The sequence below is a fragment of the Euwallacea fornicatus genome, chromosome 21 (genome assembly GCF_040115645.1).
Source record: "Euwallacea fornicatus isolate EFF26 chromosome 21, ASM4011564v1, whole genome shotgun sequence".
NCBI classification, from domain to species: domain Eukaryota; kingdom Metazoa; phylum Arthropoda; class Insecta; order Coleoptera; family Curculionidae; genus Euwallacea; species Euwallacea fornicatus.
In genome coordinates, this window is record NC_089561.1 from 2,583,038 (window position 1) to 2,635,886 (window position 52,849).

General features: G+C 37.3%; 3 protein-coding genes across 9 annotated transcripts; all 3 read left to right on the top strand.

The window, feature by feature from the left end:
• Positions 1-14,713: 14,713 nt before the first annotated feature.
• On the top strand, positions 14,714-47,747 carry gogo (golden goal). Of its 7 annotated transcripts, none has more exons than XM_066294260.1 (17): positions 16,746-16,949; positions 17,023-17,076; positions 33,047-33,168; positions 34,138-34,319; positions 34,738-35,007; positions 35,054-35,325; positions 35,377-35,526; positions 36,751-36,954; positions 38,135-38,282; positions 38,805-38,935; positions 40,959-41,195; positions 41,250-41,502; positions 41,556-41,768; positions 41,854-42,034; positions 42,076-42,385; positions 44,892-45,345; positions 45,395-47,747. In XM_066294260.1, exons 4-17 carry the CDS (start codon positions 34,250-34,252, stop codon positions 45,658-45,660), a joined length of 3,159 nt encoding a protein of 1,052 aa, XP_066150357.1. In that variant the 5' UTR covers positions 16,746-16,949; positions 17,023-17,076; positions 33,047-33,168; positions 34,138-34,249; the 3' UTR covers positions 45,661-47,747. The 7 variants fall into 7 exon arrangements, with proteins under 7 accessions (XP_066150360.1, XP_066150357.1, XP_066150359.1 ...); XM_066294262.1 differs by lacking the exon at positions 17,023-17,076 and adding an exon at positions 17,445-17,492; XM_066294263.1 differs by lacking the exons at positions 16,746-16,949; positions 17,023-17,076 and adding an exon at positions 14,714-14,811.
• LOC136345713 (uncharacterized) lies at positions 29,104-29,709 on the top strand. Its single transcript, XM_066294250.1, has 2 exons — positions 29,104-29,258; positions 29,311-29,709. Exons 1-2 carry the CDS (start codon positions 29,127-29,129, stop codon positions 29,680-29,682), a joined length of 504 nt encoding a protein of 167 aa, XP_066150347.1. The 5' UTR covers positions 29,104-29,126; the 3' UTR covers positions 29,683-29,709.
• LOC136345726 (cilia- and flagella-associated protein 157) lies at positions 38,958-40,937 on the top strand. The gene has a single exon (XM_066294266.1). The coding sequence runs from the start codon at positions 39,087-39,089 to the stop codon at positions 40,677-40,679; it is 1,593 nt and encodes a 530-aa protein (XP_066150363.1). The 5' UTR covers positions 38,958-39,086; the 3' UTR covers positions 40,680-40,937.
• Positions 47,748-52,849: the final 5,102 nt, after the last annotated feature.

A 52,849-nucleotide genomic window follows, 5' to 3' on the forward strand; every position in this document is an offset into this window, starting at 1 on the left:
AAGATTTTTTGGGGCTTGAAAATGGAAAAATATTTATACAATTATTCCGGAGCAGATTTTTCTTCAAAGTCTACGAAAATGGCAACGGCGTGATGCTCATTTGTCACTATGACGCGAAGTACACAAATGGCTGCCACACGAGTGCGACAAAGATAAAACCACAATGGCCAGCGATAAGTCGTCAATGGGAGGTTGTCGCACTTCACAAATTGCTTTCGAGCGAATTCTTAAAGAGAAATAACACTTCTCTTTAGTTGCCGTTTTCGAGTTCGTGAGCAAGCTTTGAAAATCATCATATGGAAAATCAACCCACCTGTTTTTCAATGCCAAGATAAGATGTCGTGAAACGTAAAGAACACTTTACACCCTTCTGGAAACCTAAACGGAAAAATCCAGCTACGAAACAGAAATATTTTCAAAATTATAATTTAATTTTTTTAATTTTTTAGTGTTCCCGAATAACGTCTGAACATGTAATTTTATGTATTAAAATTCCCTCTGTATTCTTTACATAATATATTTGAAAATTACCTTCCTTTCAATGTCTATTAAACTTGAATAATCAATGATCTATTCAGCCATCACGAGGGTAAGGCCAGAACAAAATAATGGTTACCGCAAGTTTGCATACTTTATTTTTTGTGTTTATATGTTATAATTCCCTTAATATTTCTTAGAAGTGACATTAGAAAATCATCCCTACAATGCCACGGTAGGGTGACAATTACCGTACAACATAGTAAACTCTTGTCTGGAAATAAAAACGAAACGACCAAAAATCACAATTGTTGCGGAAGTTGCAACACCGGGACGTTCCTTTGTCATGATTGCCTGACTGACACATTTACTGGACATATGGGTACGACAGACAAAAAAATTATGGCCACAGTCAAATCGTTAAAGCGATGTTGCCGCAGTTTATTAATTTATTAGGGAATAGGGAAAAGAAACAGAAATTTGCACCTTATATCATCGACTTTTTGTGTTCCTGAGTAAGGTTTACATTTTTTATTATTGTACATTGTAACGCCCTGTGTATTCCCTAAAAACTATTTTAGAATATCACCCCCTCAATACCAAGATAGGGTGTCAAATGTCGTAAAACACAGTTTACCCCCGTCTGGAAAACAAAAAGGAGAAACGCGGCTGCGAACAGGGCAAACAACCATTTGGGGAGCCTTTAAGACTTGTCGAGTCCTTGCCCTAACGTTTTTACACCGAATTTAATCGATAATTTTATACAGTTGAGTTGGTTTTCGCATTAACTATGTCGTATAAATTACACCTTACATGTAAGGAATCCAGAGGCGGGGCTGAACTGAAAGGTTTTGTTGGCAAATCTTCCAGCTTTATTCCAGACACGATTAAGTCACGTCGAAAAGGCAAACGGTTTATGTTACGGTTAAGGTGAGAGACCCAGACTAAGATTATTTTCTTTTTCCTTTGAAGTCTAAATTGATTCGGACAGTGACGTACCAGAATCAATTAATTCTCATGCTTATGTGGACTTTCAAATATGAAAAGGACGTCCCTGATCGCTCCAATACTGATTGTAGTAGACGTTTTATTGGTTTCTGGAAGGATGGATCTTCCGCCTTTGAAGGCCGAGAGAGTTTTAAATTCCTCACATTGTCTAGTTTATTATATGGCTGATTTCGAAGACCGTTGGAAGTATTAAGGCTCCTCAAGAATTTAAAGTAATTGACTCCATGCCTCATTATTTCAGAAAAAAAGCAATATCATAAACTATATTCAACCTTTTTCTGGATATCATGTTGTCGGAAGAGCTATCCTACTTTACTTTAAGTTATTCTAAGTCCGAAAAGTGTCACGGGGATGATTTTTCATATCGAAACCGAAAGTTCTTAACATCCATAACAGTTTACGTAATGTGGGTAGACAGGACAAAATCCAGGACGACGATAGGAATACGAAATTAGACTGTCTCGTTTCGGATTTTCCCGTTGATGTCCCGAAATGGAACAAGGTCAAGAGTGTCCGAGCTTTCTTGTTTCAGTCTTTTCTTTATTTCTAGCAATTTAGGTTTCAATTTATTGCATCAAAAGAGGTTTCTCCTGGGTTGGTATAATCAAAACAATACAAAGGGGAGATACACCTAGTCGCTCGTAAATTTCCCCTTTGAGGTATCTTTCTTGGGCTTGCTTTCTTATTCATGGAAAAAGAAGGGATGTTTTATGAGCAGTTAGCTCATTCTTATTATTCTCCTTCTGAATAAAACAATGTACAAGTGCAAAAGAATTTTTCAAACCTAATCCCCAAATACGGGATAAATGTTTAAGTGGCAACAGCGCGATGTTCATTTCCCACAGCAATACGGCGGATCCGACATGAAGGTGCCTCAAGCGATAGGTTACCTGTGTTCGCCATGTTTGTTCAAATTGTCTAAGTAGAAAACCAACCATAAGGGAAAAATCCCACTTTATCATCCTTTGCCTAACAATTAATTAAAGAAGAAAAAGGCTCTTTCTTGCCCCCCTTCTATCATAATTGAGTTTTGTGACATAAACTCACAAATATTGTATTAATTTGGGATATGTTCACTGATACACGAAATACATTTGTTAACGGCAACAAGGCGCAGTTCATCTGTCACAATAGTATAATTTATTTTTTTCATATGGTTCATGAGTGCGTCTAACAGAAATGACTAATTGATGCATGAGCATGAGTGCCAGGTTGTAGGTGGTCGCCAAACTTAATTACACTTACTGGAGTATTTATTTAAATTGAACTCCTTAACTGATAAACAAGTCGATTCAAAAGAGGACTAAATCCCTTTTGATTGTGTGGATAATAATTACAGGGGCTTACAAGACGCTTGTTTACAACAGCACAAGGGCTCCATTTCCATTATCCCTCTACTGCCTTAACCCAGCCGCGGCACAAACGCCCTACAATTTTATTAACATTAGTCTCGTTCTAGTCTATTCCGTCCGAAGAGATGTTCAAAATACATCTACAACCGGCAACGGTGTGAGCTTCACGGATCATGTGACGATGTATGGCTGACCTAATCACATGCCATGTGAGTGCAACGAGAATAAAGCAATTGTTTGCAAAGTTGCCAGTGTTCTCAAAATTTGGCTACATTAACTTGCGATTGTTATTTAAATTCTACGCATTCTTTATTAATGGAGAAGTGAATTAAAAAGCAGCTTTACGTAGAAAATCCCTTTGGATGGTCTGGATAATTACAAGACGCCCATTTTGCACCGGCACAGGGGCTGTTTTTTTTATCATCCTCCACTGCCTTAATTGAATTGTGGCAGCTGCTGCCATAGATATTCTAAAGCTTTATTAATTTCGGTCTCGTTCAGCTTTAAGGGAACATTTTTTATGTATGTACTTTGTTAGTAAACAGTTAAGTATTGCATCTTTGTTGCTCGAATATTGTTCTTGAAGAATCAAAAATCATATTTAAAATTCATGATTATGTAAATATGCAAAACTCTGCTCTCGCCACCCTCAGGGGGTGGGCTTTAAATACTCAAAAATCCTCAAAGGGCTTTTAGGTGTTCGACTTCAAAATGACGCTTACAATTCCTGTTACAAAAAGCTCATTAGGGCTTAATGCTTTCAAGAGATAAAGTTTGCAATAACGGAATGCTTTTGGTTTCAAGTGCTTTCCGCAAAACACAGCGACAAAACAACCAACATATTTCTGGGACACCCAGTACAATAAACCCTTAAAAGGGACTTCGGCTGATTTATTTATGTACAACAAGGACGAAGAAACTTGGTCTAAAACTTCCCGAGATCGTTTAATGTCGTGTGCTGGATCTGAAGCGGCTCTGTCCCCTCTTTAGGACACTTTCGTAGTCATTCGGTCTAAATTACGAAATAATTTCTTTCACAAATTTCAATTACGAAATAAATAGAAGGAAGTTTAATGTTAGAAACGTTTTGAATAACTTTCTTGTAGCTGCATTTGACTTTTTAATTTAGACCGAATGGCTGTCTGACCAAGTCCGTTGTCTGGTCCATTTGCTCGAACGGGGATGCAAATTGAGGCCCGATGCATTCTCATATTTGTCGACTTAAAAGAATGAAAAACTGGAATGCAATCAGGGCCGAAACATCCAACTTTTATTCAAAACTGGATGTGTAATTTCGCATGATGATGAGTGAATTAGTGTCCATTCTCTGGTTCCACTGGAATTTATGGAAATGCATGCTAACAGATTTACCTAGCATTGTGGTTGCAAAGTTAGAGACAAATTTATCTTTTGTGTGAAGAATATTTTTATATGTCTCATTCACAAACGGGACCAGAAAATTTCCTCATTAGATTTTCCAAGTTCCCTGCTTGGTGGGAGTTCTAAAGTAGTGCATATAGAACACGTATGTGACTATGACTGAATATTGAATTAGAGGTGGAATTAATTACAACTTGAAAACCGGGCTCAAAGTCTCAACGTATAGTATTACACGAGCAGCGAAATTTGCATAAATCTGCATGGGAGAAAAAGATTTGTGCTCATGCATGCTAAGTGAAAAGTTCAAAATGTTTTGATGGAAATATTTTGCCATTTTGCAAACGAAAAGTCTACTTTTTCAATGCTTTCCTCAGTTGAAACATTATCTCGATTTTATCGTGTGAAAATCGCTCGTGACAGGGTAGTAAAACTTTTACTACTAAATATATTTCGGAATTAGACAGAGATCATAAATTACAGACAACATAAACGGGACAACTTTCGTCATGTTAAATTGATTCCTCTCATCCCTCTTTTTTTAGCTTTTTTAGATTTTAAAGGTTACTGACAAAACATTGCCGAAATTTCCATGTCAGTCGTAACTTTATGTTACGCCACGATAGCAAAAACGATATTTGAATAGCTCGTTTTATTCCGCTCCATACCGGGAAATTTATCGGGGCATGAACAGTTTTATTCCACTTTTGGAAGTGTCGCTTTATTAATTTAAAAAATGCCAATACATCAAACAATCCAGTGCAGCACTCAATGCGTGGTTCCCCGATAAGAGTCGTCCATATCCACTTAGCTGTTGAGAATTATTCCTGGATTTGTCCGATTTTTTTTGCCATTAATCTCTCCCTTCCGTGTCCCTATCGGAGGAAGATAAATGGCTGTCTTCTGATTATGATATATCATTGAGAACTGTTACCGAAATTGCGATTACACTGTGAAATATTGCTTTTATCTCAATCATCATGCGTTCGAATCGACGTGTATATGTAGCATCGACAAAAAATCTTAGACAATCACGCTCTGAAAGCTGCATTGGAGGTTGGTAAAAAAAAGTAAACGCGGCAACATGGCTAATATCCATCAACTACCGTCAAAACGAAACTCGCACACACATGAATTATTTTCATTAATTTTTCTTCATGCTACAGAATGAAAGCAACAAAATTGCCTGTTTAATCATATCGAGTGGACCTGTTAGATAAACAAAAAATCTAATAATGTTGCATTCTTTGTTAAATATTTTGAACAAAACAATTCTTGATGTCGGCATGAAACTCGTACATCTAAAATATTTCGTAGGAAATGCAAATTTAAAAGAGTTTGGTGTTAAGTTCTTTGGTTTTCCATGTACTATTATGCTTGTTTGTCTAAATTTAATGGTTGTTTGCTATGGGTCCGCAAAGGGGCCAAACCACCTTCACCGAAAGAAACCTCATCATCCACCACTATGAAAGCGGAAAAACCCATCGGCAAATAGGTAAACTGGTCAATAGGAGTCATACAACCGTACGCAGTATTACATACTGGCGAGCATAGAATTCGGGTCACTTTAGTATTTTCGAAATTTTTGCCTTCCTAACTTCCAAAAAAATGAAAAAGGATAGCTTTTGTCGATTCTGAGGTTCTTTAACCTTGTTAAGGGTAAATGGTAAAAAAAACACGATCCTGTACCGAAATAACCGATGTATTGTACAGGTGTCCATTACCCGAGCACTGTAACATTTTGATATTGAAGGTATTTTATCGATCTTTTTTTTTCATGGTAGAACCATGCAGAACCGTAAACATTTTCCCAATGATCCGAAATTTCATGGAGCAATGCCGGTATGCCAGCGAAAAATATCACTTCTCTTTCAATACATTTATATTTGAAAATTTCGAAGTGACCCGAATTTTATGCTCGCCAGTGTAGATCGTCATATTGATGAAAAAATGATTAGAAACAAGGCGTGAAAAAGCCCTAGAAAAATTCTTAACGATTATGGTGGAAGGTGGATTATAAGAAAAGTTGCAGAAAACCCAAAAACGTCTGTTCCAAAATTGGGAAAAATTGTGGAACATATCTCAGTGAGGTCGTTAATCCACAAACTATTCAAAACTTATCACATAAGCATATTCTAACTAGTACAGCGGTATGAAAGAAATCATGGATCAGTAAGACTGACGAAGTCAATCGCTTAGGATTTGCGGAAGGATGCCAGAAGAGGATTTCAACTTCTGGAAGGGCGCAGTTTCTGCAGACGAGAGCAAATTCAACGCTTCCGATTCAGATGGACAACAACGGGTTTGGAGAAAACCCAACGAGGCAGTAAAGGAATAAAAAAATTACGGCCGAGAGTGAAGCACGGTGGAGGTTCCGCCGTGTTCTGGAGGTGCACGTCGGCAAAACGCCCGGGGAATCTTCATTTCATTGACGGTACCACGGACCAAAGTATGCGTTTGGATGCTTTTTAGCTAAATTTAAAGCAAAGCGCGCAGAAATCGAGAATTGAAAAATAATTTAAATATTACCAGTGTAACGATCCAGAGCACAAGGCAGTGAAAGTTGGACAATGGCTACTTTATGGTTGTTCTAAAGTAAGAGAAACACCTCGCCCGAGCCCGGGCATAGCCGTAATTCGAAAATTTATGAAGTCAGTTAAAAATTGCAACACGAACACACGAAATTTCTAATAGAGAACAGCTAAAAAATGCTCTAAGGAAAGATCGGGCAAAGATACCGATGGAACGTTGTGAGAAATTGGTAAAATCTATACCTGACCATCTGAAAGACATAATTTAAAAATAAAGAACTTTCAACTAAATATCAAATTAAAATCGAATCTGGTTTAGAGTTGCAATTCGAATTGTGTACGAGTTTCGTTTTGAGGTGGAAAATTGATTTTCATTTTGTATCAGGCGTGTGCGTGGAACTTTTGAATAATTTTTTATATCTTATTGTATTCAATATACAATTTCATTTTGACCATATACAGTGCCACAGAAAAGTTTGCGTACCCCCGTCGAAAACGGCTTTTTTTACATAAGGAATTGGATAATAAAGAAAATCCTTTTGGAAAAATTATATATGTCTAAACATATAGTAAATTTGTTTTTAATTATTGCAACAAAAAATCCCTAATTTAACAAAATTAAGAAAAGTGATAATTGCAACTCAAAAAAGTATGCGTACGAGAGAACTCATCAACGAATAACAAATAAAAAAATCATTCTTAATATGTTGTTGGTCCTCCTTTGGCCTCAATAACTGCCTTTAGCCTATTCTTCATAGAAAAAACCAAATTTCCAGTAACCACTATTGAAATATCATTCCACTCTTGCGATAGACCATCTCTTAAATCCTGTTTGTTGTGAATTCTCCTCTATCTTATGCGTCGCTCCAGTTCATCCCATAAATGTTCGATGGGGCTCAAGTCCGGAGATTGGGGTGGTGAATGGAGTTGTTTTGGGATATTATAAATTAACCATTCTTTTACAATGGCAGATGTATGCTTCGGATCGTTGTCCTGTTGGAAGCACCATCCGCTTGAAAGGCTTAGTTTTTACGCAGACTGTTTCAAATTGTTTTTGAGTACGTTCAAGTAAACATTGTCGTATCTACAAACACCAAATTACCCACCCTACCAGCAGACATACACCCCCAAACCATCACGGACCTTCCTCCGTGTTTTACGGTAGGAATAATATTTTTAGGATTTAGCTCTTCATTTACCTTTCTCCAGACTCTTTGTTTTCCATCACTACCAAATAAATTAAATTTACTCTCATCATTAAATAGGATAGAACTCCAAAAATCATCGGTTTCATCAATGTGTAGATGAGCAAAGTGAAGCCGCTTTTGTTTATTAGTATCTGTTATAAAGGGTTTCTTCCTGGGAACTCTACTATGAAAACCCTTGTTGCGAAGAACTGCCCTTACCGTTTCTGAATGAACATGTATTTCATGATCGTCTTCCAATGTACACTGGCGAGCATAAAATTCGGGTCACTTCGAAATTTTCAAATATAAATGTATTGAAAGAGAAGTGATATTTTTCGCTGGCATAGCGGCATTGCTCCATGAAATTTCGGATCATTGGGAAAATGTTTACGGTTCTGCATGGTTCTACCATGAAAAAAAAAGATCGATAAAATACCTTCAATATCAAAATGTTACAGTGCTCGGGTAATGGACACCTGTACAATACATCGGTTATTTGCGTACAGGATCGTGTTTTTTTTACCATTTACCCTTAACAAGGTTAAAGAACCTCAGAATCGACAAAGGCTATCCTTTTTTATTTTTTTGGAAGTTAGGAAGGCAAAAATTTCGAAAATACTAAAGTGACCCGAATTTTATGCTCGCCAGTATATTTCGAATTTCCACTGCCGTTGTTCTGGGATTTTTTGTAACTAAACGGTCAATGGAGCGCTTAATGCGGCGAGTTATTTTTGGCGGAGGGCCACTTCGAGGTCTACTATGAAGTGAATTGGTGGTTGAAAAATTTTCTAAAACTCTTTGAATACTAGATATGGCCCGTCCAACAATTTTGGCAATACTGTTTAATGAATTTCCTTCATTCCTCAATCTAATAATTTGTTCATGCAATTCAATGCTAATCTCTTTACTTTTTGGCGCCATATCGATCAATTATTCTGTCTAACTAGTGAGAAACCTGTGCACAAGCTGGTCATGTTACAACTATTGCAGAAACCAGACGTTAACTTGCAGCAACATGTCAGATCTTAGAGGAATATCGCAAAATCTGTTGCCCGTACGCATACCTGTTTGTCCTGCAATTATGAGTTTTTTTAATTTTTCTTAAAAGAGGATTTTTTTAAATGTTTTGTTAATAATAAAATTTAATATATTTTTGGGCATAAATAATTTTTCGAAAAGATGTTTTTCCTTCTCTGATCCGTTCTGTCCAAACAGCCATTTTTGATGGGGGTACGCATACTTTTCTGTGGCACTGTATGTATTCGTTGTCAGCTTCTGCTTACTTCGTTGTTTATACTAAATAAAGTTATTGCACGAGGTTCATTTTGACTCACTGTGCCTGAACTGTTGTTCCATTCTTATCGTACTCACAGGCCTGTCAAACACGACAGCCGAGTTGGTTTAACAATAGCGAAGTGTGAGGTGGCCATTTACACGCGCACAAACGGGAATAACGGCGAAAACACACAACAAAATTCGGAATATATTATTCGATGGGTTTTTGGTTATTTATCGGAAAGGTGCTACGTGCAGTACCACACAACCTTAACTTGCCGAACAAACGTAGTTTTACCCTAGTAGGTACCCTCCATTCGATTCCTCTCATTAAAAACATTGCCATAAATAAATTTAATTTAATTAACTGCCTTCGACTGACGATCGAATAACGATTAATGAGCCCTCAGGTGGATTTCAGTTTCCGATATCCCATTATTGAAAGACCATCAGGAAATATCTGCCATTGTCCCGAAAATCAAACTTTTATTAAATCTGGCTGAATAGTATTTGAAGGAAATTTAATTCGGTAACTAGGTTATAATTTCCTGAAACTTTTCCCATTAAATTAGATTTCAGCACTCCTTACCCGAAACCAACGTTTAAGAATAGAAAAGCAATTAACAGAGAGGTCTCTTTTGTGTACCTCAGGAAGTTTCCCAAAAATCTGTTTAAGTTTTCCTCTGGATTTAATGGAAAATAATTTAATCTTTAAAGAAAGGAGGTTTGGATAAAAGATTCATGAATTTTGGTGCAGTTAACAAATGGGCCAGAAAATTCGATTTCTTTCATGGTCAGACGATGATATAAAAATAGGAGCAATGAAGACCTGAAACGAGAGACTCTGGGAATAATGTCTAAGGGTTTCGAACCCCAAAACTGAAAAGACGACGAAGACGATTCAGCCATTGGGGCCATTTCCTTCCTCCCTTTTTATTCGGCAATAACACTAGAAAGCTTTCGCTATTCAAAGTTTAGACCACATTATTTGGTCCACGAGAACCGTTCGTGTACTCGCCCATAGGGGGTCAATTTAAAAGGGAAAGACACACTCTCCAATCACAATTTCTCTCAAACTAACTAAAACACAATTTTATTCTTGATTTCTTATTTCAATCAGCAATGGGGATCGACAAGGACATAGTAGTTAGCGTATAGATTTTTACCAGTTTTTTACTTTATAGAAAATTAAAAAGATAAAGCGAGAAAGAGAGAGGGAGAAAGAGAGAGAGTGAGAGAGATAGAGAGAGAGAGAGGGGGGGGGGGAAGAGAAAGAGAGAGGGAGAGGGAGAGAAAGAGAGAGAGAAGGAGAAACAGGGAGATGAAATGAGATTTAGAAAAATTCCGCAATGCAAAGTTTTAATCAAATTATTTGGTCCGTCAGCCGAAATAGAGTTCTGTGTATGTTCGTCAATAGGGTGAGTTTAAAGGGGAAACGTTTCAATGCCAATGTAATGACGAAAATTAGTCAATAATGCATTATAGGTCTATGTTCTAACTGTAGTCCAAACTGATACAGGACCCAGGACTATAGATCTACATTGAATAGAGGTTTCTAAAACTCCCATATTCCTGGTTTAATTGCGAATTTGGGTTGATAAACAGGGGGACACAAAAATTCCTGCATTCTGTTCTGAGAAGTTTTTAGCTTTGGCACTGTCAACTCTTGGTATTTTTTAAAATGTTTTCCTTGTTGAGTCCCACGAATGACTCTACTCAATGATCTGTAGCACTTATGTGGCAATTTTCGGTTTCACTAGCGCCATGCCTCGTGAAGGTGAACGTATCGCTGTAGCTGAGCTACACAAGACGTCACTTTTCACCCTTGGTCATAGTCTGGGCCAGCATACGAACAACTGGAAACCACTTTTTACATTCAGGGTGTTTCAAAAAGGTGGTGCCAAACTTGAGAAGGTTATAGAGAACATTGCGGTAGAAAATTATTGCGTATAAAACGCTCTAGTCGAAAATGAGCCGTTTTGAGCAACTTTCGTCCAAAACGTTATGTTTTCGCGTTGAAGCAGAAAGACACAAAAGTAGTTTTTATTAAAAACAACATCAAAATAATAAATATCAAATTATTCTTTACCAGGCGTAGTTGCTGAATTGATGGGGAGTGCAGTTGTTCCTATGAAAATATCGGGTAAAATGTGTTTCCGACCTAACGGTGCAGCTATCCGTTGGTCAGCGCGAAGTCTCGATTTAATCCCGTTAAATTTTTTCTCTTGAGGTTACATTGTGTCCTTGGTCTATAAAACCTCTTTAGTTCCCATGAGAAACTGTTAGGGAGAGTGATGGAAACTTGTCTTTACGTGTAGCAAGATTTGCACATGTTGTAAACGATGCGCGAGCGCAAGATTCGACGGAAAAATTTATGTAAAGAGGTGAGGGGTCCTCATTGCGAATCGTTATGACAAATTTATTATTTTTGGTGTTGTCTTTAATAAAAGTTGCTTAAATACTGATGTCGTTTTTCCATCGCAACGTCCTCTATAACCTCCGCAAGTTTGTAGCACCTTTTTGTAACACCCTGTACACTTTTTTGATATGTACGTGCCCCACTTTGTTGTGTTTAATGATATTGACATTGATTTAATAAACATTATTGTTCGCCAATTATGTGGATTTATTAGTTTATGCAGTATTCCGGCAATGCGGAAATTTTTGTGTGCAAAGTTACGAAGGCATGAATTCTCTTTACCGAGAGAACTGCTGAACGTTTAAATATGAGAAAAACACAACTTATCCAGATCTTCAAAACAGCTTACATTGCAAAATTTCAGCCAATATTTGAACGTTTTCACAATCCAGCCTCATTTGTCTTGGCTGTCCCATTATGCGCACCAGATCAGACCTGACGCATTATGACCCATCAATTCCGAACTTCTGGAACAAGTTTATTCCTGAGAGTGAATATTCATCTTTATTAAACGCAGACACTTTTGGAAACTCTTCGCCCAAATAAAAACTCGTCTAATTCTAAGTGGGGTGTTATCGACTTTTATCCGTGAAAGGGAGGACCTTTGGATAGATTTTTCCGAGTCATCTTTCTAAAAAATTGCCAGAGCATGGAAAATCGCCGCTATAATGGAAAAATAGATGGAGGTCTATAAATCATTAAACTAACATCGATGAAAAAATAAAACATGTTGGCGCGAACTTTCTGAAAAGCCCATAAAATATTGAGACATGTTGGGAAATATACGAGCTTCCTTTTGTGCGGAAGTAGTTAACTCCCACTTTAATGGAAATTAATTTGGAGTTTAAAATATGAAACCTCAGAAGTTCATAATATAGTTAACAATTGTTTGTTAATAAACATTCAAGTTTTTGATCACTTAAAAGAGCCGAAACTAATTTCCAAAGTTAATTATTAAGGCTTTCGAAAGCTTCGGCTATAGATGATCATAAACCCGAGTCTAGTGCAAATCTCACGTTTAATTAAAAGGAATTATCAGGCCTCTAAACACGTTCAAACGAGCATTAAGCCCTGTTTTACGCATTAGTGGAGTTACTGCATAATACACAATAAACCTAGATGGTGTTATATCGGCAAATCGCAATACAACTTAGTTTACGAAGCAATACCTGCACTCATGGAAATAGGAGATCTCGAGCGTTTCCCCTGGTAAAGCTCCCTATTTAGACATCAAGGAAAGTTTATATTTGTTTGAACACTTTTACGCAGCTAGGCCTGGCTTATTAAAATTTAGGGCCTTGAAGGTAACTTAACAAGAAAAGTTTTAATTAGCAAACTTAGTTAAGATGTATGTTCAAACTTGCCCTTGCGAGTATAAATAATCCACAGAACTTCTGTGGTAACGCCATCACACTCTCAAGTGCAAAAAGTGCACTTTTTCGACCTCACACTGCTGTTCCTGACATTTCAGATTAAATACGAATTTGGGTCATTTCACGAACCCTCCCAGTTAAATGCAACCCCGACTATAAATTAAAAGGTTTCGTTCCAGTCAATTTTTTTTCAGAGATTTAATTAGAATCTCATGCTCAAAGCCGCATATCACACACACACTCGCCCACAAAAATACAACAAACACTAAATAAGCCCTATTTTTTTTCGAAAGATTAACTTTGAGGGTGACACAAAAGAATGGACGAATGCGGAAGTTGAGCAAACAATGGCGCGATTTGAACCTCCATTCAAAGTCTGGAATGTCCTGGAAAATGGCCATTTCTAATCGTTGCTCTGGACGTTCATGGAGGATAATGCCTCAACAAATACTATAAAAAAGGATTGTTTTTTGGAAATATGACTCTTTTTTTCAAACGGGATATAATTACCTACTTTGAGAGCGAAAATTCCTCGATTAATCCTCCGGGGTAGCACAAAAATGCACAGAATCTTTTAAAGCTCCCGGGATTCATGGGTGTGCCTGTTTTCCGAATTGAAGATGGATTTAACGCCAGGTTTCCTTGCCAACTTCCATGTATCTCAGTGGGTTCCAAAAATTCCCGGATTGTTCTGGAACTAAATGGGAACTTATGGAAATCTCAAGGCTCTTTTATCGTTTCGATGCGTTTCAATAATTGGAACTACTTTAAATTCAAGCTTTTCTCGTAATTTTAGTGGTGTATGAGGAGATTATGAAAGTTCCACGATTATTACATAATTCACAGATATTCGAAGAATATGCTGTAGATTGTAATTTTGATCTTTGCATTTCCATCACAAATACGAATCGTATGGATCAAATCAATTCAAGGTCAGCATAAAATGTGACCAGTGGCGTTTCAAAAATTTTATGTTTTTGGATTGAAGTAAAAAAATCTGGTATATCAGAGGTAGGTAAAAATTCAAGGGATGAAGGACTATTAATTTGTCTGTCGAAAACATGCATGTTATATCTCTGTCTTAGTTATTTAAATGTTACGTTCCTCTCACATAGCCTAGACACGTATGTCCTACGTAATTCGATACACAAAGATCCAAACTACAAACTATGTAAAATTTTTCCGGCAACTTAGCAACAGGTTTTTAAGGGAGGACAATCTTTCAACGTGCCTTACATTTGATATTCTACAAATTTCCTGCTATTTCAGGAGATGCTAAAAATTACAGTGTTTTTTCAGAATTCATGAAAATTTATTGAAGCTTCTGAGTTTCCCCCGGAGAGAATCAACGATTTGATAGAAACTTCAAGATTTCTCTTTTCATTTAACAACATTTCTTTACTTCAGGAAAATTCCTTACATTTTCTTAAAATTCAAGATGCTTTAAATTCATCTACATGTCATGAGCATTTGAGGTTCTGACCTTTTAAATAATGCTCGTCTCTCTAGAAGGTTTGCAGTCTCTCAAAGACCACCAACAATTCTTGTACGCCCCTCCCGTGTAAATCTTCAGATTTATTTTATTTATTTTTTTAATATTGAAGAATACATCTAAAAGACGCTTTCGCCCAAGAATAATATTTTTTACCACATACATATCTTTAAAGTTACACATATTTAATTAAAAATATATTACGCTCGTTTTTCTAAGAAGTTTGCAGCCTCTCAGGGATGATCTACTACTCGTACCTGGCAGTCCGGTGTAAACCTTCCTTTTTGTCACATCGAAGAATACATTTAGAAAACATCCAGGTAATTGGTGATGTTTCTTTGGTACAAGGTGTTGATTTTACAAAATTTTAAACTATCATGGTCTCTCTAGAAGATATATAGCCTCTCAGAGGTCACCAACAACTCGGGCCTGTTCCTGCGGTGTAAACCTCCAAATTAATCTCAAATTTTACTCAATAGCCTCGTTCTTGTAACGTACATTTTGGCAAAGTTTACGCATCATGTTAATAATACAAAGTGTGTCTGAATAGAGTACCATAAATTCATCCACGATCCCAAAATATGACGAAAATTTCATATAAATATACAGGGTGTTTATTAATTACTTGTACAAACTTTAAAGAGCGAATTTTTTCTTAATTTTAAAATAAAATGTTAATACGAATATTGGTCCGTATCGGCCATGTTTCTGAGATACAGAGCTTCAAAAAAAATTTTGTTTGATGTTTGATTACATTTTGTTCAATGACATGTTAATTTCCATAAGTTTTCGATAATGGTGATATCGATGATGGGACATTAAAATATTCACTTAGTTTTTTGTTTAATTTTAAAGGACTCCATATACAGTATGTGGTGGGTAGTACACAGGGATAGTGGTTAAAAAGTATAGTTTGTAATTTGGATCTTTGTGTGTATCAAATTAGATGGCAAGTACGTGTCTAGGGTGTGTGAGAGGAACGTGATATTCAAATAAAAATGACAGAGATATAATATGCATATCTTCTGCAGACTAGACTAATGGGGCACAATTGATAATGGGAGTGTACACGCGTTGAATAAAGATGGTGGTATGAACGTATGTTCTTGAGCTGGTTATTTGTTACAATTCTAGCACGATCACAGGCGTTACAATGTATGCTAATGATTTCACTGTGTTCCGTATAACTATAAACAATTGTCGTGATTTTTATTTTATTTTTCTAGTCCATAAATTAATGATTCTTTACTTACCTCCGCTACACCAACTCCTTCTATTTCAATCGAAAGACATAACATAGAGCAATTCCTTGATAGAAACTCAGAGAGAGCACAAAAATTATATTATAGTACAATATTTAATTAATTTATTTCGAAATGTATCGAAAATATTAATACCAAAAGCCATCCGTAGGAACCAACCTTCAACGCCCTGTGTATCGAAGACTAAGCGCCTTTCGGCATACAGGATGTTTCTTAATGGATGGTAAAAATCAAATGGATGAATCATAAGCTTATTTTAAAATAAAAACCCCGTATAAAGGCATGCCATAAAATGCTTCCATTGTGATTTACCGTTTTATCTTTATCCTTAGGTCAATACGGGCGAGCATGGTGAGAGATTTTTGTAAATATCTTTTAAATCATTGTACCAAATGAAGAAAACGGAAGAGACAAACGAATTAACTAAAGGCATAAAGGATTCATTGAAATTAATGAATAAAATCGAAAAATTTCATAAAAAAGTTCTGATGTAAAATATTGAACGCGACTTCGAAAAAGTAACGCATTCTAGAGTATTTTAAATCATTTTTTCAATTTGTTCGTAATGTTAAATTGATTGTCACTACCAATTTTAAGCTAATTATCTTTGCAAATAACAGAGAAATTAACGTAAATCAAAATTGAAGCAGTTTAGGACATGCCTTTACACGAAGTTTTTATCTTAAAACAAGATCACGATCCATCCATTTAATTTTTTACCATCCTTTAAGAAGCACCCTGTATTCCTTAATGGAAGATAAAAAATAAAATTCATCTAAAGTTTTGTTGTATTTTCATAGACACCTTGCACACACATTCCCTTGTTCTCCAGTTGAAGACTAATTTAAACCAACAGGTTTCTGCATATATCCTCGGGGTCGTACGCTGGTTTAAACATAGCTTTAAGGGTGAATTAAACAATCCCGGCGCCACTGGACGGGGGTGCATGACGAAACGGACGCTCCTCGGCGTCCAAAAGAGGGTAACGTTGGGTCGGCGTCGCCACAGTGTTCGTCCGACACGCGTCATATCAACCGGAATCGAAAGAACGTGTTGTCCTCCACAACTTTCGAAACTTCCTCTCGTGTTTCTATGCCAATTATTCCTCTAATTTTGTTCGAATTTGTTCTTCAGCGATCGTGCTTGTAAGTGAGAAAAGTTTGCATTGGAGTTGGAGCGCAATTGGTATACTTTAGGTGAGTTTTTTCGATAGTTCTGTTCCGTTGCGAGACTCAGCAAACAAACCCATTGCTTGTTTAAAACTTGTAGTTGGAACAGAAGGAAGGAGTTCTAACTAGGAGTTATGACTAATATCGATTAAAGGCAAGTAAAACAAAGCCAGTAGGCGAGTTTCTACTAAGTTATTAATACAATGCTAATACCAACTACGAAAGCCCCATAAGGCCCATCTACGCCTCTGCCAGCCACCCTTCCACAATTCACACCCCTTCCCATTGAAAAATCGCTATTTATTTGAGGAGATAATTCTATTTCTTTACGTTAATGTGAACTTGAACTGGGATTCCCTCGACATCTTCATTTTTCTTCTTCCCTCCTTTACTTCAGCTTTTTGGTTGAGAGCTAACCAGTATTTGGAACTTAATTAATTATAAATGCTCTTGAAGTCAGCCAACCTGGGTAATACAATTCCATCCTCCATTGTAATTAGTTTACACATTGTTCTGTTACAGTTCCAACGTTTCACAGCTTTCCAGGAACTCTCCAGAAACTTCAGTAAGGTATCTAACATTTGGCTGTTCCATTGTATGAGTATAATTTGAATATTTCCTTTCAATCCTCTCTCGTAGCGCTCTTTTGAAGTGGTTAGGAATTCCAGATGGTATACAGTGTAGTTTTCGAGGGTTATTATTAGTTTCCTCCCTTTAAACGACCTCAGAGGCAGTTGGCTGCAAAGATAATTAAATTTGTGTTTATTGCTTAATGAAATTGTCTAAAAAGGTCGTTTAAAGAGTTATTTTTCAACGTAGGATTTGCAAAAGATTTTTTATAATTTATGTCCTTTCGAAACAATGAACTGAAGCAGTCTGAGTGTTCGTATATCGGCAGTCCCAAGAGTTTGATCAATAGCGATGTCTGATTGACCAACACTCATAATTGAAGCTCGAGACTTAATAAAATTGATGTCTGTCGCTCCGATTTAATTCGCATTCATTTAAGCGGATTTAATCAACACAGTAATGTGGAAAATCATTTGTTATAGAGAAAAGAATTTGTGTTTTCAGATTTTAAGAGTTTTTGGTGAAGCTCAATTTTTCATCAACTTTCGCCTCCCCCTCCATTTTTTAAACTTTTCAAATCTTCCATTTTTCATACGTTCACTGTGTTTCACGATATTCACTGTTTCCAAATTTCCATGTCATGTAAAATACTGCATGAATTCTTAATAATTCAGCAATTTTCAGAACTTTTTCTTACATTCGGAAATTTACAACAGATCCTTGATTTTAAATCGATATAAGTTTTTTAATATTTCAAATATCTTCTGTGACTTATAGAATTTTTGATAAATCTAATGAGAGAATCGGCTATTTTCATAAATACCTGCAAGTTCTGGAATAATCCTGGAATATTTAAATCCTCTTCATTTACACGTAAATTCGCAGGAAATTCTTGATCTTATGGATTTTTCCTAAATCAATAGAATTGTTGATGAATTGATGGACAAAAATCTTGTTGCTTGTATTAATATCGACAAATTATGGAATTATTCTGGTATATTTGAAAATTCTTCGTATACCTGGAAATGCGCAGGAAATTTTTGAATGTAAGGAAACTAAAATTTTGTAAATTATAAAGATTTTCCCTGATTTACAGAATTATTGATTAGTTAGATAGATAATAAAATAGATAGGTAAAAAAAATGCAGTTTTTATAAATTCTGATAAAATTTTCAATCATTTTGTAGGCTTAGAATATTCGAGAATTCTAGACAGTTTGATGAACACTTTGTCAAAGATCTTTCCAGAAGTTCTAATAGATTCCTGTTCCAGGAATTTTAAAAACTTTCATTGAACTTCGGAACATCTTTAATACTTTTTTCGATAATTACTGTGGGACAATTTATCAGACTTTCCAATGATCGACAAATCAAGATTTTTTTTTTTTTTTTGGCATTTGAGGGTCTCAGTTTTCCAGTTCCGCTATCGACACATCTGCTCGAAAGCTTCGGAGTATTTCGTGTACTACTTTTTTCTCATTTCGAAGAAATTCGTAACACTTTCAAGAATGTAATAAAACTAGTATATTTTCAAGTCCGGACCTGCATAATCTCCCGTCTGGAATTTCCAGATTTTATTAACATTCCTGGAAGGAACGTGACCAGGAATACGAAAAAGGGCACCGCCAGCAAACTGACACAATTTCTACTTGTGTTTTAAATGATTATAGTCTGCTTTGGATTCGCCCTTTTCCGAATGAAGCTTTCAGTGGTACGCCACTTGTAAATATTCCTTCAACCATTAAACGGACGATCCAGAAAAAGGACCATTCCCCATGGGGATGATACACGAAATAGGCACACCTACCTACAATCTCTGCCAAATTGCTTTAGATTTATTGTAAGGGAAATTTCTACACACACTTTTATTGGGAACGTTCAGTGTAAAGTTATTTTTGTTAGCCTCGCAACGTCACTTAAAGATAACAAGAAACTCGCCTTCAAGGATCTCCCTTCGATGTTTTAAAATAAATCATACAAAGCCCTTGGGGATCCACATATTTCTTGGAAACCTGGCTAATATACGACTACATATACCTTCGGTTAAAAAAGTCTGTGTTATGGTTCGGGACTTTCGGTTTTCCTGGAAGTTTCCACAGCTCCACTGAGGGAGAACTTTCCTTGTTTCTGTTTGTTTTAGGAGATACAAAATATCTGTTATGTTTTTGTCAATAAAACAGAATAATTTGCATGAATAATCACGATATATTATGTGTGGACATTACAACGGACAACATTAATTAAATTTAAATTTACATCGTTAGGTTTTAATAGCGTCATAATCAATTCCGCTGTACGAAGATAAACTACTGATTTTCCATGCAATTTTAATACAATTTTAATAAGGGCTGTTCCACCGAAGCCAGCTTAGACATATACCTATCTCGAAATTCGACTTTCTCATTATAAAATTTTATTAATTCCATCATCGATTATTTCTATCAAAAAGACTTTGTTTGCCGCCCTTATTACTTCAGCTTTAAGGTCTTTTTCAGACCATATATACTCAGAAAAATCCCGCTCTTTTGTGTGCTCGGCACAAATTTAGAACGCCTTAATTTCATCCATTTTTCAGACTTATGTACTGAATTTCTTGAGAGGAACAATGGAAGGAAATTCGAATTAAAAAGGGAGAAGCATTAGGTAAAATAGTTTTTCCAGGATTCGAGTTCGCGTAATGAGATATAGTTGCGTATTTTAAGACCACTTAAAGAGAGAGCCCGAAATAATTCTCTATAAATTCTTCAGTGAAAACTGCTTTTTTCTAATGATGGAAATCGCCAAACTGCACGCCACAGAAATCAATCCTTATCCTCCCCTCTATAGGAATAAAACTAGTACACCCTCACCCTCTGATTACTGTGCAGTCTCTCACCCTCGTAAATTCTGTGATGCTCTATATTGTGTGCCCTATTTAGAATATATTTGGCTTTATAGAGAACTTTCAGTCTCTCGTGTTAATTTTAGTCCAGATTTTTCCTGCAATATAATAGAGGACGAAAAGTTTCGCATAAATTTGCTAAAAAATGAAGGAAATATTTTTCATGAAAATGCTGGAATGCGTCAAGCATTGTTTTCAGTTGTGCATTGTTTGTAGTTGTGCATTTTTTGACCTAACTGAGATGTATACAGGGTTATCCATTTTTTCTTACGGAACCCCATGTATATTATAACGTTTTTGAGTCTTTTGAGAAATTTTGAACATATTTTACGTAACATACCCATGTCTAAATTCAACGGTTACTGATATGTTTGCGCAATATGGGAATTGGAGTGGCCTTCTGAATTGCCCGACCTGACCTCCACGGAATTTTTCTCCTGGGGTTATCTGAAAAATAAGGTGTATATAAATAAGCCCAATAATATAGAAAAGTTAAGGAATAAAATTACTCTAGAAGCTCCACAAATGCCTCCTCGAACGATAAGAAAAGTTCTTGAGAAATTTGAATTGCCCACTGTTAGGAAGTGAACGTGGTACAGTTCGAACAATTAATCCATTAGGTTCAAGTAGTTTATATTTTTGTTTTTTAAGTATTAATTGTTCTATGATGGTTTAAATGTTTTGTATTTTTTTTTAAACTTGATGAATTTAGACGTGGATGTGTTACGGGAAATATGTTAAGAATTTCTCAGAACTCAAAAACATCAATGACGTTCCATAAGAAAAAAACGAAAAAGTTCATTTATCTACTACATCGATTACCCTGTATATATGTATGTGACGTTAAAAAAATGTGCAATTAGAAAATATTTGACGTGTTTCAGCATTTTCATAAAAAACATTTCCTTCAATTTTTAACAAATTTATGCAGGATTTTTGGTCCTCTATGTATACTATCCTCCGCAAAACCAACATGTCCCATGTTGATTGAGAACATTTTTTTAGAACCACCAAAATTGCACGCATAACTTTGAATGAACCTTTTTTTACATTAGCATTGCGAGGATTTATTGCCAATTAAGGGGGTGAAATTGTTTAATATTGACCGGATTTAGGACGGGGGTTTAACACAGTTTTGCGGAAAATAGCTTTTTTAGTCGAATACTAAAATATCACATTATAACATTGTTTGGAGGCATAAAGGGCTGAATTTTTTTCCTCTAAATTTATGCAAACTTGAAAACACCCCCATATATTACGCACTTTTTATTATTCCCCACATTTCTATCCCTTGAAAAACAACGCGTTTGGGTATACTAAGACTTAATGAAATAACAAAGCAAATTCTATCGGTTTATGAGATCACGCCATCATGGTTCTGGGCGCGTTCTTTCCAGGAATGTTAATAAAATCGGGAAATTCGTGACGGTCTTCCTTCAAATTCTCCGGAAATTTTAGGTTTCCAATAGCCTATGCTAAACACAAATTAATTTGTCTCTGGTTGCAAATATCGCAAAAATACTCTAATAACATGGTATAAGAGAAAATCGTTTCATGTGGGCATGCGCCTACTTTCTGCACTCACATCACTGTGCAAACTGCACTTTTCACATTTTTGTTAAATATTAAATTTAAAAAATATATATTATTATTCAAATTTCGTTGCAGAACGAGCACTTATGCAGTAGGGATATTTACCGAGTTGCGGAAATTGATTTTACAATCACTCTTCTTCCAAAAATGAGTTCTAAACTCGTTTATTTTTTGATTATTGTTTGACTATAGGGTAACACAAAAATTTCCGCATTTTTTTTTCTACAGTAACAAAATACTGCATAAAGTAATAAATTCACATAATTTACAAACAATACCGTTTATACAACGAATATCAATAGTATTAAATACAAAAAAGTGATGTATATATAAATAAAAATTCGGCACGATTTTTAAAAAATTGTCCAACCTAAAATCCTCAAAAACTCAGTGATTTGCGCTCTTCTCCACGGGTTTAGTCATCGAGTGCGGTTTTCGGCACAATTTGCATAATGATCCTATTGCTATTTGTTGATCGCAAAATTTCATAGCTGAAATAAATTATTCGACTTTTAAGATCAAATTATCGGAAACCGAATTATTCTCTCAAATGGATCGTTTTTCTAAAGTGGAGGGTGCAAAATATTGCAAAAGGGAGTTCAGGAGAGATCAGGGACGTTGACAAGACATTAAGGAGTACGTTATTAAGTCGCTAGCAAATTTGATACGCGTTAACTTTTTTCATGGAAATTTCGGTAGTTCAGCCCTAAATGCACCATTTCCTTGTTAATACTCTCCCTAAATTTGTAATTAGCTTGTTCCAATCGAAGTTTCTGATCATGCCTTAAACAACGGACACTGCTCGCTTTAGCTTCTAACTACTAGTAATTGCTTTTATGACTTTGAGGTAACAACATACTGTGTTTTACATCAAGTGTCTTCACATAAAGCACCTTCAGTAATTGTACCCAGTTACGGTTCTAACTATACGAGAGTGGTTTGAAATTGTGTTGAGAAGTGTCTTGTTTAACTTGATTATGTCAATAAGGGCTTTAGAAGTTTGGAACTGTGAAATTACCACTTTCGAACAATAAAGGTTGGATTAGAGATGTGTGAAAATCCAAGTCCTTGAGGTTCTAGGCAATTTTGCGTTTCCTGTAATAGCAGCAAAAACACAGTCAGAGAGGAACTTAAGGGGGTCTCGACGTAATGAAGAGATACTAGACCGTCCGGGATATTTTTTCCTTGGAATATCGGAGTGATTTGGAAAATATCCTTACTGGACAATGAGGGCTTCGCGAAGACCCTTTAACACTAACTTCATTATACAGAAATAGGCGGTCTCGAGGGCCATAAATAAAGCTAAATCATGAAATTGATGACAAGAAGGGGACCACTGGTGACCGCATAAATCGCGTGACGACATTCGAAACCCTGCGAAGAGATCGTTATTAAAAATCACCGTGTCCACGAAATATCGTGCGGTCCTTTGTTTGCCAACTAATGACCTTTCTGCTGTAATTTGTGAAGTTTCAAGTTCCCACTTAAAAAGACGTAAAGTTCTATGGGTTGTAACATTTTGAATCATAGGCAAATTAGAGATTCCGCACCTAAAGCCATTTTCCTATTCATCGGCAAAGCAACCCTCACATACTAATTAATAAGGCCCTATCATATAAAACACCCTCGAGCTGGGAAACGTCGTCGGCGACAAATTCAAATATAAGGGCGGTAAGCCCTTAGAACAATACGTGATTTGGTTACTAAGGAAACAGCGGAGGACGAAGGGCCGGCAAAAGGGCTTCACGTTCACTTATTTCATTACGTTATGGTATTTGCGTTCTGATTTGAATGGGGAATGTCGGCGTGATTGCTGTTTAGGGTCATCCGGAAGTGTTTACTTCATTCAGGCTTTTGTCTGGAAGTGTGAAGGCATTTGCAAAAAGGGGAAATTATGTAATTGATGATTAGTCAACGGTGCGTGTCTTTTGTGCTTTTTATTCCATGTTTAAGAATGGAATCCGCGAGGACAAAGCTACTTTTTTGTATGAATTTAAGTACTTGTTGCACATACTGGCTGTCTGATGGAAAACGAGCGAAGCTACAATCGAGTTATTTATCGTAGGATTTGAATTCAACAAAAATAAAATAATACGATACTGTTCAGTCTAATCAACAGCTTCAAAGTCGATTTTCTAAAACTCAATTTTTTCTGCCTAAGGTGTCAACCTCAGAATTTTAAAAAGATCTCCGTTTTTTTTTCTTTTTTTTTTCTTTTTTTGATACAAAGTAGTTTTCTGAACTTGATTATGTATGATAAGTTACTGTGGAAACAATTTTCACCTGAAAAAATTTGAATAATATGTGGCAATATGTGTTCTCAATAGATGTTATTATTACTATTATAATTTTCGATATGACTAAAAGTCTTATAATAATTTTTTTAAGCTTTTTAAAAGATCCACAGCGGGGCAAGTTGTCTTTTAAACATGGAAGTTTATTACGATTAGGTACTTTTTTTATTGCGAGTCGCGTACCACGTTGGTCCGCAGGTTCTTGGCCGATCACCAAAGCAGAGCGACGTCGGGCGTGCGCAGGAAATGGATGAGTGGGTGAAGCGCTACACCTGTGCATCACCGCAAAAAGAACCGGCGCTCCAGCAGAAATACCCATTAGAGGCTAATAAAAAAGTCGAGATAAACAGGCAAAAAAGAGGAAGACAGACGCAGCAAAGAGAAACATTTTCTCCGACACTGACGATATACAGGATGTTTCAGTTTTAACCCGCCTAACTTTAATAGTGTATTGAACGTCCAAAAACAATGTCAGATCGATATGCCGGGTGCCTAGGTCAATCCTGAACACATGAGACTTACATGAGGAATCGGTTTTTATTTTTTTGCGCCTGCACGAGTCACCGAATTGAAAACTTTTACGTGGAAGTCTTACTGCTCAAGATCAGCCATCATCCCGCAATTTTCTCAATATTCTAATTAGACCCGTTTTGGCTCACAACGGCTTCAAATTTCAAAAATTTGAATGTCCCGCGTAACCGTTCGAGGCCACGATTGGTCAGAATCAAGGTCACATTGAAACAAACGCAAGGTCGCCAACGACACAAACGTAAAAACCTCATGTCAAGCGTGTTTTCTCTTTTTGCTAATTTATAAGCAATTTTAATTTATTATAGCCAAGTTTTTAATTAATTTACGTGTTAATTCATCGAAAAATCAATGGAAATATGATGATAATTATCATGTGACCTGCTTTGATGTCCCCGCAGTAAGTTTATTATTAACCTATGATGATAACACAAAGACAGAACCTATATATTTTATCTCACTCACCGGAGGGTTATAAATAATAATTAAATTTATCTAAATTAGGTGAAATGAAATTTGAATTCATTCGGGAGGAAAGTCCGAATATCCGGTTCAAAACCCATGATGTGCTGGGCATTTGTGTAAATCAAGAAACTTTGTTTTTGGGCCTGCAAAAGAGCAGACTGCCAGTTTTTATATTTTATTAAAAAACCCCTCGAGTCATTCGTTTCAACACCTTGAACAAAAAGTGGGTTTTCGGAAATCCAGACCTTAAATTCTAATAAACCGCTAGTGCCAACTAATAGCCAGGAAACTTTCCAGATAAAGAAGTGAAGTTTCTAAGTTTGCCTGCGACAAATACGCGGTAAAATCGAGATTACATGGGAGAAACTACTTGGCAGTGAAAAGAAGTCTTTGGTCAAAACTTTAGTCCTTTGGTTTTGCACATAGTTAAAAACTTCTTTAAAGGGCCTTTGAGGTACAGACTTTACAAGGTGTTCTGAATTGGATGTGCTATCATTGCTATCTTTTAAACACTCAGAGTTACAGGGTCGGTTAAATTTCAAGAAATGTGCTAAAATTAATACAGAGTTAAGAACTAAAAAAAATGTTTTCATTTTTAGTTTCCAAGTTATCGTGGAAACACTAAAATTTGACCAAATATAATTTTCTGAATAAATCGAAAACTAAAGGTTTTTCAGTGAAATGTTTAATACAAACATTTTATAGGTTTCTTATGTCTACAAGCCAGTAAATTTGCGAAATTTCAAAATTGTTTAGTTTTCGAAATGAGGACCTATATATTTTTTGGCAAATTTTTAAAAATAACCTCTCTACAATGATGTAGCACATGATAATTTTTTTTGACGTTTTAGTTAAAAAAAAATGGTATGTTAATTCCTTTTTCAATAAGTTAGGCTGGTCCTGGAGCTCCAAGTAAAAGAAACAATTATTATATTGCCTAAAAATGTTACGTAGGCAAATAAATTATCAATCAAGCCATAGGTAATCAATCATAAATTAGTAATAGTCGACTTTTAATTTAGAACATTTCCAAACTTGAAAGTATAATAGGTTATGAAAAGCGGAAAAATAATATCTGAATAGATGTCAATAAAATTTTTTATTTATTATTAAATTATAAAACATATTAAAACCTTTAATTTTCAATTTATTTAGAAAATTATATTTGACCTGAATTTGGTTTCTGCATAACAATTTGGAAACTGAAAACGTTTTAACAACATTGTTTTCACTTCGCGAAAGAGTATTACGTTTGGCACATTTTTCCTAATTTAACCGACCCTGTAACTCTTACTGTTCCCGAGATAGCAACGATAGAACGTCGAGTTTGGAACAACCTGTAGAGTAAAACGTTGAGTGCTTATCAAGAAACATTAAAATGTATTTTCTCATTTTGCAATGTGTGGAATCTAATTCCTGCAGACAAACAAAGCAAATATATCACTAAAAGGGCTTAAAAACACCCCTCAAGCTCCACTAATTCCAATTACCCTAATTCCTTACCTTCTTTATTATACTCCTGATCTCAATTTACTGCTGCTTTGTTTAGATTCGTCGTCTCTTTGTGGGGTGAAAAGCGAGTTTATTGTAAGGCAGAACTTGGGGAAATCGTTATTAAAAATAGCAACTTTATTAAGCTACACCATACTGGTTAAGAGTTCGTTATCGTATCGTACACAATTGGACGATCAAAACAGTTTTTGAGATAAATGAAAGTGTGTAATTTTCAGCTAGAAATGGGCCATAAACGTCTTTCTAGTGATAGCGATTTCCGGATAAATTTCATCATTCGGCAAAGACATCTATCGTAAATTGAACATATCTCTTCGGGCGTTATGATGTGTCTCATAAAATTCTGAATACGTGACAAGAAAGTTCAATACCTATATGTCAATACTGCTTAGAAATAACTTCACCAGCCAAGAAGTAAGTTATGTATTGAAAGCTGAAAAATAAAGCACAATACTTCAATAATCACTTCCAGAATTAATTCTTGGACGGGAGGTGAGAGTGACAGGAATGCAGGTTTCCTGGATGTCCGAATAACTGCATTTGATTTGTGGCAATTAACGCTTAGAACGTGATTGATTTAATTATTTCAACTGCATTTCGGTGTTCAAAAAGATTATTTCAAGCTTAGATTTGAGCATCGCTTCATCGCTCTTTGATTATCCTATTTGGGGCAAATACAGCCCTTTTTGCTTCGAGAACACACGTTTCATATTTTCCTAGAAGTGCACATACAGGGTCCTGCAATATTGCGTTAAATTTCTCCTAGCTTCCATACCAATAAAATGAACAATTGCCAAAATAGGCCTCCAAAGTTGCATGACTTCAAACTTCAAAAACTAGCTTGTTTCGAATAGAGTGCCCCTATTTTATCGACGGCATCGTGTTCAGAATTCAAAAATTTACAATTTTTGATCACATTGTCATATTCCAAAACCCAGCGATTTCTGATATCCCGGAGATTGCCCTTTTTGGCTTTTAAACGTTTCGATAGTCATGAAAAATTCCATTTTGAAATTTTTCAAAAAAAATGTCAACATGTCACCTTCACATTTTCCATTACTTCTAATTTGCAATTTACGGTTGTCGTGAATATGTGACAATAAATAGCTTTTGAGTGTTTATATTTTTATGTGGGTTTGCTTCCAAAAATTGCGGATATTCTTATTCAAAATAATGGAATTTTCAAAGGAAGAGTCGATTTATATGATTTTTGTTTTGGGAGGAAATGATAAAAATTGGTTTCCGACCAGTAAAATTTATTTTTCTCGGTATCTTATGAGACGCTTTCCAGAAGCCATCAGCTCGAGCAGATTACTTGAGGGATTTTTGCAAACTGGAAGTGTCACGTATGGAAAACTAGAAAGAATAAAAACTGTCAGAAGTAAAGCGATATGACTGGAAAAACATTTAGAAGTCAAAAAGGGCCAATTTACGGGAACTTAGAAATTGCTGGGTTTATGGATGGGATGATGTTATCAAAAATGGTAGATTTTTTAAATGTGAACGCGATGCCGTCAATAAGATTGGGGCATTCCAGTCGAAACAAACAAGCTCTTGAGAATTGAAGTCGTGTACTTTCAGAGGCCTATTTCGTCGGTTGTGTAGGACTTTTAGAAATTTAAATACGTCAAAACGTAGCTTAGCAGGTCCTCTTTGGACCCTAGAAGACTTATTCCGAAATTCACGGAAGTTAGTGCACAATACCAATTTCCATGGAACTTTGCAGTTGTCAAATTTTTCCAAATAACTCGGAACTGGTAAATTTTAAATATAATATTTCTCCCACCAGCTGAACTTAAAACTTGACGAGAAATCCGAATATAACTATAAAATTCTGGGGTTCCATTTAAAATAACGAAGCTGTATATCGTCATACTTTATGGGGTCCACCTGTAGATTAGAAGACAATTTCTAGAATTACGCCTTTGTTGGATGTGTAGGTCCGCAGGAGGAAAAATTTTTAACTTTATTTGTACACAAGCTAAGGAAGTCTGACGCACTATTGCAGGACCCTGTATAAAATTGCGAAACTCTTTAGTTTGGGACTTTGTAGCTGCAATATAAAACGAAAATGTATGACTGCATGTGCAAAGGCAAACAAAAAGGAAAGGGCTTTTTAGGGAAGAGATTGCTCCCATGCTTCTGCCGCCAACACTAGAATTCATCGAAAATTTCACTATCAGAAAATTATTATCGATTTACGCTTGATTGTTCTCCACCGAAGGTTTTGCATTTAAAATTCGATTCGTTCCCCGACCTTATACAATGCAAAGTCATATTTAATACGAGACTCGAATGCATTTAGAACCTCATTTTAATGTATAAATGATGAAGAAGTTGCGTGTACATTTTTAATTCCAACATGGCAGCCACAGCAGAAATTACCCTTTTTTCCCTTGTCCTTTTGATTTGCCGGCTCAGCTGTGAGCCTGTGGGCTACAATTACGGCCCTCCGCCCAAAGGGCAAACCGAGGTCGAAGTTATTAAAGTCGAGGTACGTATGACACACTCAAACACCGACAAATACCGTGATAGAGCCACTCCAGGTCTATGAAGTCCCATGGATAGGAAATCAACCTCAATCAAGCTATGGCCCACCAGGAGCCATCAGCCCTCCCGAAGAAACTACAACTGCAATCAGCGTTACCACGTCCGCTTCTCCATTTGACAACAGCACTCTGTCTTCTGCAAATTCGACTCAAAATGAGAGATTGGAGAGTGCTAATGAGGACCTTGTGAAAGGGCAGTATTACATTTATCACCCCACTGGGCAGCTTCAGAAAGTGACGTATTTGACCAGAAGTGACGACAAGAAGATGGAATTTTCAGCCCGGCTTCAATATAGGGATATTGAGCCGGTCAAAGGGCCTATTTATACTTATGATCCTCGAACTTACGTTTTCAGTCAATTGGACTGATAATAAATATGTTTAATAATTAAAAAATTGTTTTCGTTCTAATGTAATTACCTTATATGCTTTGGCTGCTTTCAGGGCGCGGAGGCCATTAGAGCTAATTTAGAACTATTACAGGGGTTGAAACAGCGAACGTTATCCCTATCGCATGTATGTTTGTAATATCACTGCGGCACTTAAGGGAATTTAATTCTTTTCGGATAAATTAGAGAATAAGCTGAAAATTTTAGGTTTCGTATGGATTACAAATGGCGGAGGTATTTGAACTCTGGAAATGAGGATAAGGTCCTTTCCAGAAAAACTGGAATTTAATTTTCTCTATTCGCCATTTACAAGTACTCTCTGTGGCCCATCACTTTCCACGCTCAACTGAAAAATGGAGGTTTCAGAAGTTGGAAAATAAACACAATTAAGAGCGCCTGAAAGTTTATAGTGGACCGAGAATATGAAACTTTTTCTGGCAAAGTTTCCTCGAACGCTGACGTAATCTGGCTGTTGTTAATGGTCAGTCATTTGCCTGAAAATACCATAAGAATCCCGGATTTCTTGACCTGCGAGGCATTCTAAAGTTTCTGCGAATGGATCCTACAGGATAATTCCTATCGAAGTGCTTAATGCCTATGTTGATGTCGAAGTTAACAGCACTTCAGCGATTTGGCCCTGGGGGTTATTAATAGGCGGCCAGACCCTTTAACTTACTAATGGAATACTAATTGTTTCCCGGCCATAATACCTCACCATTTTATTGCAAATCGCTCCGCCACTGTTTAGAACTAATTTCGGAACATCAGGGAAAAACGAAAAGGGAACAAAGGTAGAGGTCTCTCACCTTGGAGGGCGCATGCAAGAGGGGGATACTCGCGGCTTAGACCATAAAATCAGCAATTTGCCCCTGACGCGCCATCGTATTAGGAAGCCGAGAAAGAAAGAGGGATAAGGGAAAATTATCAACCCCCAAAATGCACTACAGAGCAATTGAATGTATGTGTTTAATTAAACTTCGTGTAAACTCTTGAGTTCGTGACATTTGGTGTAGAATTTGCGGACCAAATTACCCAAGAAATGCCTCAAATTAATCACCTGGATGAGTTCTGTAAGCTTGCACGAACGAGGTTGTATAATGTCCGTTTCAGTTCATAATTTTGGAGGCGTCTCAAAAGTAAAAGCGTCGGAAAATGCATTTCCCTAGCTCGAAAACCACAATTGAGGACTTCCGGTTAAGGGAAGATTCAATTTGAAATAAAAAACTGCAAAAAATAGATATTTCGAGAAGCTGTGATGCGAAAAATACCGTGTGATTGATTTTTCGCACCTTCCTTGATACGACCCTGATGGTTGTGGTGACGTGCGAGAAAAGTCTCAGAAGTACCCCGCAGGACTTAAAAAGTTTGTCTAAAGTTTTGAGGATTCTACGTTGATTTGTATTTGTTTTGGAGCAGTTTTTAACGAGCTCTTTCAGGGAACTTGAAAATATGGAGAAAATTGGTCATCGATAAGTAATTCTATACTTCCATTTGAAAGGCCTTAGTTCAGCCAACATCAAAGCAGAGTTAGATTCTACTCTGGGGGAGTCTGGTCCTTTGTTAATGACTGTAAAACATTGGGTGGCAGAGTGTAAACGCGGTCATATTACCTGCCAAGACGAACTCCGCAGTGGTCGACCCGATGACAATCCAGATTTGACCATTTCAGAAATTGTGGTGAAAATTTGCAAAACTGTACCGGAACAGATCAGAATATTTTAGGAAATACTGTATCGCGCGTTTTGATCGCAAAATTGGATATGAGAAAGTTGTGCACAAGATGGGTGTCGCAATTATTCACAATTGAACAAAAACAGTGCCGTGAGGGTGTTTCAAGGGAGTGTTTGGCAAAGTTTCGTAACAATAAAGCCGAGGTTTTACGTCGATTTATAAACATGGATGAAACGTGGGTCCATCATTTCACACCTGGGACGAAGTCAAAGCAGTCAAAACAATGGACTCAAAGCGGAGAATCGGCTTTAAAGGAGACGAGAACCGTTCCATCTGCAAGAAAGCCGATGGCGTCAGTTTTTTGGAATGCACACGGGATCATTTTTTTGACTATCTTCCTTGACGAAAAGAGCAATAAATGAAAAATATTATAAATACAAATTGATTACAGAATTTGAGCGAGGAAATTATAAAAAAGCGACCTTATTCGGCGAAAAAGGAAAGTCTTGTTTCATCAAGACAACGGAACAGTCTACACTCCCCTTATCGCGATGACCAAAATCAATCAATTCGGTTTCGAACTTTATTTCTCATCCACCCTATTCGCCAGATTTAGCCCCCTCAGATTATTTTTTAATTCTAAACTTGAAAAAATAGCTCGGTGGAAAGAGATTTGCCAATAATGAACAGGTGGAGTCCGAAGTTCGAATATTCGAAGATTCTTACCACAAACATGGTAAAAATGACATAAAAAATAAACGCCACAGAACATGGCTAGAGAAAATGTGTCGGTCTCAAAGAAGACCAAGTTGATAAATAATGTAATATCTTCTAATGCTTTCTTCTTTAAGTGTTAGGTCGGGTATTTCTGGGACGATCTTTGTAGCTTAATATTTGCAAAATTTTAATGAAAACTCGATAGACTACAACAGTTTTTACAATAGAGTAACGCACATCGAGTGTCAGAGGTGGCACCAATTTTCCAAAATCGGAAAAATGAATAGTCAATGTTTTTCCTGATTTTTTCCTCAATCTTGAACCATCTTAATTTCCATAATATAGTTTCACAATTGTTAAATTTTTATAGGCAACTTTGCGAGCTTTAGCACTCTATGAAAAACAGTGCGGTCCCAAAACTATTATAAATTTTGAAAAATCGGAATGGTGGTGCATCTTTTCGATTTCGGTCTCTTTTCGGTGTTCACTCTTTTGCACCCCCTTACTTTTTGCTTAAACGTGATGAACCCTCTAGAAAATTTTATCAACATTCTCTGTCTAGAATAGGTAGTACGCACTTCGACTCTCAAAGCTATTTGTAATTCGTTCAAAATCGAAAAGATCATTACTCAAAGTTTTTCTTGGCCTTTGGTCCACATTGCACTCTCCCTTTTATAGAAAACTCAACGAGCTTTCATAATTCATGTGGTACATCGATGTATCTCCATTTCTAAAACATTTTCCTCATTTTTCACCTTCTTCCCCTCTTTACTCCGGCCCAGCTTTCTATGTCTCGACAGCACGCCTATTACGTAATTACGCAAAAACTCCCTCCCATCACTTCAATGGTAAATTGAAACCTTTTGAGTTCAATTCCGAAACTTATCTCCTTTGCACATGGGCTTAAAAGACGATTTTTTTAGGTTTCCCTACCCTAACCCTCTTGTACTTTTCAGGGCGACATGTAATCCAGCGGAAAGGGCCGTTTCACCTCCATTGGTGGTAATTAGAGGACTCGGAGCTATGAATCCCTTTGGAGAAGTTTAGAGGGTGCTTTTCCCTATTAAGTATTAAACAGGTAGGTAAGTTTGTCTGAATTTATTGTCATTCCAGGCGTGTTTGGACATTTGAGCTTTGGCAAAATGATAAATAGAGGGCTCTATAATATTCTAGCTTTACCTTGCTAACTCATTATTTTCGCATAATTTGGCTTTACTCCTCTCACATCCAGGCGTGAACTTAACACGACATTAAGATGAATTCACATGTAAATTGTCTGGAAACTAACCAATCGAATAAATTTCCACGTTGTGCCAGGCTAAACGTGCATGAGTATTCAGGCGCAATCCAGACGGTGTTTTAGGAAGCATAAAAGTTTCAACATGCAAAGGCTTTTTAGAATGGAGGAGGTTGTGGACTATCCCGATCAATTAATACTAAGTCTGCCCCAGCTGAGACGCATAAATTTCAGTTAAATATGGCCAGTTTTGTGGTTTATGTAGTCAACAGCAGTTGTTTTGCAGTGATAATTATTTATCCCTGCAATGGGCTCTTTGCCGGAATTTAACCAACGTTAAATCCTGCCTTTGAAAACTTCTATGGGGCCTGGTGAGAGCTGATACTGTTAAACATTGCTCAGGGAGCGAAAGTCTTTTTCAACTGCAAAAATCCCCTTTCCAGAAAAATCCCTACGTAAATATTTTTGCAGTTTTTCATATATGGGGCCTATAAATATTATGCTCCATTATCTGCTATTACACTTTGGCTTTCAGTTCATTTTTCCTTGTTCCTTTAAAAGGAAAGTTAGAATTTGTTTTTAATCCAACTTTATCCCATATTGAAGGTGCTCTAATAGGGAAGATCAAAGGGACATATTTCATATCTCTTATCTCTCTTAAGCTGGAAAAATCCCCGCATTGCATGTGGCACGGAAAGCCATATCTGATAAAGACTTCCTGCAAGGATCTTTTTCGCCAGGAATTTGCATGATACGATGTACTTAAAGGGCTAATAACCTTCATGTGTATGGATTTTTCTTTCGTTTCAGACCTAATGTTAACCACTCGCTCTTTGAGATGCTTTATTTGGAGTTGGAGAAAGGCAGGTGGTCGTGGAGGGCTCCGAAGCATAGAAAATGCTTAAGACGTTAGCATTGCGAGATGAAGGACTCGATGATATTCCCGATATTTTTGTTGCTTTTTCAGTTTTTCAGTGTTCAGGCCGATACAGGTGAGTTTTCTTTAACAGGCGATGAAGTAAGAATCTTGATTCTCCAGTTTGTTTCCTTTGACCTTCCCATTTGCAAGGAAATGAAGATTATTTAGGGCAGAGCTTTGGCTTTATTCCAGGATCAATATTGCGTAAAATACCTCCTCTATCTTAACTCACAATCTCGATTTATTTTATTCAAAATGTTTGAAAAGCGCAAAATTTTCATTTTTAAAGTTTGGATGAGTAATTTATTGTGTATAATTTCACATCTTTGCATTATATGCCCAGTACGCCCCTGACTTCTTGAAACCGACTTCGAAAATCCCAATTTTTACGCATCAATTTTTCACTTTGATTTTAATATTTAGATTAGCGGCGTAGATAAATCCTCAAAGCTCTCATATTCATAGTACATCCCTCATTTTGATTTCCGCAGGTCAAATTCCAGGCTTAGAAATCATCATCTCCCCATCACACGTAGCCCTTAGCGGAGACCTACATATCAAAATCGTCTCTTCAGCGTTTCTTCCACTTGTGGTCCAATTATCTCGTTTAGAAGGTAGTACCGTTCGTCCACTCACAACGTTCCCCGTGTATCCAGAAGCCAGTGCACTCAACAAGAACCTGACGCTGGTCAAGGTGCAATGCGGGTACTTTTCCAGGGGTGGACAGTATTATATACAAATCAAGAAACAACCAATTTTGGGTGAGTTTCGATCTTTTCTTGAAGCGTGGTTGAAGTGTTGATTCAGGCATAAACTCAACGGAGTCTGGTGACTCACAAATAATCACTAAAGTGATCGATGTGCGATGGCCGATGCCTCAGCTCACAGTAACCCCGGAAAACTTGAAAACTTATCCGGAAACTCCGGTAACTTCGATCCTGACATTCCCGGAAGTGGAGTGTCTTCCAATAAAGGGAACTCCAACTTCGGCTTTGCCAGAATTTTGGCTGGAGTTGCAGTATTGCGGCCATTCCCTGCTGAATTGCGGGGAAGGGAATAGTAATAATTCCAATCACCAGGTATAGTTTTGTAGAATAATATATTGGCAGCCCAAAAAAGGGGATTTGTAGGTGCTTTATTCGAAGCAACTGAGGGGATTGCCAGGAAGACAGGTTTTTTTATTGAGATGCGAGCTTTTTGGCTTATCTGGATACTATTCAATCTTTTTGCGTCCCATTAACCCCGATCCAGTTGTACCTAGAACCACGGCCTATGTAAAGGTAAGATAATTGATTTTTTGCATTAAATTTAGCAAAGAAATTAGAAATGCGAAAACTCCCTGTACACTAAGCAAACACAGTAGAATTTCCTTTCAGAATCAGGCAATTTTTCCATTACGTTTTCACGCTTCTTCGCCCTTCGCATTAAAAATTAATTAATGCCACATCGGCCATCGTTAATGGATTCAATTTCGTTTTGGAGAAAATCTGGTTTGATACAGATTTGAGAGGATACATTCTAGTCCTGCAATAAATTAGTTGGAATCCTTTGCTCCATTAGAAGGTTCACCATATTGGATTCAAACGAACTCGAAAATGATTATTCTAGGATCACGCCATTTGACGCTAATAATGTCCAGGTTCTTGTTAAAATTTCTACAGGTCCATCATTTCTCGGCGATTACCAACAACTTCTTCCCAGAACTTTCAGAAAAATTACTAAAATTTTCTGCTATTTTCATCTCATGTTTGATACGATTTAATGATTCATTTATTCAAAAATCGCAACTATAAATTCATAAATTTTGACTTAGAAATGTTCAACAATTACTTGAACTTTCTATGGGTTTAATATCCCGCGATGACGACTTACAACTTATTTCGAAAACTTTCAAAATAATTACCAAAATTTCCTGATATTTTCATCTCATATTGGGCACAATTTAATAACTCGATTGTCCAAAAATCACAACTTTAAATTCACAGACTTTGGAGTTAAAAAATTCCAACAATTATTTGAACTATCTATAGCTTCAACAGCTCTCGATAATGACCCTCAACTTCTTTCCACAACCTCCAGAGCAATTAACAAAATTTCCTAATATTTTTATCTCATATTTGGCACAATTTGCCGCTCTCGTTATCCAGAAATCTTAACTTTCAATTCACAAACTTTGAACTTCAAAAATTTCCTACAATCAATTGAATTTTCTATAGCTTTAACATCTCTCGGAAATATCCTATAAGTTCTTCCTAGAACTTCAAGGACAATTACGAAAACTTTGTGGTATTTTTATCTCAGATTTGGCACAATTTGACGATTCAATTGCTGAATAATCGCAATTCTAAATTCACAAATTTCGACGTTAAAAATTTCCAATAATCAATTAAATTTTTTATAGGTTTAACATCTCTCGATGATAACTTACCACTTCTTTCCAGAATCATTAAAGGAACTTGGGCACCTCACATATCATCCAATTAGGACCCCATTATCTTTTTCAGGTAGATTGGAGCGATCAATTCGTCTTCAACGTCCACGCTCACTCGATCATCCCCTGCGATCTACACGGTGGCGTTACGGTCTTATTCGAGTATCCATCCTGTATATTAGCCAATCGAGATCGAGTTCGGTTATTCGGTAGATTACGCGCAAATGTGGCATCTGTGGCTCCTCCAACAAGTTTGGAATATGTTTCAGAACAAAAGGTAAGTCTCTTGAGTTTGTTATCCCCGACTTTAAGCAATTAAAGTACACCCCCTCTCTCTCTCTCTCTCTCTCTCTCTCTCTCGACACTAACCTTTCCTTAATTATTGCGCCAAAGTTTTTAATGAGACGTCGCAGAGCTCTCATTAGGGGTGTAGTATTTTGCTAGATGTGACCCTAAAAAACATTGTTTTCGCTAATGCAGCTTGTTCCCGTAAATTAGTGTGGCAACACTAAGTACCTGCTTTGAATTAGTGTACTTAATTGGGGAGTGTCTTGTTAATCGCCCTAAATATGCAAATCTCTGGACTATTTTAAGGATACGACAAGTAACCTCATTTGATTTCACAAAAAGAAAAAAAAATTCTCGATGTATTCACCCTCTAGGGGTGTTGCAAGCTTCGTTTTGGCACCGCCAGAGGGTTACTCACGGGAAAATTCCTCAAAAGAACAAGTTCTCAACGTCGTAAAATAAAGCGATGAGAAGCTGTTAAGAATAAAAAAAACTCGCGTGCATTTTGTGCTCCCTCTTTGTGGATACCCGAGCAGCCTGATCAGCCCCAATTTAATTCCAGATTTCAAATAAATTTATTTTCTGCTGCTTTGATGGGTGATATAGGGTGTGTTTATATATACACTCTACTGAAAATAATATTTTCCATCAAAGAGTGTTCGAAGTTTTGAGCTTCATCTGGTTTTTCCCGGCGATGTAGCGAATTTTCCAGCCTTTTAAATACGGAAGAAAAAGATTTTGGAGAAAAATTTGATCTCTCTGCAGTAATCCAAAATTACAAAAACCCTGTATTTTGCTGTCTCGAAGCTAATAATGTTTTTTGAGCATATTATCCCATCAAAGTCGGTTCAGATAGGTTCTAATTAAGAGACAGACCTTCGATTTCAGTTCAACAAGTTTCTGACGGAAAATTTGCCTTCTTGTCCCCATTATAACATCCGAAACATTTCCCATTTTGTGTGAATGCGATTTCTTCAATATCTACATTATCTCCAAAACACGGCACTCTCGAAAAGGTAACGCTGCGCTTAGCAATTGTTTCTTAAAACAAAATCGCCACAATTTTTAACGTTGAACGGCGTTGCCGGATGTTCCCCATTAATTCCTCCTGAGGTTTTTCCCTGGTTAATTAAAAACTGGTTTTTAGAGACGATTTTGCATTTTTCCAGATTGCCAGAGGCCAGCACAGCCTCCATTTTGATTGTGATTTATTTACCGACAAATACGTGGAATATTGTTTCGTTTACGTGAGCCAAAGCATATCAGGAGCAGTCGCTGACGTCAGAGAAGACTGCGTTCCTACCCTCCCTGTAACAGGTAAAAATCATGCCGCAATAAAATTAATGTGAAGATTATGTTACAGGCCCGAGCAGGCATTCCTGAATATTTGACTAAATTATGCTAAATTACCGGGATAACTTTAGTGCATTTCTCAGATTAAAGACGGGACAGTAAATGCAGATTAAATTCCAGGAGGATCTCTCCCTCGCCCCCTGAAATTACTGTACGTTTAATTAAACTGAAAACTTGTGCTCGCATATTATTGGAAAATAAAACAATAAATTCCAGGCTAAAGAAGTAATGTGTAATTAATGTCTCGGGATTCGTAAAGCTTTCTTGATTTTAATAAATCCTTTGTCATGTTAAAACGAGCTTCTCTGGCCGATATTTTCCAACCAGGGGTTGTCAAGGGATTCTTGTTAAGCAGTTAATTTAAATTCCGAATATTCAAAGTTGGGATTTTCAATTGCTTTCCTTTGCTGGGAATCAAATCAAAAACCGCTAGAAGTGTCGTTTAGGGAAATTTTACGTGAAGTTTGTTTTTATTGCGTTTTCCAGAGCAGGAAAGGGGTGGCTGGAGCCAATGGAGTCAATGGACCACATGCTCCAGCACGTGCATTGGAGGCATTCGCAGTAGATACCGACTCTGCGACTCTCCTCCTCCGAGATACGGAGCTAAATTTTGCGAGGTAAGCCCCTATAGTAATCTTTCACCACCCCTTGTAGCTGTTAGAATGAAAATAATCAATAGCACCCTTTGAGGCCTTAGCAACCAACCTTCCGGCATGTTAGTTTGGCATTGGTTTCGTATATTTTCGCATCGAAAAACTGGTTTTAAAAATGGCTAAAGCGAAGAAAGGCAAAGGCAAAAAGAAGAAAGTGAAAGAAGAAGACCCGAATGCTTTGACCGAGGTGGACAAAACCTTTTACGAGTTAACAATCGCGGATTTAAACCGGAAGCTCGCGAGGCTGCGGTCTTTGACCCAGGAACTAGAGTTGAAAACTGAAGAACTGCATCAGAACTTGGAAAAAAACGACGAGGACAAGTCGGATATTATCACCTACTTGAAGAGGATGCTGCAGGAGAAGATCAGCGAAATCAGCGAGCTGAAGGAGAGAATCACTGCGATACAGGAAACACGGCAAACCGAGACTGAACAGTTTGAGACGAAAATCGCGCAAATGGAGCAGGAATTCAAGCAAATGCACGAGCAACTGACCTCAGAAACCAAACTCTTGGAAGGCAAACTTAGCTCTCTTGAAGAATTTAGGTCTCAAAGAGATGACCTAATGAAAAAATTCGATAATCAAGAGAAGAAAATGGAGTCACAAGAAAAGAGGCATCAAAGCGAGATGTATGAAATTGAAAGGAAATTCATCATAAGCAAAGATAAGTTGAAAAAAGAGGTCGAGGCCCGGCTTTTGCAACTCTCAACTGAGTTCCACGATGCCTCACAGCTGCGCATTGCTGCCACCACTCACCGAGTCATAAGGGAGAATATCGCAGTTAATAACGAGTTCGATAACATGCTGCAAGTACACCAGAAACTCCATAGAGACTTTTGTAACCTTAAAACCAAGGGAATCGCTTTGAGGCAGGAGGCAGAGCTGCATGAAGCAGAAAAGAAAAAAGCTCTAAGCAAAGTTCTGGTGCAGGTAAAACTCAATGAAAAAATCACCAAGAAGAACGAATGCTTGATAAAGGAGGTTGAGAAGTATAAGAAGTATGAGGCTGAAGTGAAGGAGGCTAGAGAGTGCGTCAAAAAGAACCAGGATGTTATTGTTAACTTGGAATATAAAGTTAGGCTTCTGGAACAAAACTTGCACAAAATCAAATGCGATAATTACGCGTTGGAGACTGAGGTTTCGTACCTTAAAACTGAGAATGAGCGGCTAGATGACATTTTGATGGAAGGAGTCAGTTGTATCAAAGAAACTTTGACGGTCCCCACTGGCAGTGCTACTTCTATCAAATCCTCTCGGAGGGAGAGCATGCTCAACACTCTCTTCTCTTTGTTGAGCAAAGGTCACGAGAGAAAAATAAAAAAACTCTCCTTAGAAACTGTATCTTCAGCTGATTCTATTTACGCTCTTGGAGACCTGGGCTTCGTTCCCAAACCTACAGACCTTAAACCTACAGCTCAAACCCGTAGAAACATGTGTTCACAAGTTGGTGCAAGTTTTGAAGAGTTCCTGCATGATGGTCCTGCTACGGAAGTTAAGAACCGTGGGCTCTTCTTTGACGAACAGAAATCTCCAGGTGAAAACACTGAAGGAGAAAATGGAGCGTATGATCCATTTGCAGAAGAAGAGGAAGAGGAGTTGAAGCGGTCATGGGAGGATGGTAGTGCTGAAGCATCGATAGAAGACGCAGGGAAAATTGAAGTCGCGAAATCTGAAGTAAGGGAGAGGGGTGATAAGGAGAAGATATAAACTCAGACTGAAGACGCCAGAGATTGAAAGGAACAAACCAAGCGCTAGAATCGACGTATAAAACAATGTTAAATATATGAATACTTTTTCCTCTATTTGAGTTGTTTTACTACTAAAATGTGCTCTCCTACTACTTTCTTCTACAAAAAGTCTGCCATCTTTTTCCTGTGCGGTAAAGCAGCATCTTATCGCACATTTTTCACTCCAAATGTCGGGGTGGATCAAACGTTTTAGAGGTTTAACATCTTAGTTCAAGAATCCTTTCTTATGATGTTTTAGGGCCCTTCTGTTGAAACCGAGCAATGCGGTGTGAGCATAGGCAAAAGCTGGGAATGCATCTACAGTGGAGCCATCTCATCCAGCAACTTCATTCCTGCGGAAATTCCAGAAATCCAGGCCGAGGTGGGTCAATACTGCAGATGTGGCTGCGTGGTCCACTTGGGTCAGGCCAAGCCCAGACGACTTCTGGCTACATCTAGTCAAAGTTGCCCTGGAAGGACTTTTTGGCTAATTCAGGTTATTATGGAAATTTTAACTTTCCACATAGTTCCTTGCATAGCACTCTTTTAGGCTGATGACGACTGCATTATCCAGTTCCGTGTGGATCAATTTAACTTTCCCTGTGGAAACCAGTGGCTGAAAATAAGGGATGGAAGCGCCCTTTCTTCTCTGCTTTTGGCAGATTTAACGGGACAGCCCGGATCTGTGCCCTCTGAGCTTAATTCTACAGGTCCAAATCTACTGCTGGAATTCTATACGGATGATCTGAGCATGGCAGGGCAAATCTGCGATGGAGGATTTCTTGCTGAAGCTAATCAAATTAGTAAATAATTTTTCCAGGATTTAAACTATATATTATAATATATCGTTGCCCAGGATTGATAAAGCTAAACATCACCCAAGTAGCAGTGGCTCATAGCATCAGCTCGGCGATTCCAGCTGTAGTCCTGAAACTGACAGCTGTGCACATCGCTGCTTTATTCTTTCTTAGTGGGCTGATTATCGCTACTATTCTACTGGGGGTGCAGTACGCGTTTCGCTATAGGAAGTATCAAGTTGCCCAACTAGAGGACCAAGACTCTTTGGCAGGTAAGTAGTTTTAATTTTTGGGTTTCTTTGCATGAGAGTGAAAAACCTAATTTTCCGCTCATTGACTGGAAAATTTGCGTTGCAGCCTCGAGTACAAATCTCCCGATGATGTCGGCTCGAGCTCAATCGAATGCGACGCTCTTATCGGAAGTAATTTCCCTAACTAGGATGCGCCCTTTGAATATCAAAGGGCGACAAAACAAGCACACGAGGCTGAGGGAATCGGTGGAGTGCGATCGAGACGCAAATGAAGAAGCCACATTATCGTAAATAAGCGATTCAGGGTTTTTCTCACTCGTTGTATCAGTGCTCATTATAACAGAAAAGAGGAAAAATCTTCGAGTGGCAGTACCACCACTTTGGTACCTCCAAACGAAACAGTTCCAACTTTGGCCAATCCCGAATCAGACGAAGTCACCCCTACCAGTAGTGTGCCTACGTCTCCTCAGAGTGCGGCTCAACAGGGGGCTGTCAGGAGTGGATCATCATTGAGCCAAGACAAGAAGGAGTCTAAGGAGTTGGAGGCAATCTCTCCAGACACGGCTAAAATCAGAAGGAGTAGTAATGGAATTCTAACTAACGTGAGCGATGAGGAAATGTGCTCTAAGAGTGATCCGGTGAAGTATTTATTTACAGTCTTATTTTAAGTTAAACTCACAGTAGTTTCCCCGAATTTCATATTCCCTAAATCTTGCAACTTCCATTTTGGACATTCTCCTTAAAGCATCTCGACAAGTTTTGTACAAAATTTTACCACCGATTTCTGAGACGCAGACATGACGATGTAACCCAATTTACCTCAGTTCTAAATTGGACGGTTTTCAAAATACAAAATGTCAAAATCAAGATTAAAAAATAAAAAATAATAATTACTTAATTTCTAACGCCACTGTCTGAACAAATGCCGCATAGGGAGGTTTTTAAGGGTGAGAAATGAGAATGCGTTTACATTTTCAATACATATTGTAAAGGGCGTTTCCAGCGCTAGGCGAACTCTTTAAAGGGACATAACTTTTTTTATCACCCGATATAAAATTTATTTACGACTAAATTTGCGTTTTCGTATATGTTTTATGGAAAAAAGGCATTTTCGTACAAGTCCCTATGGGCATTACTTTTTGAGATATTTGAAGTTTGAAGGGCACTGCATCTCTTGAAAGATAACTTTAACAAAAAAATATAAGAAATTGGTATAGTCAGATAAGAACATAAAAGTTTTAAAATATTATAAGAATTTGAAATTCGTACAAAAAGAAACTGAGCATTTTTTGGTGAAATTAAGCTTCATTAAAAACATAGTTATTGAAAATATTAGTAATTAAAATAATTTCCATAACTGTCTATGGTCTTTTGCCATTTACTGGATAGATGATGGATGCCCTCGTGACAGAAGCTTAGTGGTTTCGACGAAAAATAGTTATCGAGCCATTTTCGAATATCTTCAACGTTAAAGAATCGTTGGTGAGCTAAATGAGACTGCATGGATCTGAACAAGTGGAAGTCGGAAGGAGCCAAGTCTGGAGAATACGCCGCATGGTGGAGTATTTCCCAGTCTAACGAGAAGATGAGTTCCTGGGTCGGTTTAGCTGTATGCGGACGAGCATTATCACTTTCCGACTTCCTTGGCCCGTAAATAGTCTTTTTTCCTCCAGAGCGTCGCTTAATTTGATCATTTGGGCCCGATAACGGTCAGCTATGACAGTTTGACCGGGTTCCAGAAGCTCATAGTAAATGACTCCTTTACAATCCCACCAGACACACAGTAAGATTTTCTTGGCATGAACGTTTGGTTTTGCAACTGATGTGGACGGCTGGCCTGGGTCAACCCATGTTTTTCTGCGCTTAGGATTGTCATACAAAATCCACTTTTCATCTCCCGTAATAATATTATGCAAAAAATTCTTTCTTTTATACCGAGAAAGCAAGTTCGTGCAGATGTCAACTCTTCGATTTTTGTTGTCTTCGGTTAGCTCATGAGGAACCCATTTTGCTGCTTTTTGAATTTTTCCCATTCCATGCAATCGAACTGAAACTGCTCGTTGAGTTACTCCTAACTGCTCTGCAAGCTGTTTTTCAGTTTGGCATGGATTTTCATCCAGTAAAGTTTTCAGTTCTTCGTCTTGAAACTTTTTTTCGACACCCGCACGTGGATCGTCCTCAAGACAATAATTTTCCTCACGAAACTTCTTGAACCGTCTCCTAACGGTTGAAGCACCAACAGAATTACCTCCCCAAGCCGAATTAACCATTTCTGTTGTTTCAGCAGCATTTTTTTTTCAGTTTAAAACAGAACAACATTGATATTCTCAAATATTGCTTAGAAATATCCATGTCTCTATTTACGTTTTGTGCACTGAACTACAGCTCTTAAGCAACTGAAACTTTTATCATATAAAAAGTTATAAATAAACATCACCTGCTTACAATTACAGGCGAATTAAACGTGTCTAAGTATGTTTTTTTATTGCATATAACTTAATTACTCAGTTTCTTTTTGTACACCTATTATATAAAAATTTATTTTTCGAGACATGCAATGAACTTACAATTTCAAATATCCTAAAAAGGAACGTCTGTCGAGACTCGTACCAAGATACGTTTTTTCCGTAAAATATATAGTAAACCACAAATTTGGTGATAAGTAAATTTTACACCAGTTGATAAAAAAGTTACACCTTTTTAAAGGAAGTACGCTGACAGCGCCCTCTATAATTTGCATGAGAAATGTAATATGGGTTCTGACTTCTGGCCCCTAAAACCCCCCTGATACGACGTTGCGTTCAGATAGGGGTATCACAAATGAAGTAATAATTGATTTGTTTCCTTTTCTATATCTTCACGTTGACGTCTTATATTTTGAAAATCATCCAATTTTAGACTAAGATAACTTAAGTTAAATCATCATATTTTCCCCTCAGAAATATGTGATGGAATTTCGTAAAGATCTTTTAGAGACGTCCGGTATATTAGAAATCTCAGCACATCCAAACACCAATTTTTCCTGCAAAACCACTTCGCCGGGGCACTCTTAAATGTGCACAAAACTTCCCATTATGTCACCCTTAAAAAATTCCAAAGGACTAACAAATTATCCTTCAAAATCCTAATTTATTTGCATTCCAGGGTTGCTACTCATCTGTATCCAGCATGGTCAGCACTGCAACCATTCGAAGCACCAATGCCAAAGCCACCAAAGACAAAAGAAACAGGGAGAAGCTCCTTGCCGGTCCTGGAGGATCAGAATTCTCAATTGCAGGCCCCGATAATGATTTTGAAATGGATTATTATGATTACAACGTTGTAAATGCGGGGGCTGCGCCTGGATCGTATCTCGGCATGGATCCTGCCTTCTTAGTTTGGATTCCCCCTTTAGATGAAACTGGAGAAATTCTACCGGAATGTCACGAAATGACTGATATAAGGCCTAAGGTCTACGTAGACCCCGGTAGCAACGGAGAGTCACCGGAAGAGGAAACTTTGCTGCCGAAACCCAGGAGGAGGTCTGTGAGTGAGAGCACTGGCACACCGTCTCCTGTCGTTAAGAGGAAAGTTAAGAAAGTGTATCCATTAGTGCACGGTAGGTTCCACTTATAGTTGAGATTCTCCTTGAGAATTATTAGGTTTAGGTGTTAACACATCATCTCCTTCAATGGACAACAAGTACGCAACAGAATCCGAACAATTGCTGGACAATAAACGAGTGACCAGTGTGCAATTACACGAGCATCCAAGGAAAATGAGGTCATTTTCTCCTGAAGACATGGAGAAGGAGACCAAAGTAGAGAAGTCGCCTAGCAGTGTAAATAGTAGTATTTTAGATGAAATCCGTTTTGCTGATGATGACGTGGAGGAAATGGATTTCACTGAAATGACGTCGGTTCTTGACGGATAATTTTAGTTTCTTCATAATTAAAAAATTGGGAAATTACCAAAATTTGGCAACCCCGCATGACTGCTTAGGAGTCACGATGTGACATCACTCCCATATATAACAACTGGTTGGAAACCATTATGGCGAACGACAAATGAACGCTGCAGTGTTGCCGAAAGTCCACTGATATATCAAGAAACACTAAACTTACCTCGAAGGTTGATTTTTTTCATAAATTTATTTATCTAACTAACGCATACAGGTTGTTGAACTAGATCATATCGTTTATAAAATATCTCACGCTTTGATATATTTTATTCATCACGACCAAGAATAGAGCGTAGATACAGGTATAGTAGGTATACCTTAAGAAATCTACAAGGTGTTCTAAAAATGTTGTGGCAAAGTTATAGAGGATATTGTGGTGAACCATTTTTGTATTAAAGTCTCTAATGAAAAATGAACAGTTTTAGCTTCAAAGTCATATTTGTTCAAAAGGCTTCGAAATTCAAGTTAAATGAATAGGATAAAAACAAACAAAATAAACACTTTTATGTCTACTGACTACAATGCACCCATTCCACTGGGTAAAACGGATGAAATGTGGTTTCAACGTAACGAAGCACCTGCGCAATATGCCTGTATTATGCAGGATAATCTAAATGAACATTTATATGTGCTATGTACCAGAAAAGGCGGACCTATCAGGTGACCAGCGCGAAATCCCGATTTAAGCCCGTCAGATTTTATTCCTCTGGGATTACACTAAGTCGTTGGTGTATGAAACTCCTGTAGCTACCCCAGAGGATCTGTTGGGACGGGTGATGACAGCCTTTCCTTTCTTGCAACAAGATCCGGACATTTTACATTGGCTGCGCAATTTAATGATTCGAAGGACAAATTTATGTACCGAGTTTACGGTCTTCATTTTGAACTTTTATTATATTTTTTTACATTATCTTTAATAAAAATGAATTAAATATCGTAGTTTTCTGGTGTCAACGAGTTACCATAACGTTTTGGAACAAAAACGAGTTTGGAGCCAATACGGTTCATTTTTGACCAGCGATTTCTATACGGAAATGGTTCACTCCAAATGCCAAAATGGTCCTCCACAATCTCCTTAAATTTGGCACAACCTTTTTTAAACATCCTGTACAACCATCGTGCAATATCTTATTGTAAGGTAAGGGTATAACAAAAGACTAGAAGAGAGATTTAAAATCAAAGACATTAAATATTATTTATTGACGTTAGGTATATTGGGATAAGATCAAAATTTTCTCAGGTATTTTTAGAGGGAATTCGACAATTGCGGACTATTTGAGACTGACTGCTTAATGAGAATGAAGGTGTCTAAATGTTGTTTAGAAAATAGGTGTTTGGTTTTTTGTAGGATTTTAGTGGCTTTGGCTGGTTCCTAAAGAGGCTCTCGATTTAAGGACTAACTCAACATTTTCCTTTGTCCCTCCCACTGTAAAACTTGTAAATAGACACAGGGTTCTAAACGAAACCGTGGTTCTAAGGCGTTGACTTATCAAGGTTCAGCCTTAGTATCTGATGGTACCCTACATTTTACAGTTATATCTATAGGTAGTATTTTTTGTGATAAACTCTAGTCATGCAACTTCATAAACATAAACTTATCTACGTCTACTGTGTAAGCTTATTACCGTGTCTATATTAAAAAGTATAAACCTATATTAGGCTCTATAGCATGAGCCTGTAAACAAGTAACTTTTAAGACCATAAATCGGTATTAAAAATCCTAAACCCAGTAAATCAAAATGTCTATTTTTCTCAAATTTTTCTAGTACCAAAATTATAATTTTGATTCATGCATAATATTATTTATTTACGCATATTCTATTTGTTATTTAGTGTTGTAAAAGCTAAACTTGTTATTGAAATAACATTCAATAAATTCATTTTTAGCGCAGCTGAAGTAATAAATAAAGTAAAAAGTAGACGTTTCAAGTAGGAAAATGTTATCTTTTCTAGTCCGTGTTCTCATATGAAGCTTTGTTATTAGGAGGTAAGTTATTGTATATTTATTTCAACGATATTTACAAACGAAACTGGTAAATAAATAGTATAATTAGGTTTAATGGTGTTTCATTAGGGCCAAAGGAGGCCAAACATAATAGGTTTTCATTAGTTTATTCAAAACAACCGCAATCCCAGACCCTAAAGCTCAAATTTCGGACCTCAAGTTTAGTTTAACAACTTTGTAATATTTGATGATTTTAATCAGAATTCGCCAGAAGATGCTATGTAGTTATGCGGGTTTTCTCGTGAAGAGTAGTGATTAAAAATTTTGCCCAGGTTGTCGGGCTAATTAAGGCTAGCCCCGATCGATACCTCCTACAAGATTAGTTATGTAACACCCAAATGAACAGTTATCTAGACATTGAAACCAGTGGTGTAGCTTTGTTATCGATTCCAATGGAATTTCATTATATTTTAATGAAATTCTCCTTCTGCACAACGCTGAATTGCCCGAGATCGCTGTACAACAAAATGATAAATTGCAGAATCGATATTCCAGGGATTTCTCAGTGTAAGCCCTTTACAGAAATCTGGCTGCTTTTAATCACAGCGCCATCTATACAACGCGCCGTAAAGCTCCAAAGCCCTTATTTTAGATGAATAAAAAATGACAGATCCTATATGAAGGGTGCGCATTTGAGCTACAAGAGGGCAGGCCGACGCTCGAACTGAAGCAAGATTTTAATTTACATTTCCAGGCATAATTATCCTCATTCTCGATATTTCTGGACTAATGCAGAGCTTAATGCTTCAAACATAAATTTCATTGGAGCCGCAGATTAAAATTAACATTCGGTGAGTATTTTATGCTCGTTTTATGTCTACCCCAAATTATCGAAATTGGCAATAAATCAGAATGACTAAGGACATATTGAAGTGCTAGTATATAAGCAGAGGGATTCACACAATATCAAGAACATAAAAGGAAATATTAGCATTAGAATAGGGTGTTTCTCGAACTAGTGGTGTCATCTGCCACCCCAAAGAGTGGCTCTTCACAATCTCTTAATTTTTCCATTTCGTTAGTGAAATATGTACAATGCAAAGATAAACCGGAAAAATCCCACAAGACCACTAGTTGGCGGCGCTCTCCGGGTAAACCTAACAAGCCCAGGATTACTGGTCTACAAGGTGTTTCTGAGCAGAGTGTCATAAATTCAGCGATGTACCTCAGGTCCCAAAATATGACAAGAACTTCACATAAATATATATCGAAAGGCGCTTCGTTTTCGATATGCAAGGTGTCGAAGTTTGGTTCTTGAGGATGGTTTTTTTATAATATTTTTAAAACCTTTCGAGAAAAATTAATGAAATTTGGCACTTTAGTATAGCTTTTTGTGCTCTTTCTGAATCGCTATAAAGAAATTGCCACCTTTTGTTAGGGGCGGGTAATACAGAACACAACACTTTAAGAGTACTTAAACTTTTTGTACTTAACTTTATGAACGATTTTATAGGAAAAATATTAAACTTGAAGGGTTTTATATAAAAAACGTATTGTTTTTGAAAGTCGAAATCTCCAACAGTTTTCGAGGAAATTGAGATTCAATATATCGCTGGATAATAAGTTTATTATTTCACCGTGTTCGGAGGCACGTCGTATACCGGGTGGTCCATTGAACCTGACAAATCGGAATACTAAAACTTCGGAAACGATAAAGACAAAAACATCCCTAATTCTTGTCGTCAAGTTTATGAGCGTTGTGGGTACTGCTGTATATATATTTTTTTCGATATGGCCCCATAAGGAAAAGTCACCTATGGTAAGATCAGGCGATCGCACTGGCCAATAAGTAGGTTCATCACGTTCAATCCATCGATTGAGATATTCACGACGTAAAGTTTCTCAGGAAGCTAAGGTCCAATGAGCTGGGCAATCATTATGTTGAAACCGCATCGAGCGACAAGTTTCCAAATTAATGTCTTCCAATAATAAGGGCAAATCTTCATCCAAGAAGTTTTGGTACTTTATCCCATTCAATGAGCTAATAGTGAAATGTGGACCTATTATTTTTTTACATTTTTTTATTTTACGTTACATATCGGTTCCGGTGAGGATTTTCCGTAGACCGGTAGGGCATATTTCTTAAATTTACTTGTTCTTGATTTTTGAAACGGGTTTTATCCATAAAGAACACAAAAGTGCATACGAGGCCCATAATCATTTTGGTTCAATTCTTGGTGTGAGGAAATGTAGTGAGACTGATATTTAAAATTGCGAAAAATTTTCAATACACTTGCCTGCGACATCTCCGAATCTAACGATAATCTTTTCATACTTACGTGTGAATTTACATTCACAGCTGCTATAATAGCAACTTCGCCGCAATTCGATATTTTCTTCCAGAGACAAGATAAAACATGTTTTTATGACAACAGCGCCATCTGGCGCGAATTAAAAAACAGTTTCACATAAATAGTGCATAATTTTCGTTACAGAATCCAAATCTGCAACAAAAAAGGGAGGTTGCCATTTAAGATTTTGAAGTTACGCCCCACCTCCAGGTGAGAGAGTTAAAGAGTATAGGTACAAGCTGGAAGAAGAGCTGAAGGTGGAAGTGGGAGTGGAAAATGTAGGGAATGAGATGATGAAGACTGAGTATGCATGAGAGAAGATTGGAAACTACGTGAAGAGTGTGCTAAAAGAGAAGAGAGAGGTACAGAGGACGCATGCCGAGAGGGATGGATGAAGCCAAAGAAGGTATACTCGCCTCCGCTTGAAATAATGTCGAATGGTGGTTCCAAGCGTGCTTAAGGCGAAAGGGGGGAGGTTTTTAATGGGTAGACGCCCCCTTCAGGGACGAATACCACATAACCCGGTTGCCCCAATATCGGACCGGGTACCTATGAAGGTTTTCCTCCTCAGCAACAAAAAAAAAACAATGATGGTGTTTAGAAGCCGTGTTTGGTGGCACTGAACGGGTGCGTTAGAGGCAAATAAACCTCATTTGAAACTTTTTCCAATCCGATGCGTAATTCTCAAGATATTCTAATTTCTCAGGTTAAATGGACCACCCGGTGTTATATGACTAAGGCTTCGGTGGATGAAAACATTCTCAAGGGGTTGCGTAATGCCATGGCAATTCCATTTCCACAAGTCACGTGCCTGCGAAGCAGCCGGATGTAATAATTCAGTACTATTTCTCGTTAATTGGCAATTGAAGGTTTGGTCAATAAAACGAATGTTTATTATGACTGGACACTTTTGACACCCCGCCACGCTTTAATTCGAAACGAATTGCCACCCTTTAGGATTTCCTGTGCGGACGTCGATATCGGGTGGGAAAATGGGTATTTTTGTCTTGTTGATGAGGATTTATTGCGCATATAAGCGCCCACTGAGGTCAGCTACAAACTGAATTCCAATGTCTTCTCATTAAGTATGGTAATTCCCATTCCAGGTCGTTGAATTGACTCGTTAGACAGAGTGGTTTCCATTAAACTCGCACAGACAAATAATTAAATTGAAGGGAAACCATTTAATTAAACAGATCGACGATTCATGCACCGTATGTCGCTGACTTTCGTTTCAAATGTCTGAACTTACCAGTCATGGTTGTCTAGGGAGGTTCGCAGTAATTATCTCCCCTTATCAGGACTATTTTGACCCATAACGAAATATTTCGCCAGGTAACCCTATATCTCCAATATAAGGAACTAAGACGATAATAACAGTGTGTGTGTATGTGTAATGGGATACAATCGTAGGACCTAACACAATATGGGCAAACTCTCAGCACAATGGGCCGGGTAATCCGATCAAAAAAGGCCAATATGTGTAGGAAATGACACTAATATTGAATACATTACCCCCAGGTATTGTCGGATTTAATCCCGGATTAGCGAATATCCAGAAAATGGGAATATCTGGGCCTTTTTTGAGGTTGTTTTGTGTCACGCGTTACGCGTCCGGTTTGATTAAGATTAGTGCCATCGAAAGTGATTTTCAATGACCGTAAATTCAGCTGCTGGTAATTATATTGGGTTAATCTTAGGAAGGGTTCTTTTAGGCGTCATGCAATCGGCCATTTTAGCAATTTCTACCCAACATTATTTTTAACGTGGGCAATCTAAAAACACTAAATCACCAATTTTTCTCAGGGGCGTCGCGCTAAATACGCAATTAAATGTACTCTTCGGAGGTGGGAATAAACACTTTCGGGCCTCGATGATTTTGGAATAATTTTATACATGTTTCGTGTCGAAGTCTGAAATCTCAATTTCCTGCCAGGTCCTCCCACGAAAAATTACTTTCCGGAATTATAATTTTCCTTAGCGAAGCCTCATTTCAGTCTGAATCGTTAGAGCTACACTTAAGGGCAATTGCTCCACAGGTTCCCGAGATATCGGCAAGCGCAGCTCGAATCAATAAATTAGGCCCATTCTTAGCCCAAAGGAGAGACGTTTACAAAACTCTTCTGTTGCAGCCTGATGTGCTCGGTGCAATTCCAATAACAAACAATACATTTAATCCCCTGCCACCACGCTCCTCGGACATTATCTAAAAGTTACCTAACTACCCTATTGTATTCCACGAGGGTGTAAAACTTACTAATTGTTCCGCAAATTCAGCACGTGTCCGAACGTCCGGTCTTAGTCTGTAGATGAAGTTTGAACAGAAAATTCTCCTCATTAAATACAGTGTCGGGATAAATTGGTTTATTACTGGGTGACCTCAAAAATTCCTGCGATCATTAAATAAGTCGAACGAAGAGGAATTTAATGTGCCAAAAAAGAGAAAGCACCTTTCCAACCTGGAAAGCGTTAATTACAGTTATCCTCGTGCTCTGTTGTAAATCACAAGAGAGCTGGGGCACTGCAAAGATGCCAAACGTCCAGAATTAATGCCCAAAGGGCTTAGAGTCTACGGCCTAGATTGCCTCAAATCTGTGTTGAATTTATGCTCCTTGTCTGCATTTCAACTTAGCTACTTTCCATGGAAAATAACCCGAAATTCTAAAAACTCTAAATGCAAATAATCCTTCGTTATGGGCTCGTTATTTCCGAGTTTCGAATAAATCGTAAACCATTTAATTGCATGTTTTAGTCGGCCTGAGTGACATATTGGTATTTGCGTTTTTATCGCGGTCGTGAAACGGGTTTCCATTAAATTAGAAATGGAACCATTCTGGAAAAGGAAATTTAAGATTACCTATGATAA

Coding starts and splice junctions, on each gene's coding strand:
- LOC136345713 (XM_066294250.1), top strand. CDS start 29,127: ATGGCAGCCACAGCAGAAATTACCCTTTTTTCCCTTGTCCTTTTGATT. Junction 29,259..29,310: donor TCGAAGTTATTAAAGTCGAG/GTACGTATGACA, acceptor GAGCCACTCCAG/GTCTATGAAGTCCCATGGAT.
- gogo (XM_066294263.1), top strand. CDS start 34,250: ATGAAGGACTCGATGATATTCCCGATATTTTTGTTGCTTTTTCAGTTT. Junction 38,283..38,804: donor TCCTACCCTCCCTGTAACAG/GTAAAAATCATG, acceptor TGCGTTTTCCAG/AGCAGGAAAGGGGTGGCTGG. Junction 41,769..41,853: donor GGACCAAGACTCTTTGGCAG/GTAAGTAGTTTT, acceptor TTTGCGTTGCAG/CCTCGAGTACAAATCTCCCG.
- LOC136345726 (XM_066294266.1), top strand. CDS start 39,087: ATGGCTAAAGCGAAGAAAGGCAAAGGCAAAAAGAAGAAAGTGAAAGAA.